We start from the raw sequence: 72,089 nt of genomic DNA, 5'->3' as shown, positions 1-72,089 counted from the left end.
GAGGAGGCGCCAGCGGGGGTGGAGCTCGGGCGCGGGAGAAAGGAGGAAGGCGCCGGCGGGGTCGCGGCGCGCGTGAGTGCCGGCGGGGCACCGAGGAGGGCGGCGGCGACGGGGAGACGAGGCGGCTGAGCGGGAACGGCGGCGGCGGCGGGGTCGGGCGCGGGCGGCGTTGGAGGAGCGGGGCGCGGGCGGAGGAGTCGGGCTCATGGGGCCCGACTCGGGCCAGGCGGGCCGCGGTCGGCGGCAGGCGCGCCTGCCATGTGGCGGCGTCGGATTGGCGCGGGCGCGGCGGCGGGCGTGTCCGGTGGAGGCGGAGGGCGATTTTGCTAGGGTTTCATCCGGGATTTTGGACGGGGAGGGTGTTTATATAGGCATAGGGAGCTAGGAGACTCCAAATGGAGTGCGGTTTTCGCCCACACGATCGTGATCGAACGACCGAGAGCATGGAAGTGACTTAGGTGGGTTATAGGACTGTTTGGAGGGGGGTTTTGCTGCAACACACAAAATGACTTTTCGGTTACCCGGTTAACCGTTGGAACAGCATCAGGTAGCAATGTTCAGAGCAAGAAAAACACATGCTACAGGAACTTAACATAGCAAAACAAGGCATGGCATGAACCTACTAAATGCATAACGAAAGTCCCTTACTGACCATGAGCCAAAAAGGACCAGTATATATGATGGCACCCATGTAAACATAGCAAGTTTCGTTAATAGGTTTCAGACATAGCAGAAAACAGAGCATGGCATTAACAGCATTATGAAGGCATCTTGGTGAGCTTGATTCACTCATCGAAAAGCAATGCGTGACAAAACAAGCATACGTACAGCGAGATGGCATGTTTATGAAGCTAGCCATGGCAAGAGAAAGTTCATAACATGTAGGGATCAACTACAACAACCTTGGCAAAATTGAATATCATGTTAACATTCTGCCAGAAATATTTTATAGCAAAATTAGAGCAAGATTAAGACATGCTAGGTCACTCCATAATTGCAAACAGGGGCATGGATGGATAGAGCACAACTATATCTACAAAACATCCTTACTGACCACACTCAAAATAAGCATGGATCTCACTGTAGCCACATGGATACATGGCAACAAAATAACAGTAGTAACACACGGTGAAAATCCAAAATCCTAAGTCCCTGAAAACAGAAACATCACGAAGACTAGTTTGCATGCTTGTGCTAGTCACCACATAGATCACAAAAATACATGGCATACACTCCTGTAAAGATGGCATGGCATAGATCAAAATACGTGTACAGCTCATGCCCATAAGATGCACACATCAATTGCAACAAAAATAACAACTCACCAAGTTCTGATAGGTAACAGCAGTAAACATCATAAAGCACTCTTGCACCAAAGATTTGGGCATCAACATGGACTCAAACGAGCATGGCACAATGGAACACAATGAAGAGCATCTCGAGACGAACAATTCGATATATTACACGAACAAAACGGATCTATGGTCACGGAGTTATGATGCAATGAACAGAGCCACATATTGCAAATATTACGGGACTTGGAGAAAATCGGAGGGAGGGAAAAAGGTCAACCTCCTCCAGATCGGATCTGGCGCGGGCCCAGGCGGGCCTGCTGCTCGCCGGGGAAGGAGGGGAAGAGGGTGGCCGGCCGGAGTTGCGGGGACGGGCGAGGCCGGCGGACGTCGGGGTCGGGGAGGAGGAGCACGGGGGAGGCCGGCGACCGGAGCATCGGGCGCGGGGGCGCGGTCGTCGGTGGAGGCCGGAGCGGCGGGTGGCGGCGGACGGCGGCCTCAGGCGGCGCCGGCGACGAGGCGGCGATGGCGGCGGAGGGCGGCGACGCGGGGCGCGGGCGGGGTCCCGCGCGGGGCGGCGTCGGCGATCTGGGCCGGGAGGGCCTCCCGCTGGCCCTGCGGGCTTCGGCGGTGGGGCGGCGAAGTGGGCGCGGGGCTGCCACGTGGCATGCCCCGGTTGGCTGCGGGCGGCGGCACGTTTCGTCTGGCGTCGGGCGGACGTGTCCGGCGGTGCGAGGGAAGGGGAGACTAGGGTTTGGACCCGTAATTTCGGAGGGGGGAGGTGTTTATATAGGCATAGGGAGCTAGGAGAGTCCAAATGAGGCACGGTTTTCGCCGACACGATCGTGATCGAATGACCGAGAGCATGGAAGTGACTTAGGTGGGTTATTGGGCTGTTAGGAGGGGGTTTTTTCTGCAACACACAAAAGGCCATTGTGGTTACCCGGTTAACCGTTGGAGCATCAAACGGCCTCCAAATGGAACGAAACTTGACAGGTGGTCTACCGGTGGTGTACCAAGGCCACTTGGCAAACCTCGGTCCATTTCGAGAACGTTTAACACCCGCTCACGAAAACAAAACAAAAGGGGTGCGCCGGTGCATGTGGGAGTGTCGGATTGCAAAACGGACAACGGGGAAAATGCTCGGATGAAGGAGACGAACACGTATGCAAATGAGATGCACATGATGACATGATATGAGATGCATGACATGAACAAAATGCAAAACGAAAGACAAAACCCAACCATGGAGGGAATATCATAACACATAGTCGAAAATGGCAAGAGTTGGAGTTGCAATTATGGAAAGTTACATCCGGGGTGTTAGATGTGCGTAGTCCCCAGGATATGATTTATTACTTCTCTGAAAAATATTTCTCTACTCATAGGAAACAAGCTGCTTTACAAGAAATATTTAACTTTGTTCAAACTAAAGAAGAGAGACTCCCACAAGCTTGGGCGAGGCTTTGCCAATTACTTAATGCTTTGCTTGATCATCCACTTAAGAAAAATGAAATACTTGATATCATCTATAATGGACTAACCGATGCTTCTAGGGATTTCCTAGATAGTTGTGCTGGTTGTCTTTTCAGGGAGCAAACTGTTGGGCAAGCTGAAGAATTATTGAATAACATATTGAAAAATTATGATGATTGGACTGTTCCTGAACCACTGCCTAAACCCACTCCAAAGAAGAGGGGTATATTATATCTCAGTCCTGAAGATGTGCAAGAGGCAAAGAAATCTATGAAGGAAAAAGGTAAAGCTGAGGATGTCAAATCATGCATAAAAGAATTCAGAGAAGATTCAAATAATATTCATACATAAGCTGATCATAAATCCACAATTCATCGGATCTTGGAAAACACACCACAAAAAAGTATTACATCGAATAGATCTCACGCTTCATCGGAAGGGCAATAGAGTTGATGTAGAAGCCCTCCGTGATCGAATCCCCCTCCTGCAGGGTGCCGGAAAAGGTCCCCAGATGCAATCTCACGGGTACAGAAGGTTGCCGTGGTGGAAAAGTGTTTTCGTGGATGCCTCTGTTGGTTTGGGGATATTTGGGAATATATAGGTGAAAGAATTAGGTCAGGATGTGCACGGGGGGCCCACAAGGGTGGGGGCGCGCCCTCCGTCCTTGTGGCCACCTCGTGGCTTGATACGTCTCCAACGTACATACTTTCCCTAACGTTGTTCCTCTTGTTTTCGACTCTAATTTGCATGATTTGAATGAAACTAACCCCAGACTGACGCTGCTTTCAGCAGAACTACCATGGTGTTGTTTTCGTGCAGAAATAAAAGTTCTCGGAATGGAACGAAACTTTGCGAGGAATTTTTATACAATAAACAAGAATTTATGGGGCCAAGACCCACCAAAGGGGGCACCTGGGTGGGCACAACCCACCAGGGAGCGCCCCCCTCCTGGCGCGCCCAGGTGGGTTGTCCGCACCTGGTGGCCCCACAGACCCTGAAACCGATGCTATAAAATCCTATTTTCCAGAAAAAAATTAGGGTGAATGAATTATCGCGATCCATGGGACGGAGCCGTCATCACCTCCTATTCTTCATCGGGAGGCCAGATCTGGAGTCCGTTTGGGGCTCCGGAAAGGGGGATCTTTGATCTTCGTTATCACGAACCCTTCTCCATCACCAATTCCATGATGCTCCCCACCGGGAGTGAGTAATTCCTTCGTAGGCTCACCGGTCGAGTTGGATGAGATTCATCATGTAATCGAGTTAGTTTTGTTAGGGCTTGATCCCTAGTATCCATTATGTTCTAAGATTGATGTTGCTATGACTTTGCCATGCTTAATGCTTGTCACTTTGCGACCGTGTGCCATGAACTCAGATCTGAACCGTTTATGTTATCACCATTATATCCATGTTCTAGATCCGATCTTGCAAGTTCTAGTCACCTACAACGTTTTATGATCCGGCAACCCCGGAGTGATAATAAACGGGACCACTCCCGGTGATGATAGTAGCTTGAGGAGTTCATGTATTCATCTTGTGATAATGCTTTGTTTCGGTTCTCTATTAAAAGGAGGCCTTAATATCCCTTAGTATCCAATAGGACCCCGCTAATACGGGAGGGTAGGACAAAAGATGTCATGCAAGTTCTTTCCATAAGCACGTATGACTATTTACGAAATACATGCCTACATTATATTGATGAACTGGAGCTAGTGCCCTATCTCCCTAGGTTATAACTGTCTCATGATGAATATCATCCCGATCCAATGCCTACGAATTTATACCATATTGTTCTTGCTAAGTTACTACTGTTATCATCACTGTTACACTTGCGACAAAATTATTGCTATCACTGTTACCATTACTGTTACTGCTGCAACTATAATCAAAACTATCATACTACTTTGCTACTGATCACTTTGCTGCAGATAATTAATCTCCAAGTGTGGTTGAATTGACAACTCGGCTGCTAATACTTTCAAATATTCTTTGGCTCCCCTTGTGTTGAATCTATAAATTTGGGTTGAATACTCTACCCTCGAAAACTGTTGCGATCCCCTAAACTTGTGGGTTATCAAGACCTTTTTCTGGCGCCGTTGCCGGGGAGCATAGCTATATTTGTTGAGTGACTTGAGATTATTATGAATTTATCACTATGAAGAATCTGAAGGATGCTAAGACTAAGATATTTCCCTCAAAGACGAGGGGACGTAAGGAACTGCCATCCAGTTCTACTTTAGATTCACCTTCTGTTATAAGTAAACTTGCAACACCGCCACATGCTATCAATTCTAATATGTCGCAAGTTATTGATGATGCTACTTCTACTCTGAATGATGCTTTGATGATGCTAGTACCTTGCTTGATAATGATGATGTGCCACTTGGTGAATTTCTTGATGAACAAATTGCTAGAGTAATACAACATGATGTTGTTGAATCTGATATGAGCTTGAAACTGAAACACCTGCTAGAACTTGCCTTCCTAGATATGAATTGCCTAAGGTACCGAAAGGTTATGTTATGACTGAGGAGACAACTAGAGATATTCTTGATTGTAGGGATAGAGATGATCTAGAGAAATTATTATGCAAGTATAAAGAAAAATCTCTGAATGCTAGAATGAAATATGATCCTAAGTTTGCTACTTCACCTATCTTTATTGCTGATAAGGATTATGAATTCTCTGTCGACCCAGAGTTAATCACTTTGGTTGAATCTGATCCTTTCCATGGTTATGACACTGAAACTGTTGTGGCACATCTTACTAAGTTGAATGACATAGCCACCCTTTTTACTCATGATGAGAAAACTTGCTATTACTCTATTCTCAAATTATTTCCGTTCTCATTAAAGGGTGATGCTAAAGCTTGGTACAAAACTCTTGCTCCTGGTTGTGTGCGTAGTCCCCAGGATATGATTTATTACTTCTCTGAAAAATATTTCCCTGCTCATAAGAAACAAGCTGCTTTACAGGAAATATTTAACTTTGTTCAAACTAAAGAAGAGAGACTCCCACAAGCTTGGGCGAGGCTTTGCCAATTACTTAATGCTTTGCCTGATCATCCACTTAAGAAAAATGAAATACTTGATATCATCTATAATGGACTAACCGATGCTTCTAGGGATTTCCAAGATAGTTGTGCTGGTTGTCTTTTCAGTCAGCGAACCTTTGGGCAAGCTGAAGAATTATTGAATAACATATTGAAAAATTATGATGACTGGACTGTTCCTGAACCACCGCCTAAACCCACTCCAAAGAAGAGGGGTATATTATATCTCAGTCCTGAAGATATGCAAGAGCCAAAGAAATCTATGAAGGAAAAAGGTAAAGCTAAGGATTTCAAATCATGCATAAAAGAATTCAGAGAAGCATAACACTAACACCGGCTCCAAGATCACATAAAGCAGTTTTAACATAGTTTTTTTTAATGGAGCATGGTATAGTTGGTACTCCTGGATCTCCTAGTTCCTTTGGTATTCCATCCTTAAAAGTATAATTAGCAAGCATGGTGGAAATTTCAGATTCCGGTATCTTTCTTTTATTTGTAACAATATCTTTCATATACTTAGCATAAGGATTCATTTTAAGCATATCAGTCAAACGCATGCGCAAAAAGATAGGTCTAATCATTTCAGCAAAGTGCTCAAAATCCTCATCATCCTTTTTCTTGGATGGTTTGGGAGGAAAAGGCATGGGTTTCTGAACCCATGGTTCTCTTTCTTTACCGTGCTTCCTAGCAACTAAGTCTCTCTTATCATAACGTTGATTCTTTGATTGTGGGTTATCAAGATGAACAACAGGTTCAATCTCTACATCATTTTCATTGCTAGGTTGAGCATCAACACGAACATCATCATTAACATTATCACTAGGTTCATGTTCATCACCAGATTGTGTTTCAGCATCAGAAATAGAAATATCATTGGGATTCTAAGGTGTGTCAACAACAGGTTCACTAGAAGCATGCAAAGTCCTATCATTTTTCTTTTTCTTCCTCCTAGAAGGACTAGGTGCATCTACATTAGTTCTCTGAGAATCTTGCTCAATTCTCTTAGGGTGGCCCTCAGGATACAAAGGTTCCTGAGTCATTTTACCCCCTCTAGTCATAAGTCTAACAACATTATCTTTTTTCTTATTATTTAATTCATTGAGCAAATCATTCTGAGCTTTAAGCACTTGTTCTACTTGAGTGGTAACTATAGAGGCTTGTTTACTAATAAGTTTGAGTTCACCTTTAACTCTGAACATATAATCACTCAAGTGTTCAATCATATAAGCACTATGTTTCAATTGTCTAGCAACATAAGTATTGAAGTTTTCTTGTTTAACAATAAAATTATCAAACTCATGTAAGCATTGGCTAGCAGACTTATAACGAGGAATATCGCCTTCATGAAATCTATAGAGAGAATTTACCTTTACTACCTGTGCCGGGTTATCAAGACCATGTATTTCTTCAACAGGCGGCAAATTAAGACCATGTATTTCTTCAATAGGTGGTAAATTCGTAACATCTTCAGCTTTAATACCCTTTTCTTTCATGGATTTCTTTGCCTCTTGCATATCTTCAGGACTGAGAAATAGAATACCCCTTTTCTTCGGAGTTGTCTTAGGAGATGGTTCAGGAAGTGTCCAATTATTTTCGTTAGTCAGCATATTATTCAATAGCAATTCAGCTTGATCAACTCTTCTTTCTCTGAAAATACAACCAGCAGAACTGTCCAGGTGGTCTCTGGAAGCATCGGTTAGTCCATTATAAAAGATATAAAGTATTTCATTTTTCTTGAGAGGACGATCAGGCAAAGCATTAAGTAATTGGAGAAGCCTCCCCAAGCTTGTGGGAGACTCTCTTCTTCAATTTTCACATAATTATATATTTCCCTTAAGGCAGCTTGTTTCTTATGAGCGGGGAAATATTTAGCAGAGAAGTAAGAAATCATATCCTGGGGACTACGCACACAACCAGGATCAAGAGAATTAAACCATGTCTTAGCATCACCCTTTAATGAGAACGGATATAATTGAAGGATATAGTAGTAGCGAGTTTTCTCATCATTAGTGAATCGGGTGGCTATATCATTTAATTTAGTAAGATGTGCCACAACAGTTAAAGATTCATAGCCATAAAAAGGATCAGATTCAACCAAAGTAATTATCTCAGGATCAACAGAGAAATCATAATCCTTATCAGTAACATAGATAGGTGAAGTAGCAAAAGCAGGGTCATATTTCATTCTAGCATTCAAAGATTTTTCTTTCAGCTTAGCTAATAATTTCTTAAGATCATTCCTATCATTGCAAGCAAGAAAGTCTTTAGCAGTTTCTTCATCCATAACATAACCCTCAGGCACAACAGGCAATTCATATCTAGGGGGAGAATCTTCGTCATCACTTTCATCAATATTATCAGTTTCAATAATTTCGTTCTCTCTAGCCCTCGCAAGTTGTTCATCAAGAAATTTACCTAGTGGCACAGTACTATCAAGCATAGAAGTAGTTTCATCATCAGTATCATGCATACCAGAAGTGGCATCATTAATAACATGCGACATATCAGAATTAATAGCAGAAGCAAGTTTAGGTGTCGCAAGCTTACTCAAAATAGAAGGTGAGTCAAGTGCAGAGCTAGATGGCAGTTCCTTACCTCCCCTCGTAGTTGAGGGATAAATTTTGGCTTTCTCGTCTTTCAAGTTCCTCATATTGACCAGCAGATACAAATTCCAAGTGACTCAAAGAATAGAGTTATGCTCCCCGGCAACGGCGCCAGAAAATAGTCTTGATAACCCACAAGTATAGGGGATCGCAACAGTTTTCGAGGGTAGAGTATTCAACCCAAATTTATTGATTCGACACAAGGGGAGCCAAAGAATTTTCTCAAGTATTAGCAGTTGAGTTGTCAATTCAACCACACCTGGATAACTTAATATCTGCAACAAAGTATTTAGTAGCAAAGTAGTATGGAAGTAATGGTAACAGTGGCAAAAGTAACAGTGGCTGTTTTGTAGTAGTTGTAACAGTGGCAACGGAAAAGTAACTAAGCGAAGATCAATATGTGAAAAGCTCGTAGGCATCGGATCGGTGATGGATAATTATGTCGGATGCGATTATTCAAGTAACAGTTATAACATAGGGTGACACAGAACTAGCTCCAATTCATCAATGTAATGTAGGCATGTATTCCGAATATAGTCATACGTGCTTATGGAAAAGAACTTGCATGACATCTTTCGTCCTACCCTCCCGTGGCAGCAGGGTCCTATTGGAAACTATGGGATATTAAGGCCTCCTTTTAATAGAGTACCTGACCAAAGCATTAAGACATAGTGAATACATGAACTCCTCAAACTACGGTCATCACCGAGAGTGGTCCCGATTATTGTCAATTCGGGGTTGCCGGATCATAACACATAGTAGGCGACTATTGACTTGCAAGACAGGATCAAGAACTCACATATATTCATGAAAACATAATAAGTTCAGATCTGAAACCATAGCACTCGGGCCCTAGTGACAAGCATTAAGCATAGCAAAGTCATAGCAACATCAATCTAAGAACATAGTGGATACTAGGGATCAAACCCCAACAAAAATAACTCGATTACGTGATAAATCTCATCCAACCCATCACCGTCCAGCAAGCCTTCGATGGAATTACTCACGCACGGCGGTGAGCATCATGAAATTGGTGATGGAGGAAGGTTGATGATGACGACAGCCACGGATTCCCCTCTCCGGAGCCCCGTACGGCCTCCAGATCAGCCCTCCCGAGAGAGTTTAGGGCTTGGCGGCGACTCCGTATCATAAAACGCGATGAATCCTTCTCTCTGATTTTTTTTCTCCCCGAACGTGAATATATAGAGGTGGAGTTGAGGTCGGTGGAGCACCAGGGGGCCCACGAGGCAGGGGGCACGCCCAAAGGGGCAGGCGCGCCCCCACCCTCGTGGACAGGGTGTGGGCCCCCTGGTCTTGATTCTTTCGCCGGTATTTTTTATAAATTCCAAACATATTCTCGGTGAAGTTTCAGGTCATTCCGAGAACTTTTATTTCTGCACAAAAATAACAGCATGGCAATTCTGCTGAAACCAGCGTCAGTCCGGGTTAGTTCCATTCAAATCATGCAAGTTAGAGTCCAAAACAAGGGCAACAGTGTTTGGAAAAGTAGATACGATGGAGACATATCAACTCCCCCAAGCTTAAACCTTTGCTTGTCCTCAAGCAATTCAGTTGACAAACTAAAAGTGATAAACAAAAACTTTTACAAACTCTGTTTGCTCTTGTTGTTGTAAATATGTAAAGCCAGCCTTCAAGTTTTCGGCAAAGATTATGAACTAACCATATTCACAATAACACTTAGGTCTCATGTTTACTCATATCAATGGCATAATCAACAAGCGAGCAATAATAATAAAACTCGGATGACAACACTTTCTCAAAACAATCATAATATGATATAACAAAATGGTATCTTGCTAGCCCTTTCTGAGACCGCAAAACATAAATGCAGAGCACCTCTGAAGATCAAGGACTGACTAAACATTGTAATTCATGGTAAAAGAGATCCAGTCATACTCAATATAAATTAATAGTAATGGATGCAAATGACAGCGGTGCTCTCCAACTGGTGCTTTTTAATAAGAGGATGATGACTCGGCATAAAAGTTAATAGATAGGCCCTTTGCAGAGGGGAGCAGGGATTTGTAGAGGTGCCAGAGCTCGATTTTTGAAATAGAGATAAATAATATTTTGAGTGGCATACTATCATTGTCAACATAACAACCGAGAGATCTCAATATCTTCCATGCTACACACATTATAGGCGGTTCCCAAACAGAATGGTAAATTTTATACTCCCCCTCCACCAACAAACATCAATCCATGGCTTGTCCGAAAGAACGGGTGCCTCCAACTAACAACAGTCCTGGGGGAGTTTTGTTTGCAATTATTTTGATTTGGTTTGAGCATGGGACTGGGCATCCCGGTGACCAGCCATTTTCTCGTGAGTGAGGAGCGGAGTCCACTCCTCTTGAGAATAACCCACCTAGCATGGAAGATACAGATAGCCCTAGTTGATACATGAGCTATTCGAGCATGCAAAACAGAACTTCATTTGAAGGTTTAGAGTTTGGCACATACAAATTTACTTGGAACGGCCAGTAGATACCGCATATAGGAAGGTATGGTGGACTCATATGGAATAACTTTTTGTGGTTTATGGAAGTGGATGCACAAGCAGTATTCCCGCTTAGTACGATTGAAGGCTAGAAAGAGACTGGGAAGCGACCAACTAGAGAGCGACAACAGTCATGAACATGCATTAAAATTAATAAACATTGAGTGCAAGCATGAGTAGGATATAATCCACCATGAACATAAATATCGTGGAGGCTATGTTGATTTTGTTTCAACTACATGTGTGAACATGTGCCAAGTCAAGCCACTTGAATCATTCAAAGGAGGATACCACCCTATCATACCACATCACAACCATTTTAATAGCATGTTGGCACGCAAGGTAAACCATTATAGACTCCTAGCGAATTAAGCATGGCATGAGCAACTATAATCTCTAATTGTCATTGCAAACATGTTTCATTCATAATAGGCTGAATCAGGAACGATGAACTAATCATATTTACAAAAACAAGAGAGGTCGAGTTCATACCAGCTCCTCTCATCTCAATCAGTCCATCATATATCGTCATTATTGCCTTTCACTTGCACGACCAAATGGTGTGGATAACGATAATAGTGCACGTGCATCGGACTAAGCTGGAATCTGCAAGCACTTAATTCAAGGGACAAGACAAGGTAATATGGGCTCTTGGTTAATTGAACAATAATGCATATAAGAGCCACTTCAACATTTTCATTATGGTCTTCTCCTCTCGACCCCCAAAGAAAAGAAATAAAACTATTTACACGGGAAAGCTCCCAACAAGCAAAAGAAGAATGAGAAATGTAACATCCCAAATTTTCAATTTGGAATGTTATACATAGATCATCATTGCATATCATGTTTTATTGCATTTTGACAAATCCTCGATAAAACCTAAGCAACTCAAGGACCCTCGGAGAGAGTTGGGGATTTTCTCGTATTTTTTTATATTTGATTTTTATCAAATAATAAGACGAGGATTTTGGTTTTAATTATTTTTCTCTCCGGAAAAATATTTCATTTTAAATAAACGAGAGGAGAAAATATGACTTCTCCAAAACAATTTAAATACTGGAGGAAAAATGTTAAAATCATTATTTGGCATTTATTTGGATTTTACTTGCAATTTTTATTGCATTAAAAATATTGCATGTTTTCAAAATATTTATTTTGATTCAAAATAAATGTTCACCCTATTCTAGATTTTCTAACTAGACGGGGAAAATTTATTTCATATTTTTCTGATTTTTATTTATTTTTCTACATATTATTTTCCGCGGAACTTATTTAAAAAAAAAAAGCCCGCGCGCCGACTGGGCCAAAGGCCCAGCCGACGGCCCGCCTCGCGCCTCTCCTCTTCCCGCACGACGTCGCCGTCGCCGTGTCCATGGCGGACACGGGAAGCTCCGCCGGTCGGCTTGCCCCCTCCCCCAAGCCGCCGGACCCCCCTCCTTATATACCCCCCTCTCTTTCTCTCACCACCACCGCCGCCGGAGCCCTCACCGCCAAGCCCCGCCGCCGCCCGCATCTCACCGCCGCTGCCGCGGGAGTCGCGCCCGCCTCCGCCCGTTCGTCGCCGGAGCCGCCGCCCTAGCGCCCCCCCGACCCCCGAGCCCCGCGCCCGAGCCCGGAGCCCCGCCCGAGCCCCTCGCCGGAGCCCCGACGAGGTACTGCCGCTGCCCCGTTTCGTCGTTGCCGGTTTTCATTTTAAAAAAAAACCCTTCGTTTAAGAAAAACCCTAGATCGGTTTTTTTCGGTTTTATTATTTTGCGAGCGTTTACCGAACCGTTCGTTTTAACGAACACGTTCGTCGGTTTTTCTCTGTGAACAAACGTGCGTCCTTTAACCGTTCGTCCATTTTTCTATTTGTCGGATTTTTCTGCGATTATCTCAGATTCGATTTCTGATCGAATCTTCGTTTCTATTTAACTTCTCGCTCGTTTATCGGAATCAGGCGATTCAAGCGCCTAGAGTTTCGTCTCAAAATTCTCTTTCCATTTAATCTACTCAAACAAGTTTTTGCTACAGTAAAATTTGACCTAGATCCAGTTTAGCAAACGAAGTTTCTTTCTTTCGCCATTTGACTTTCGTTGCTTCTTTCGAGTTGATTCTTTTTGCAAACCGGAGTTCTTAAGTTGAACTTTCTGGTTGGATCTTTCATTCGAGTTTTACCTGTGCATTAGATGAGTACTGATTGTATGCTTGTTTTTTTGCGATAGAGTACTCGGAGTGTGCCGCTTGTTACTTCGAATCGCTAGGATTTGCGGATCATCAGCAACGCAAGTAACACTTTGATCATACCTTCCCTACCCAGTTTTTATTGCATTAGATCTATTCCTCAAACATTGCATGATTAGGATCTGATAAATTGTGGGTATTGGGAAGTAGTTGAGGTAGTACCTATTACCTGTTTTATTATCAAACCCTTGGGAGTTACTTCTACGTTGCTTTTATTATCGCCATGCTATGCTCATAGACGTGGATTGGGTTTGAGTGATATTCATGACAGATGTGAGATGTTATTAATGGTTCAACTTAAGGTGGCAACTAAAACTCACATCTGGGTGGATTGAGGCACCTGGAGAACCCAGTGTTGTCTGATTTTATAAGGTCCGCCACCCAGGCCCAAAGGGATCATGAGATTATTCATGCTAGAAACTTCCGTGTGCAGCCACAAGCTATTATGGGCTCTAGCATAGTTGAGTAGGTTATAGGATCTCTTGAAGAGGTGGGCTAGCAGATGTAGGGGAAAGTAGGTGTACCGGTCCATCCAGACTAAAGCGTGATTGTTTCTGAAAGACTGTGTCTCGGTCATCCGTTTCTCAAACATCATGCAGTGCGAGAATCAAGCGGAGGCGATCGAGTCTTGTGGGGAAAAGTGCGCAAACCTCTGCAGAGTGTACAAACTAATCATGGTTAGCCGTGTCCCCGGTTATGGACAACTTGAGTATCTAGTACTTGGATTATCATTTGAATCTCATCACCGTGATACTTATAATTAATTTTGTTGGGTTAATGATGACACTTAATTGGGATTGAGTTGGAGGTACCTTCTCAATGTTTCAACCACCATGATAGTTAAATAAAATTTATTCCTTTGAAGTAGGATAAAATTGGCTTTTCGCAAAACTGTAACCATAGAGCTTTCCACCAGCCATATATGCATGTAGAATAGCATTATTATTGTTCATTATTCTCTATGTGTTACTTTGCCAGCATATTCTATGTGCTGACCCGTTTTCGGGCTGCAACGTTTCATGTTGCAGACTTCTCAGACGAAGAGTAAGGTGCCTTAGGTCGTGGTCTTATACTCAGTGATGCCGCTGGAGTTGATGGACTCACTTATCTTCCAAGTCTTCCGCTGTTATCGTTATTAGATGGCCTTAAGCCATGTTTATCATACTTATTCTCTTCGGAGATATTCGATGTAATAAGTGTGTGATTGCTACTCTGTTATAAATCCTCTAGTTGTACTGTGCGTGTCAGCATTACTGATCCAGGGATGACACTGGTGCACAGCAGCACAGACCATTTGAGGTCTGGTCGCTACAAAGTTGGTATCAGAGCACACGCTGACTGTAGGACACGACCACTAAGCTTAAGCCCTAGAAAGCTTCTCTCTTCTCATTTCTGACCCCTCTCCACTTTCTACTCTTTAGGAAATGGCGAATGCAAGGAGCAAGTTCATGCAACCAGATGAAGACACGCCGTTTGGTCGACATTTGAAGGAAGTCACCAAGTACTTGAACATAGGAATACCAAGCATCACCGGAACCTACAACGCCACATTACCTGAAGCGGGGAGCTGGAAGATTCAAGTTATCATTCCAGGAAGGATGTTTAGTGCCATGAGATTGGTTTTCGAAGCACCAACTTGGAGTTTAGGGAAGAGCATGGCCGCACACATCGCCATGGGACGCATTGGAGAAGTCTATCACCAGGAACTTAAGGATGCAATTTACCAAATTTGTGGACGTCGAGACGTGCAATGGGAGATGATCAAGACCAAGAAGGATGGATCAATTGCAGCTTTCATCCAGGAGCAGAACCAACATATTCGTCGCCAGGAGAACCAGATGTGCACGGACAAGGAAGAACTGAAGAAGGCATTAACGAAGATCAAGGAACTCCAAGAAGAACTCAAGGCTACACGCAAAGATTACTTGGAGGAAATCAACGCACTAGTAGGGAAGATTGACGACCTGGAGAATAAGATTGGAGCATTCGTGGGAAATCCAGTGCCAAAAGCAGAAGTCGACGAATGCACTTGTCCGGATAACTACATCATCGTCGACGACACCGACTCGGAACCAAGTGAAGACGAATGGATTGATGAAGCTGGAGCAGACATCATGGAGTCTTCAACGGATCAGAATTTTTAGTAGACCACCATATCAGTAGTAGTTTTCCCCCATTTAATAGCATAGTTCAAGCACTTTGTAACGCTAGTTAGATCGATTGTTTTGCCTTGTTTGAATTGATTGAGTGATATTGATTGATTTGTCTCATGAGCATATGGGTAGTGTTTTCTCTCTAGACCTCATTCTATTCTTAATTATCATCTTTTCTAAACCTATTAGATGCCTCCGAGACGCGACACCGGATTTGTTTTCCCGCCAGAGATCACCCAGTTGATTCAGCAACAGAATGCCCTGATGCAAGTGTTAGTGCAGAACCAAGGCAACAACAACAACAACCCACCGCCACCACCACCTGTTGATCACTTAGCCCGTTTCTTAAGGCTAAACCCGCCGGTGTTTTCCAGTAGCACCGAGCCGATTGTAGCAGATGATTGGCTCCGCAAGGTTGGAAGGGAGTTGACCACTGCAGGATGCACAGATGCGGAAAGAGTGCGTTTTGCCGCACATCAGCTCGATGGACCCGCAGCATCATGGTGGGAGAATTATACAGCCACGTACAATATTGACACTGTCACATAGGACCAGTTTCCGTACAGCTCATGTTTCAGCAGGAGCTATGGCTATGAAGAAGCGTGAGTTTCGCAACCTACGCCAAGGAGGACGCACCGTAGGCCAGTATGTGGAGGAATTCAGTAAGCTAGCACGTTATGCACCAGATGACGTTGCTACAGATGCAGCCAAGCAGGAGAAGTTTTTGGAAGGATTGAATGATGAGCTGAGTATGCAGTTGATGGTAGCAACTTTCAACAACTACCAGGAGCTGGTAGATAGAGCTCTCATGATTGAAGGGAAGCAACAGCAGATTGAAAACCGTAAGAGGAAGTATGGACAAGGGAAGTACAATTCTGGAGCCCAGCAGAAGCCCCGTTTTACCCCGAAGCCAGGAGGACAGTTTCAGCATACCCATGGAGGAGGTAGTTCGCACAACCATAATGGCTCCAAGAATGGTAATGGGAATGGAGGAGGAAACGGACAGAACCGCACCAACCCATCTACCCCAACCAAGAGAGATCTAAGTCACATTACTTGTTTCAAGTGCCAGAAGACGGGACATTATGCTACTGAATGTCCCGAAGCCCAAAATGGAAATGGCAATGGAAGCTCTGGGAAGAAGCCGAACCCGTTCAACAAAGGACATGTGAACCACGTGAGCGTGGAGGAGGTTGAAGCTCAGCCTGATGCAGTAATAGGTAAGTTTTTGGTTAAGTCATTTACTGCAACCGTTCTTTTCGATACTGGTGCATCGCATTCATACATATCAAGGGAATTCGTGAACAAGTTTAAGATGTCCACCCAAGTTCTCAAAACCCCTATGTTAGTAACCTCGCCAGGAGCAGAGTATATGGCCACCCAAGGATGTTTTCAGATACCGTTGGCCATTGGTAGGCATGTTTTCCCCTCAGACCTCATTGTTTTGGAATCGCAAGGTTTGGATGTGATTTTGGGAATGGATTGGCTATCGTTGTATGGAGGAAACATCGATTGTGCCAGCAAGACGATTTTGCTTACCACCCCGGAAGGAAAAAGGATCAAGTATGTATCCCGGCATATGCCGAAGAGGACTCAAGTAAATTCCTTATCAGGAGTTGTACAGGAGGAAGTACCAGTGGTGAAAGATTATCCGGATGTATTTCCAGAAGAGTTGCCAGGCATGCCACCAGATAGAGACATTGAGTTTTTGATTGAACTTTTGCCAGGCACAGGGCCAATATCTAAGAGACCGTACAGGATGCCCGCAAAGGATTTGGAGGAAATTAAGAAGCAGATCAAGGAGTTACTGGATAAAGGCTATATTCGCCCAAGTTCGTCACCTTGGGGATCCCCATTACTTCTAGTGGAGAAGAAAGATGGAACGCTGAGGATGGTTGTTGATTACCGAGGATTGAATGAAGTGACCATCAAAAACAAGTACCCACTGCCGATGATCAATGATTTGTTTGACCGCTTGCAAGGAGCTAAAGTATTTTCCAAGATCGATCTACGATCAGGATACCATCAGTTAAAGATTCGAGAACAGGATATACCCAAGACGGCATTTACCACCAGATATGGATTGTATGAGTATACCGTTATGTCATTTCGTCTGACTAACGCACCTGCCTATTTCATGAACCTGATGAACAAAGTGTTTATGGAGTTTTTCGATAAGTTCGTCATGGTGTTCATTGATGATATTTTAATCTTTTCCAAGGATGAAGAAGAGCATGAGGAGCATTTACGATTGGTACTTGAGAAGCTCAGAGAACACCAGTTATATGCCAAGTTCAGCAAATGTGAGTTTTGGCTGAAGGAAGTTGGATTCCTTGGACATGTTATTTCTGGAGAAGGAATAGCAGTAGACCCTGCCAAGGTTGACACAGTGACAAGTTGGGAATCACCCACGACAGTTGGAGAAATCCGGAGTTTTCTTGGACTTGCAGGATACTACCGGAGATTTATTGAGAATTTCTCGAAGATTGCTAAGCCCATGACTGAGCTATTGAAGAAGGACACCAAATTCAATTGGACTGAGGAATGTGAAGCTAGTTTCCAAGAGTTGAAGAAACGATTGGTTACATCACCAGTATTGATTCTGCCCGATCAACGCAAGGAGTATGAAGTTTATTGCGACGCTTCTCGTCGAGGACTTGGAGCAGTGCTTATGCAGGAAGGAAGAGTTGTGTCGTATGCTTCACGACAACTTAAACCCCATGAGAAGAATTATGCTACGCAAGATTTGGAGTTAGCAGCCGTGGTGCATGCATTGAAGACATGGAGACATTTTCTCATCAGAAACCATTGTGAGGTGTACACGGATCACAAGAGTTTGAAGTATATTTTCACGCAGAAGGAGTTAAATCTCAGACAGAGAAGATGGTTGGAGCTCATTAAAGATTATGATATGAGATTGCATTATCACCCAGGAAAGGCTAACGTAGTAGAAGACGCGTTGAGCCGCAAGAGTCATGTCAACACCCTCATGACAGGAGAGTTACCTCAGGAGTTAGCCGAAGACCTTCGCGAGCTATGTTTGGATATAGTCCCTAGAGGCTATTTAGCGACATTGGAGATTCAGTCTACCTTGATGGGAAGGATCAGAGAAGCTCAGAAGACAAACAAGGAGATTGAAGAGATAAAGGAGAAGATGAGCAAAGGAAAAGCCAAGGGATTTCGTGAGGATGAGCACGATACCTTATGGTTCGAGGACCGTGTATATGTGCCAAATGATCCGGAGATCAGGAAGTTGATTTTGCAAGAAGCCCATGATTCGCCGTACTCGATTCACCCAGGGAATACCAAGATGTATTTGGATTTGAAGAATACTTTCTGGTGGACCGGAATGAAGAAGGATATTGCGGAGTATGTAGCAGTTTGTGATGTATGTCAGAGAGTGAAGGCAGAGCATCAGAAGCCAGCAGGATTACTACAGCCATTGCCGATACCCGAATGGAAGTGGGATAAAATAGGCATGGATTTTATCACAGGATTACCCAGGACTCGTTCAGGCTATGACTCGATATGGGTTGTAGTCGACCGTTTGACGAAAGTGGCTCATTTCATTCCAGTGAAGACCACTTACACCAGTGCTAAGTTGGCAAAGATATACATGACCAGGATCGTATGTTTGCATGGAGTTCCGAGGACCATTGTATCAGACAGAGGAACCCAATTTACCTCAAAGTTTTGGAAGCAGTTACATGAAACATTAGGAACCAGGCTGGAATTAGTACAGCATTTCACCCACAGACAAATGGACAGACCGAGAGAGTCAACCAGATTTTGGAGGACATGTTGAGAGCATGTGCACTAGATTATGGATCTAGTTGGGACGACAATTTGCCATATGCGGAGTTTTCATATAACAACAGTTATCAAACCAGTTTGAAGATGGCCCCTTTCGAAGCTTTGTACAGAAGGAGGTGTAGAACACCGTTGTTATGGGACGAAGTTGGAGACCGTCAGTTGTTTGGACCAGATTTGATTAAGGAGTCTGAACAGAAAGTGAGGTTGATTCGCGATAGGCTCAAGGTAGCCCAGTCCAGGCAGAAGAGTTATGCTGATTCTAAACGAAAGGAGACAGTTCACGAAGTCGGAGACCGAGTGTATCTTCGAGTATCACCACTTCGAGGAGTGAAGCGCTTTGGAGTTAAGGGAAAGTTAGCGCCCCGTTTTATCGGACCATACAGAGTGTTGGAACGTATGGGAGAGGTTGCTTACAAGCTGGAATTGCCCGAAGGATTGTCTCGAGTACATGATGTATTTCACGTTTCGCAGTTGAAGAAGTGCCACGCAGAGATGGCTGAGATACCACTAAGAGACACTGTGCCACTGGAATCGATTCAGCTGGAAAGTGATTTGACCTATGAGGAGAAACCAGTTAAGATTCTCGAGTATGCCAGCCGAGTTACCCGCAGCAAGGTTATCAAGTTTTGCAAAGTTTAGTGGAGCCACCACACTGAAGATGAAGCCACCTGGGAGCGAGAGGAAGATCTACGGAAAGACCACTCCCACCTGTTTTCTAGCCAACCCGAATCTCGAGGGCGAGATTCATCTTAAGGGGGGTAGGTTTGTAACATCCCAAATTTTCAATTTGGAATGTTATACATAGATCATCATTGCATATCATGTTTTATTGCATTTTGACAAATCCTCGATAAATCCTAAGCAACTCAAGGACCCTCGGAGAGAGTTGGGGATTTTCTCGTATTTTTTTTATATTTGATTTTTATCAAATAATAAGACGAGGATTTTGGTTCTAATTATTTTTCTCTCCGGAAAAATATTTCATTTTAAATAAACGAGAGGAGAAAATACGAATTCTCCAAAACAATTGAAATACTGGAGGAAAAATGTTAAAATCATTATTTGGCATTTATTTGGATTTTATTTGCAATTTTTATTGCATTAAAAATATTGCATGTTTTCAAAATATTTATTTTGATTTAAAATAAATGTTCACCCTATTCTAGATTTTCTAACTAGACGGGGAAAATTTATTTCATATTTTTCCGATTTTTATTTATTTTTCTACGTATTATTTTCCGCGGAACTTATTTAAAAAAAAAAGCCCGCGCGCCGACTGGGCCAAAGGCCCAGCCGACGGCCCGCCTCGCGCCTCTCCTCTTCCCGCACGACGCCGCCGTCGCCGTGTCCATGGCGGACACGGGAAGCTCCGCCGCTCGGCTTGCCCCCTCCCCCAAGCCGCCGGACCCCCCCTCCTTATATACCCCCCTCTCTTTCTCTCACCACCACCGCCGCCGGAGCCCTCACCGCCGAGCCCCGCCGCCGCTCGCATCTCACCGCCGCCGCCGCCGGAGTCGCGCCCGCCGCCGCCCGTTCGTCGCCGGAGCCGCCGCCCCTCGCGCCCCCCCGACCCCCGAGCCCCGCGCCCGAGCCCGGAGCCCCACCCGAGCCCCTCGCGGAGCCCCGACGAGGTACTGCCGCTGCCCCGTTTCGTCGTTGCCGGTTTTCGTTTAAAAAAACCCTTCATTTAAAAAAAACCCTAGATCGGTTTTTTTCGGTTTTATTATTTTGCGAGCGTTTACCGAACCGTTCGTTTTAACGAACGCGTTCGTCGGTTTTTCTCTGTGAACGAAAGTCCGTCCTTTAACCGTTCGTCCGTTTTTCTTTTTGTCGGATTTTTCTGCGATTATCTCAGATTCGATTTCTGATCGAATCTTCGTTTCTGTTTAACTTCTCCCTCGTTTATCGGAATCAGGCGATTCAAGCGCCTAGAGTTTCGCCTCGAAATTCTCTTTCCGTTTAATCTACTCAAACAAGTTTTTGCTACAGTAAAATTTGACCTAGATCCAGTTTAGCAAACGAAGTTTCTTTCTTTCGCCGTTTGACTTTCGTTGCTTCTTTCGAGTTGATTCTTTTTGCAAACCGGAGTTCTTAAGTTGAACTTTCTGGTTGGATATTTCATTCGAGTTTTACCTGTGCATTAGATGAGTACTGATTGTATGCTTGTTTGTTTGCGATAGAGTACCCGGAGTGTGCCGCTTGTTACTTCGAATCGCTAGGTTTTGCGGATCATCAGCAAGGCAAGTAACACTTTGATCATACCTTCCCTACCCAGTTTTTATTGCATTAGATCTATTCCTCAAACATTGTATGATTAGGATCTGATAAATTGTGGGTATTGGGAAGTAGTTGAGGTAGTAGCTATTACCTGTTTTATTATCAAACCCTTGGGAGTTACTTCTCGTTGCTTTTATTATCGCCATGCTATGCTCGTAGACGTGGATTGGGTTTGAGTGATATTCATGACAGATGTGAGATGTTATTAATGGTTCAACTTAACGTGGCAACTAAAATTCACATCTGGGTGGATTGAGGCACCTGGAGAACCTAGTGTTGTCTGATTTTATAAGGTCCGCCACCCAGGCCCAAAGGGATCATGAGATTATTCATGCTAGAAACTTCCGTGTGCAGCCACAAGCTATTATGGGCTCTAGCATAGTTGAGTAGGTTACAGGATCTCTTGAAGAGGTGGGCTAGCAGATGTAGGGGAAAGTAGGTGTACCGGTCCATCCAGAGTAAAGAGTGATTGTTTCTGAAAGACTGTGTCTCGGACATCCGTTTCTGAAACATCATGCAATGCGAGAATCAAGCGGAGGCGATCGAGTCTTGTGGGGAAAAGTGCGCAAACCTCTGCAGAGTGTACAAACTAATCATGGTTAGCCGTGTCCCCGGTTATGGACAACTTGAGTATCTAGTACTTGGATTATCATTTGAATCTCATCACCGTGATACTTATAATTAATTTTGTTGGGTTAATGATGACACTTAATTGGGATTGAGTTGGAGGTACCTTCTCAATGTTTCAACCACCATGATAGTTAAATAAAATTTATTCCTTTCAAGTAGGATAAAATTGGCTTTTCGCAAAACTGTAACCATAGAGCTTTCCACCAGCCATATATGCATGTAGAATAGCATTATTATTGTTCATTATTCTCTATGTGTTACTTTGCCAGCATATTCTATGTGCTGACCCGTTCTCGGGCTGCAACGTTTCATGTTGCAGACTTTTCAGACGACGAGTAAGGTGCCTTAGGTCGTGGTCTTATACTCAGTGATGCCGCTGGAGTTGATGGACTCACTTATCTTCCAAGTCTTCCGATGTTATCGTTATTAGATGGCCTTAAGCCATGTTTATCATACTTATTCTCTTCGGAGATATTCGATGTAATAAGTGTGTGATTGCTACTCTGTTATAAATCCTCCATTTGTACTGTGCGTGTCAGCATTACTGATCCAGGGATGACACTGGTGCACAGCAGCACAGACCATTTGAGGTCTGGTCGCTACAAGAAATCTTTTTGGTTTTTCTTTTAATTATTACTACTACAAGCATGAAAAGTAAACTAGCTAAAAGCTACAACTAAATATTTTTTGGTTTTTCTTAAGGTTATTCAAGCACACAAGAAGAAAGCAGGAAAAAGAAAATAAACTAGCATGGATAGTACAATGAAAAAGTATGAGCACCGACAACTAGAATGAGTGTGTGAACATGAATGTAATGTCGGTGAGAAATATGTACTCCCCAAAGCTTAGGATTTTGGCCTAAGTTGGTCTATGCCCATGGATTAAAATTGTAGCTGGGGTCGTACTGAGATGCAACAGCTATTCCCTCGTGAGCTGCAGGTTGGAGGTGAGCTGCCTCCGTCCTCCTCTCGTACTTGGTCGCCTCCTACCTGGTTATAATATATCTCCTTTTGCCCTGAAAGTCAAAGAAATCAGGAGCAAGGAGAGCAACATGGACAGTGCGACGTCTGTCAAAGATTAATCGGTACTTGAGGAACTGTTCATTCCTCTCAACAAACTGATGGCGAACCATAGCATTATAATCTAAATAAGCAGGATGCAATTCCATATCATTTTCATGTATGGGTATCTCGAGATAATTAGCCACACGGGTTGCATAAATTCCACCAAACAAATCTCCACTAATACTGTTATTATGCAACCTACATGCAACAATGGCCCCCAAGTTATATTGTCTATCTCCTAACACAGCACTCTTGAGAACACTAAGATCTGAAAACACACATGTGGCATGCCTCATCCTTACCATTTATGCATCTACCTATAGAGAGAGCAAAATAATGTATAGCAGGAAAATGAATGCTCCCTATGGTGGCTTGTGTTATTTCTCTAGATTCCCCCACAGTGATACTAGCAAGAAAATCTTTAAACTTAGATTTGCGAGGTTCACTGGCACTACCCCATTGAGGGAGCTTACAAGCAGTATTAAAATATTCTAAGTCCATGGTATAAGATTTATTATAGAGATCAAATAAGACTGTCAGAATTGCGTGATGATGTAAATTTAAATCTTCTCACAAAGGAATCAGTAAGGTGGTAGTATTGAGGGCACTTATCTAACATGAAGCCCTCGAGTTCAGCATTACACACATACGCGTCAAATTCATCCTTAATTCCTTCTTGGACCATGAAATTTTCCGACGGCCATTCACAAGGCCGCACTTGAGCGTCTCTTGGTGGTTCATGGTCCGGCTCACGTATTGCGGGCCTGGGTCCTTGCTTCCTTGAAGAACCACCTTGGTACATTTTCCTAAACATATTTCTTCCTCTGAAAAATTTCTGAAATATTTAGTAACTCAAAATAAAAGTGAACCAAACTCAGCAGGATTGATAGCAACTACTCCCACAAGTGCCTAGATGCTATATCATGCATTAGAACTACTTGGGACCATATAAATTTGACATGCAATCTCAAGAACAGGGTCACCAAAGCATCAAAAATTTGCAATGAATAAAGCACCAGAACAAAAACTAATTGGATCATTGGAGGAGTCACATACCAAAGAACAATCCCCCAAAGCAGTTTTGTGAGTGGAGCTTTGAGCAAGGAGATCGAAAATGGCAGCAACATGAGCGAGAACTCGTGCTTGAGCTGGTTGGTGATTTTTTGGGGAGGAAGAAGGAGTGTGTGGGTGCTGGAATAAGTGGAGGGGGGCCACCAGGGGCCCATAAGGCAGGGGGGCGCCCAGGGGGTGGACGCGCCCTGGACCCCCGTGGCCAGGTGCTGGCTCCCCCTAATGTGTTCTTAGTGCCAGATATTCTCAAATATTCTAGAAAAAATCATATTTCAATTTCAGGGCATTTGGAGAACATTTATTTTTGGGGTATTTTTTATTGCACGGATAATTCAGAAAACAGACAGAAAATATTATTTTTACTTTATTTAATCTAAATAACAGAAAGTAAAAAGAGGATAGAGAGAGTTGTGCTTTCTAACTTCATCCATCTCATGCTCATCAAAAGGACCACTAACAAGGTTGATCAAGTCTTGTTAACAAACTCATTCTGAATCGCATGAAACCGGAGAATTTTCGAATAGCACTAGGTTACCTCAACGGGGATATGCACATCCCCAACAATAAGAATATCATATTTCTTTTTGACAGTAGGAAGAGGAAATTCAAAACCTCCAATAATAATAGATGGAATTTTTCCAATAGAATTGATACTGTGGACTTGAGGTTGTTTCCTCGGAAAGTGTACCATAAGCTCATTACCATTAACATGAAAAGTGACATTGCCTTTGTTGCAATCAATAACTGCCCCTGCAGTATTCAAGAAAGGTCTACCAAGGATAATCAACATACTATCATCCTCGGGAATATCAAGAATAACAAAGTCCGTCAAAAGTAACGGTTGCACCTACAACAGGCACGTCCTCACAAATACCGACCAGTATAGCAGTTGATTTATCGGCCATTTGCAAAGATATTTCAGTAGGTGTCAACTTATTCAAATCAAGTCTACGATATAAAGAGAGAGGCATAAAACTAACACTGGCTCCAAGTTCACATAAAGCAGTTTTAACATAGTTTCTTTTAATGGAGCATGGTATAGTTGGTACTCCTGGATCTCCTAGTTCCTTTGGTATTCCACCCTTAAAAGTATAATTAGCAAGCATGGTGGAAATTTCAGATTCCGGTATCTTTCTTTTATTTGTAACAATATCTTTCATATACTTAGCATAAGGATTCATTTTAAGCATATCAGTCAAACGCATGCGCAAAAAGATAGGTCTAATCATTTCAGCAAAGTGCTCAAAATCCTGATCATCCTTTTTCTTGGATGGTTTGGGAGGAAAAGGCATGGGTTTCTGAACCCATGGTTCTCTTTCTTTACCGTGCTTCCTAGCAACAAAGTCTCTCTTATCATAACGTTGATTCTTTGATTGTGGGTTATCAAGATGAACAACAGGTTCAATCTCTACATCATTGTCATTGCTAGGTTGAGCATCAACATGAACATCATCATTAACATTATCACTAGGTTCATGTTCATCACCAGATTGTGTTTCAGCATCAGAAATAGAAATATCATTGGGATTCTCAGGTGTGTCAACAACAGGTTCACTAGAAGCATGCAAAGTCCTATCATTTTTCTTTTTCTTCCTCCTAGAAAGACTAGGTGCATCTACATTAGTTCTCTGTGAATCTTGCTCAATTCTCTTAGGGTGGCCCTCTTATACAAAGGTTCCTGAGTCATTTTACCCCCTCTAGTCATAACTCTAACAGCATTATCCTTTTTCTTATTATTCAATTCATTGAGCAAATCATTCTGAGCTTTAAGCACTTGCTCTACTTGAATGGTAACCATAGAGGCATGTTTACTAATAAGTTTGAGTTCACCTTTAACTATGGACATATAATCACTCAAGTGTTCAATCATATAAGCATTACGTTTCAATTGTCTAGCAACATAAGTATTGAAGTTTTCTTGTTTAACAATAAAATTATCAAACTCATCTAAGCATTGGCTAGCAGACTTATAACGAGGAATATCACCTTCATCAAAACTATAGAGAGAATTTACCTTTACTACCTGTGTCGGATTATCAAGACCATGTGTTTCTTCAACAGGCGGCAAATTAAGACCATGTATTTCTTCAATAGGTGGTAAATTCATAACACCTTCAGCTTTAATACCCTATTCTTTCATAGATTTCTTTGCCTCTTGCATATCTTCAGGACTGAGAAATACAATACCCCTTTTCTTCGGAGTTGGCTTAGGAGTTGGTTCAGGAAGTGTCCAATTATTTTCATTAGTCAGCATATTATTCAATAGCAATTCAGCTTGATCAACTATTCTTTCCCTTAAAACACACCAGTACAACTGTCCAGGTGGTCTCTGGAAGCATCGGTTAGTCCATTATAAAAGATATCAAGTATTTCATTTTTCTTGAGAGGATGATCACGCAAAGCATTAAGTAATTGGAGAAGCCTCCCCCAAGCTTGTGGGAGACTCTCTTCTTCAATTTGCACAAAATTATATATTTCCCTTATGGCAGCTTGTTTCTCATGAGCGGGGAAATATTTAGCAGAGAAGTAATAAATCATATCCTGGGACTACGCACACAACATTAGTGAATAAGGTGGCTACAACATTTAATTTCGTAAGATGTGCCACAACAGTTTCAGATTCATAGCCATAAAAAGGATCAGATTCAACCAAAGTAATTATCTCAGGATCAACAGAGAATCATAATCCTTATCAGTAACACAGATAGGTGAAGTAGCAAAAGCAGGGTCATACTTCATTCTAGCATTCAAAGATTTTTCATTCATCTTAGCTAATAATTTCTTAAGATCATTCCTATCGTTGCAAGCAAGAAAGTCTTTAGCAGTTTCTTCATCCATAACATAACCCTCTGGCACAACAGGCAATTCATATCTAGCGGGAGAATCTTCATCATCAATATTATCAGTTTCAATAATTTCATTCTCTCTAGCCCTAGCAAGTTGTTCATCAAGAAATTCACCTAGTGGCACAGTAGTATCAAGCATAGAAGTAGTTTCATCATAAGTATCATGCATAGCAGAAGTAGCATCATCAATAACATGCGACATATTAGAATTAATAGCAGAAGCAGGTTTAGGTGTCGCAAGCTACTCAAAACAGAATGTGAATCAACTGGAGAACTAGATGGCAGTTCCTTACCTCCCCTCGTAGTTGAGGGATAAATTTTGGTTTTTTCGTCTTTCAAGTTGCTCATAGTGACCAGCAGATATAAATCCCAAGTGACTCAAAGAATAGAGCTATGCTCCCCGGCAACGGTGCCAGAAAATAGTCTTGATAACCCACTAGTATAGGGGATCGCAACAGTTTTCGAGGGTAGAGTATTCAACCCAAATTTATTGATTCGACACAAGGGGAGCCAAAGAATATTCTCAAGTATTAGCAGTTGAGTTGTCAATTCAACCACACCTAGATAACTTAATATCTGCAGCAAAGTATTTAGTAGCAAAGTAGTATGGAAGTAACGGTAACGGTGGCAAAAGTAACAGTAGCTGTTTTGTAGTAATTGTAACAGTGGCAACGGAAAAGTAACTAAGCGAAGATCAATATGTGAAAAGCTCGTAGGCATTGGATCGGTGATGGATAATTATGTCGGATGCGATTATTCATGCAACAGTTATAACATAGGGTGACACAGAACTAGCTCCAATTCATCAATGTAATGTAGGCATGTATTCCAAATATAGTCATACGTGCTTATGGAAAAGAACTTGCCTGACATCTTTTGTCCTACCCTCCCGTGGCAGCGGGGTCCTATTGGAAACTAAGGGATATTAAGGCCTCGTTTTAATAGAGTACCGGACAAAAGCATTAACACATAGTGAATACATGAACTCCTCAAACTACGGTCATCACCGGGATTGGTCCCGATTATTGTCACTTCGGGATTGCTGGATCATAACACATAGTAGGCAACTATTGACTTCCAAGATAGGATCAAGAACTCACATATATTCATGAAAACATAATGTAACACCCCGAGAATCATGCTACAGTAACCCTCTGTGATTAAGCTAATCATGTTGCTAAACAGGGCTTGATCACATTTGGAACACCTTTCTTTTCAAACTCCTAATTCAAACTTCAATTTAATTTAAAGTGGAAAATAAAAGTTTTCAAAAATTTAAACAAAAATGTTCGGGCCATGCCAGAAATTGCACTGATAATTATGGTGGAGAAAACACATATTTATATAATACCTAAATACTTTTAAATGAAATAAAACAGAAAAGAAAATAAACAAATAAAAAGAGAACAGAAAACAGAACAGACAAAGAAAAAGAAAAAAAGGAGAAGGCCCTCCCCCTCCCACTAGACCCCTGGCCAACTGGGCCGACCCCCGGCCCAGCCCACCACTCCCCCTCGCCCCCTCCCCTGTTCCCCCGACCGGGGTCGGAACAGGGGCCGTCCCCGCCGCACCACCTCGCCGGCGAAGGGGAGGATAAGGGCGCCAGCTCCCCGCCGCCGCCTCGGGCCTCTCTCCCACTCACCCCGCTCACCTCTTGGCCCCCGCGCCTCCCTCTTCCCCCCCCCCAAGATCCGCGCCGCTCTCTTCTTCCCCACGCCCGACGCGCTCGCCGCCGTTCTCCGTCGTTCACGCGGCCACCGAGCCCCGTTCTCCTCCCCGACGTGTCCCCGAGCTCCGCCGCGTCGAGCCCGTCCTCCCCGACCACCTGCTCGAGCAGGGACCCCCTACTTCTCCCCCCAACGCCGTCGCCTTCTTCCTCGGGTCGCCGCCGCCTTCTTCGACTCCGGCGACTGCTGCTGCTACTAAGCCACCCACGGGCCTTTCTTGCGCCGCGCGGTGAGCTCCTCTACCTCCTACCCCTCTCCATTAGCTAGCTAGCGTGCCGTAGCCACCGCGCCGCGTTAGGCCGCACCCTCCGTCGCCTAGCACGTCGCCGGCGTCGTTCCGGTGACCGTTTGGTCTTTAGCTAGCGCCCATCTTGCTCGCACGTGCACGTAGGCCTCGCCCCGCCCTTTGGATTGCCCGATCTCGCGCCGAACCATCGTTGCCGTTGCTCGCCCGAAGCACCTCGCCGCCGGCGAGCTCGAAGCCCTCGCCCCCGTTCCAGCCCCTCCGGCCACCACCGTTGGACGCGCGGCGCCGAGCCGCGTCGAACGCGCCCAGCCACGACCCCGCAGACCCCCTGTGCGTGAAACCCACGCCCCTCCTGAGCCGCGCCACCGCGTGTGGCTCGCCGGAGTCGCTCTGGCGCCGGCCGCCGACGTGGCTGGCCTGGGCCCCCCCCCAGTGCCACTGCCAGTGGGCCCGTGGGCCCCGTTGACTGGGTCAACCCAGTCAACGTGCTGACTGGGGGCAGGCCCAGCCACTGACATGCGGGCCCCGCCGCATAAATAAAAAAAGAGAAATGGAAAATGTTTTATAAATAAAAATAATTAATTAATCTAATCTCTCACTGACAGGTGGGCCCAGTAGTTAATTAACTAAAAATTAATTAGTTTAATCTTCTGTTAACCCACTGTCTATGACAGGTGGCTCCCCCGTGTCAGTTTGACCAGTCAACCCGGACTGTTGACCGCTGACGTCGCTCATACGTCATGCTGACGTCATATCCCTTTTTCTGTTAATTATATAATTCCAGAAATTCAAATAAAATTTGAAAATTCATATCTTTTAAACCGTAACTCGGATGAAAATGTTTTCTATATGAAAGTTGCTCAGAACGACGAGACGAATCCGAATACGCAGTCCGTTCGTCCACGACACCTCCCTAACCTATCGAACTCGCAACTTTCCCCCTCTGGTCCGTCTGTCCGAAAACGCGAAACATCGGGAATACCTCCCGGATGTTCCCCCCCTTCACCGGTACCACCTACTGTCGCGTTAGGACACACCTCGCACTCTTCATTGTCATGTCACGCATCGTCATGCTTATGATTGCATTCTATTTACTGTTTCTTCCCCCCTCTTCTCTCCGGTAGACTACGAGACCGACCCTGCTGCTGCCCCGTTCGACTACGGAGTTGACGACCCCTCCTACTTGCCAGAGCAACCAGGCAAGCCCCCCCCCCCTTGATCACCAGATATCGCCTATTCTTCTCTATACTGCTTGCATTAGAGTAGTGTAGCATGTTACTGCTTTTCGATATCCTATCCTGATGCATAGCCTATCCTTGCTACTACTGTTGATACCTTTACCTGCAATCCTACATGCTTAGTATAGGATGCTAGATTTACTTCAGTGGCCCTACATTCTTGTCCGTCTGCTGTGCTATACTATCGGGCCGTGATCACCTGGGCGGTGATCACGGGTATATACTTATATACTACATACATGACACATGTGATGACTAAAGTCGGGTCGGCTCGTAGGAGTACCCGCAAGTGGATCTTTGTGGCGGAGCGACAGGGCAGGTTGAGACCGCCTAGGTGAGAGGTGGGCCTGGCCCTGGTCGGCGTTCGCGGATACTTAACACGCTTAACGAGATCTTGGTATTTGATCTGAGTCTGGCCATTTGGTCTATACGCACTAACCATCTACGCGGGAGTAGTTATGGGTATCCCGGCGTCGTGGTATCAGCCGAAGCCTTCTTGACGTCAGCGACTGAGTGGCGCGCGCCGGATTGGACTGGAACGCCACTAGGCTAGGTCTGCTTCCGGCCGCGTACGCAACATGCAGGTGTGCATAGGGCGATGGGCCCAGACCCCTGCGCGCATAGGGTTAGACCGGCGTGCTGACCGCTCTGTTGTGCTTAGGTGGGGCTGCGACGCGTTGATCTTACGAGGCCGGGCATGACCCAGGAAAGTGTGTCCGGCCAAATGGGATCGAGCGTGTTGGGTTATGTGGTGCACCCCTGCAGGGAAGTTTATCTATTCGAATAGCCGTGTCCCTCGGTAAAAGGACGACCCGGAGTTGTACCTTGACCTTATGACAACTAGAACTGGATACTGAATAAAATACACCCCTTCCAAGTGCCAGATACAACCCGGTGATCGCTCTCTAACAGGGCGACGAGGAGGGGATCGCCGGGTAGGATTATGCTATGCGATGCTACTTGGAGGAATTCAATCTACTCTCTTCTACATGCTGCAAGATGGAGATGGCCAGAAGCGTAGTCTTCGACAGGACTAGCTATCCCCCTTTTATTCTGGCATTCTGCAGTTCAGTCCACTGATATGCCCTTTACACATATACCCATGCATATGTAGTTTAGCTCCTTGCTTGCGAGTACTTTGGATGAGAACTCACGGTTGCTTCTCTCCCTCTTTCCCCCCTTTTCTTTCTATCTGGTTGTCGCAACCAGATGCTGGAGTCCAAGAGCCAGACGCCACCGTCGACGACGACACCTGCGACACTGGAGGTGCCTACTACTACGTGCAGGCCGCTGACGACGACCAGGAGTAGTTAGGAGGATCCCAGGAAGGAGGCCTGCGCCTCGTTCGATCTGTATCCCAGTTGTGCTTGCCTTCTTAAGGCAAACTTGTTTAACTTATGTCTGTACTCAGATATTGTTGCTTCCGCTGACTCGTCTGTGATCGAGCACTTGTATTCGAGCCCTCGAGGCCCCTGGCTTGTATTATGATGCTTGTATGACTTATTTATGTTGTAGAGTTGTGTTGTGATATCTACCCGTGAGTCCCTAACCTTGATCGTACACATTTGCGTGCATGATTAGTGTAAGGTCAAATCGGGGGCGTCACAAGTTGGTATCAGAGCCGACTGCCTGTAGGAATCCCCCTTTCCACACTCCTTGGCCGAAGTCGAGTCTAGACATTACAAAGCTTTTACTAACATGGCTGTGTGTCTTACGGGCCCACGTCGCCATTGGGTGGTACTAGGATCTTTTACTCCTCGACCTTTACTCTGGGACTCTGAACTCTCTTCTACTCGGGTTAAACGAATTTACTAACTCTAACACTAGGATCCCGTGACCGCATTCACCCCAAAGTTGGATAAGCCATAGTTGTTTCTTAGAATAGTATTTTGAACAATTCACACACTGTCATTTGACTCCTTTGAACCGTCTTTGCTTTCAGATGGAACCCACGAGGCAGGTCGTGCGCCACACGACGGCCATTGGTGCCTCGGGATCACCTGCTGTGCTAGCTGAGATGATGACCTATCTGGTTTATCGCTGGCACCCTGAGTACACCGTCTACGAGTACCAGGACTTTAACCAGGAGCAGTACCGTGCCATCGTCCACCTCTACTCTCGGGAGTATGACTCCACTACTGTGCTGCACACCGCACATGGAGTTGGTGTGACCATCGATATGGCTGTCCACGATGCTGCCTATGCTGCTCTGACACGTCTTCGTGGAGAGTATCGGGAGTTGGACACCTCCCCTTTCAGGCACATTGCTATGCATCTGATGTTGGTGCGGAGGGATACTATACTGCTGCCTACTCCACTGTCACCCGAGAACCCTTCTACCATCAGCACCTTGTTCTGCATGCTGATGGGCTGGATCGAGCTAACCGAGCTCTTCGCCACGAGATGTACACCACCCGTCAGCACCTTTACCGTGCTCTGACGCTGCTGCACCCCTTTGTCCGATCTGGACAGGTACGCATACTGCGATCTACCCAGCCAGGACTGTGATGCCCCACAGTGTCGGTTGGCCAGAGGTGGGAGGCTACTCTCCCGCACTTGGCCCTCTTCTGCCACCTGAGTGTCGGGTTCTACACCTGAGTATCCGCGGCCCCCAGTCTGCTGACGTCGAGGGCTATCCATTGCCTCACTACCAGCTGTCGGGCTACGATTACCTCCACAGTACCTCTTGGGACTGATGTAGGCTTGCTTGTAGTGTTAGATGCATTCGCCGCGAGCCTGTGTGCCGCCTATGATGTTTTAGTCTATGTACTGAACTCTATGCATGACCGCTTTTGTAAGTTATGCCGACTACTATGTAGTAGCTATCGTGCTCCTTTCGTTATGCATGTTTCATCATGAATGATTCTTGTCTTTGCAAATAATTCTCAATGCTGAACTACCCCTGTTATATATTAGCAGGATGGTTAGACCAGGTGGTCGTGGTCGTGGTGGCGATGCCCCACCACCACCTGAGTACATGGCTGGTATGATCCAACAGTTTGAACTGAACCACCAATTCATGGAAAATATGATGGCTCAGTTTCCTCGCCCCAATATGAACCAGCAGCAAGCCCAAGTGACTCTTCAAGATTTCATACGCCTCAACCCAACCATCTACCGCAGCTCAACTCAGCCTCTGGATGCTGATGACTGGCTCCGTGACATCACCTATGAGATGGAGTCTGCTGATGTAGCCCCTGCCAGCTATGTCACTTTTGCTTCCTTCTTCTTGAAGGGACCCGCAGCTCAATGGTGGGACAGCCACAGGCGTACTCTGCCAGCTGGAACAATCATCACATTGCCAGACTTCCAAGCTGCTTTCCGTGCCCGCTTCATTCCTCAAGGAGTCATGGACCGGAAGAAGCGTGAGTTCCGCAACCTCAGCCAAGGCAACAAAACTGTCGAAGCTTATCAGCGGGAGTTTCTGGACTTGTCCCGCTATGCTGAAGAAGACATTGCAACTGATGCACGCAGACAGGAGAAGTTCCGTGATGGCCTTCAAGCTGACATCAAGCTCGCACTTCTAGTGCATGACTTTGCTGATTTCGCCACCTTGGTGAACAAGGCCATCAATGTCGAAACTGGTCTGCAGGAATACCAAAGCTCTCACAGACGCAACCGTGACACGGGCTCATCTTCCGGCTCGCCCGCACAGAAGCGTAAGATATGGATCCCGAACAGCATGTACCGACCAAATGCATCTGCCCCAAGGCAGACCTATGCTGCACCTCGTCTGCCTCCACCACCATCTAGGCAGTCAAGACTTCCAGCTCCACCATCCCAAGCTCCTGTTCCCACTCCGAATAATGGCTTGTGCTTCAGGTGTGGTCAACCAGGACACCGTGCTAGAGAATGCAACCAGAACCAGAATCAACTGGCCCTTCCAGCAACTGGCCGTGGTAACAATCAGCCCCGCAACAACAATGCTAAGCCTTATGGTCGTGCTCATGCCAACCACGTTGATCTCAACGAAGCTCAAGACCAGCCTGCTACTGTGATGGGTACACTCCTCGTAAATTCAGTACCAGCATCAGTTTTATTTGATACAGGTGCATCGCATTCATTCATGTCAGAAGATTTTGCATACAAGCACGACGTTAAATGTGAGGAGATGAACACTTCGGTACTGGTCAAAACCCCCGTGGGACAGTGTCAAACCTCCTTGGTTGGCATTGATGTCCCCGTGGAAATCGAAGGGCTGGAATTCTATGCCTCTCCCATTATCCTGAAGTCGTCTAACATCGACCTCATTTTGGGTATGGATTGGTTGAAAGCGCATACTGCTTCTATAGTTTGCGCCACTAAAACTGTCCACCTGCTACACCCTTCAGACGAAATAGTTGCTTACCAAGCTAATCTAGTGCAAAATGCCGAGGCAAGGCTCTATGCATTGAATGCATTGAATGCTGCACCACTCGAGGGCATTGAAAACATTCCCGTCGTGCGTGAATTCCTCGACGTCTTCCCTGAAGAACTTCCAGGGATTCCCCCTGCTAGAGCTGTCGAATTCATCATCGACTTGAAACCAGGCACCACTCCTATAGCCAAGCGACCCTACAAAATGCCGCCGCATGAACTCCTTTAGCTTAAGGAGGAAATCGACAAATCTCTTCGCAAAGGATTCATTCGCCCGAGTTGCTCTCCTTGGGGAGCACCTTCTCTCTTTGTCAAGAAGAAGGATGGGACAAACCGGTTAGTTCAAGACTACCGTCCTATAAACCAAGCTACCATTCAGAATAAATACCCTCTTCCTCGGATCAATGATCTGTATGATCAACTGGCGGGTTCGTCAGTGTTCTCTAAGCTCGACTTGAGGTTGGGCTACCACCAGATCCGTGTTCGCGAAGAGGATATCCCAAAGACCGCCTTCGTGACTCGCTATGGTTCATACGAGTACACCGTCATGTCTTTCGGTTTAACCAATGCTCCAGCCACCTTCTCTCGTCTGATGAACTATATATTCATGGATTACCTCGACAAGTTCGTCGTGGTTTATCTGGATGATATCCTGGTATTTTCCAAGAACGAAGAAGAACATGCTGAACATCTTCGACTTGTGCTGGAAAAGCTACGAGAGCATCAACTATATGCCAAGTTCTCTAAATGTGAATTCTGGCTACCCGAAGTAACCTATCTCGGGCATGTCATCTCTAAGGATGGTATTGCCGTCAACCCTGAACGAGTTCAGGCTATTCTTGATTGGACTCCTCCCAAGAACGTTAAGCAAGTCAGAAGTTTTCTCGGTCTCGCCAGCTATTGCCGTCGATTTGTCGAGAACTTCTCTAAGATCGCCAGGCCTCTGACTAACCTGTTTCATAAGGGCGTCAAGTTCCAATGGACAGACAAATGTCAGGAAAGTTTCCAGGCACTCAAAGACAAGTTGACTTCTGCCCCAGTTCTAGCTCCACCTGATACTAAGAAGGACTTCGTCATTTACTGCGACGCTTCCCGTCAAGGATTAGGCTGTGTCCTAATGCAAGACCACAAAGTGATTGCTTATGCCTCTCGGCAATTGCGCCCTCACGAAGAGAACTACCCAGTTCACGACCTCGAACTTGCTGCTGTCATTCATGCGCTGAAGCAGTGGCGACATTACCTTCTCGGTAATCGTTGCGAGATCTTCACCGACCACCAAAGTCTGAAGTATCTGTTTACTCAGCCAGATCTGAACCTCCGTCAGCAGAGATGGATGGAGCTTGTTGCAGACTTCGACTTGGGTATTTCCTATACGCCAGGCAAGGCTAATGTAATGGCTGATGCCTTGAGCCGCAAGTCTTACTGCAACCACCTCCAGGTTCATAAAGTTCAGCCCTCACTTGTTGAAGAATTTAGGAAGCTGAACCTCCATATTGTTCCTCCGGGTGCACTCACTCCCCCTCCTAAGGAGTTTGGCAAGGTGAACCTCCACGTTGTTACCCAGGGTTCCCTCAATACCCTAGTTGCTAAACCAGATCTCGTGGATAGCATCAAAAGGCTACAGGGGTATGACTCTGAAGCCCACAAGATTAAGCGCTACCTCGCAGAAGGAAAGCCCTCATTCTTCACCATTGCTGAAGATGGCACCCTATACTTCAAGGGCCGCCTAGTGGTGCCATGTGCAGAGAAAAACCTGGATATGACATAGGAAGTTATGAAAGAAGCTCATGATACGCCTCTATGTATCCATCCTGGTAGTACAAAGATGTACCAAGACATCCGTCAGAGATTCTAGTGGTCTAATATGAAGCAAGCCATTGCTCGTTATGTTGCTGAGTGTGACGTTTGCCGTTGTATCAAAGCAGAACATCAAAGGCCTGCTGGAACTCTGCAACCTATCTCTATTCCTGAATGGAAATGGGACCATGTTGAGATGGACTTCGTCACTGGATTTCCCAAGTCACAGAAAGGTAATGATGCTATTCTTGTCGTCATTGACCGGCTTTCCAAAGTTGCACATTTTCTGGCAGTCAAAGAAACGATCACTGCTAGTCAACTGGCAACGCTCTATATGTCCAGGATTGTTTCACTCCACGGTATCCCATTGGTTATCAGCTCAGACCGTGGCAGCTTATTCACTTCACGATTCTGGGCAAGTTTCCAAGAAGCTATGGGAACTCATCTGTCATTCAGTACTGCGTTTCATCCTCAATCGCAAGGACAAGTTGAACGCGTCAACCAAGTTCTCGAAGACATGCTTCGAGCTTGCGTTATTTCCTTCGGCAAGAAATGGGAGGAATCTCTCCCGTATGCTGAGTTCTCTTATAATAATAGCTATCAAGCTAGTCTGAAGATGGCCCCCTTCGAAGTGTTATATGGACGAAAGTGTCGAACCCCTCTGAACTGGTCAGAAACTGGGGAACGTCCACTCTTCGGACCGGATATTATCCAAGATGCCGAAGAACAGGTCCGCATTATTCGTGAGAACCTCAAGGCTGCTCAGTCACGTCAGAAGAGTCAGTATGACCGTCATCATAAAGACATGGTCTATCAACCTGGCGAAAAGGCTTATCTTCGAGTCACACCTATGAAGGGTGCTCACCGCTTCGGGATCAAGGGCAAACTAGCTCCTCGCTATATTGGCCCATTCACTATTCTCGAAAGGCGTGGAAAAGTGGCATACCAACTGGAGCTACCGCCGAACCTTTCTCAGGTTCACGATGTGTTCCATGTGTCACAGCTCCGCCGTTGCTTCAAGGATCCAATCCGAGCTGTGGATCATGAAGTGCTCGAATTGCAGCAAGACCTCTCCTATAAGGAGCATCCGGTCCGCATTCTCGACCAAGCTGAACGCCGCACGCGTCAGAAGGCGATCAAGTTTCTCAAAGTCCAGTGGTTGCACCATTCTGAAGATGAGGCCACTTGGGAACGAGAGGATCGTCTGCGCGAAGAATACCCCGCACTATTTCCTTCTACCTCCTAAATCTCGGGACGAGATTTCTTGTAGTGGAGGTGATTTGTAACACCCCGAGAATCATGCTACAGTAACCCTCTGTGATTAAGCTAATCATGTTGCTAAACAGGGCTTGATCACATTTGGAACACCTTTCTTTTCAAACTCTTAATTCAAACTTGAATTTAATTTAAAGTGGAAAATAAAAGTTTTCAAAAATTTAAACAAAAATGTTCGGGCCATGCCAGAAATTGCACTGATAATTATGGTGGAGAAAACACATATTTATATAATACCTAAATACTTTTAAATGAAGTAAAACAGAAAAGAAAATAAACAAAAAAAAGAAAACAGAAAACAGAACAGACAAAGAAAAAGAAAAAAAGGAGAAGGCCCAACCCTTCCCACTGGACCCCTGGCCAACTGGGCCAACCCCCGGCCCAGCCCACCACTCCCCCTCGCCCCCTCCCCTGTTCCCCCGACCGGGATCGGAACAGGGGCCGTCCCCGCCACACCACCTCGCCGGCGACGGGGAGGATAAGGGCGCCAGCTCCCCCCCCCCCACGCCGCCTCGGGCCTCTCTCCCACTCACCCCGCTCACCTCTCCGCCCCCGCGCCTCCCTCTCCCCCCCCCCAGATCCGCGCCGCTCTCTTCTTCCCCACGCCCGACGCGCTCGCCGCCGTTCTCCGTCGTTCACGCGGCCACCGAGCCCCGTTCTCCTCCCCGACGTGTCCCCGAGCTCCGCCGCGTCGAGCCCGTCCTCCCCGACCACCTGCTCGAGCCGGGACCCCCTACATCGCCCCCCAACACCGTCGCCTTCTTCCTCGGGTCGCCGCCGTCTTCTTCGACTCCGGCGACTGCTGCTGCTACTAAGCCACCCACGGGCCTTTCTTGCGCCGCGCGGTGAGCTCCTCTACCTCCTCCCCCTCTCCATTAGCTAGCTAGCATGCCGTAGCCACCGCGCCGCGTTAGGCCGCACCCTCCGCCGCCTAGCACGTCACCGGCGTCGTTCCGGTGACCGTTTGGTCTTTAGCTAGCGCCCATCTTGCTCGCGCGTGCACGTAGGCCTCGCCCCGCCCTCTGGATTGCCCGATCTCGCGCCGAACCATCGTTGCCGTTGCTCGCCCGAAGCACCTCGCCGCCGGCGAGCTCGAAGCCCTCGCCCCCGTCCGTTCCAGCCCCTCCGGCCACCACCGTTGGACGCGTGGCGCCGAGCCGCGTCGAACGCGCCCAGCCACGACCCCGCAGACCCCCTGTGCGTGAAACCCGTGCCCCTCCCGAGCCGCGCCGCCGCGTGTGGCTCACGGGAGTCGCTCCGGCGCCGGCCGCCGACGTGGCAGGCCTGCCCCCCCCCCCCCCCAGTGCCACTGCCAGTGGGCCCGTGGGCCCCGTTGACTGGGTCAACCCAGTCAACGTGCTGACTGGGGGCAGGCCCAGCCACTGACATGCGGGCCCCGCCGCATAAATAAAAAAAAAGAGAAAAGGAAAATGTTTTATAAATAAAAATAATTAATTAATCTAATCTCTCACTGACAGGTGGGCCCAGTAGTTAATTAACTAAAAATTAATTAGTTTAATCTTCTGTTAACCCACTGTCTATGACAGGTGGGTCCCCCGTGTCAGTTTGACCAGTCAACCCGGACTGTTGACCGCTGACGTCGCTCATACGTCATGCTGACGTCATATCCCTTTTTCTGTTAATTATATAATTCCAGAAATTCAAATAAACTTTGAAAATTCATATCTTTTAAACCGTAACTCGGATGAAAATGTTTTCTATATGAAAGTTGCTCAGAACGACGAGACGAATCCGAATACGCAGTCCGTTCGTCCACCACACCTCCCTAACCTATCAAACTCGCAACTTTCCCCCTCCGGTCCGTCTGTCCAAAAACGCGAAACATCGGGAATACCTCCCGGATGTTCCCCCCTTCACCGGTACCACCTACTATCGCATTAGGACACACCTCGCACTGTTCATTGTCATGTCACGCATCGTCATGCTTATGATTGCATTGTATTTACTGTTTCTTCCCCCCTCTTCTCTCCGGTAGACTACGAGACCGACCCTGCTGCTGCCCCGTTCGACTACGGAGTTGACGACCCCTCCTACTTGCCAGAGCAACCAGGCAAGCCCCCCCCCCCCTTGATCACCAGATATCGCCTATTCTTCTCTATACTGCTTGCATTAGAGTAGTGTAGCATGTTACTGCTTTTCGATATCCTATCCTGATGCATAGCCTATCCTTGCTACTACTGTTGATACCTTTACCTGCAATCCTGCATGCTTAGTATAGGATGCAAGATTTCCATCAGTGGCCCTACATTCTTGTCCGTCTGCTGTGCTATACTATCGGGCCGTGATCACCTGGGCGGTGATCACGGGTATATACTTATATACTACATACATGACACATGTGATGACTAAAGTCGGGTCGGCTCGTAGGAGTACCCGCAAGTGGATCTTTGTGGCGGAGCGACAGGGCAGGTTGAGACCGCCTAGGTGAGAGGTGGGCCTGGCCCTGGTCGGCGTTCGCGGATACTTAACACGCTTAACGAGATCTTGGTATTTGATCTGAGTCTGGCCATTTGGTCTATACGCACTAACCATCTACGCGGGAGTAGTTATGGGTATCCCGACGTCGTGGTATCAGCCGAAGCCTTCTTGACGTCAGCGACTGAGTGGCGCGCGCCGGATTGGACTGGAACGCCACTAGGCTAGGTCTGCTTCCGGCCGCGTACGCAACATGCAGGTGTGCATAGGGCGATGGTCCCAGACACCTGCGCGCATAGGGTTAGACCGGCGTGCTGACCGCTCTGTTGTGCTTAGGTGGGGCTGCGACGCGTTGATCTTATGAGGCCGGGCATGACCCAGGAAAGTGTGTCCGGCCAAATGGGATCGAGCGTGTTGGGTTATGTGGTGCACCCCTGCAGGGAAGTTTATCTATTCGAATAGTTGTGTCCCTCGGTAAAAGGACGACCCGGAGTTGTACCTTGACCTTATGACAACTAGAACTGGATACTGAATAAAATACACCCCTTCCAAGTGCCAGATACAACCCGGTGATCGCTCTCTAACAGGGCGACGAGGAGGGGATCGCCGGGTAGGATTATGCTATGCGATGCTACTTGGAGGAATTCAATCTACTCTCTTCTACATGCTGCAAGATGGAGATGGCCAGAAGCGTAGTCTTCGACAGGACTAGCTATCCCCCTTTTATTCTGGCATTCTGCAGTTCAGTCCACTGATATGCCCTTTACACATATACCCATGCATATGTAGTATAGCTCCTTGCTTGCGAGTACTTTGGATGAGTACTCATGGTTGCTTCTCTCCCTCTTTCCCCCCTTTTCTTTCTATCTGGTTGTCGCAACCAGATGCTGGAGTCCAGGAGCCAGACGCCACCGTCGACGACGACACCTGCGACACTGGAGGTGCCTACTACTACGTGCAGGCCGCTGACGACGACCAGGAGTAGTTAGGAGGATCCCAGGCAGGAGGCCTGCGCCTCGTTCGATCTGTATCCCAGTTGTGCTTGCCTTCTTAAGGCAAACTTGTTTAACTTATGTCTGTACTCAGATATTGTTGCTTCCGCTGACTCGTCTGTGATCGAGCACTTGTATTCGAGCCCTCGAGGCCCCTGGCTTGTATTATGATGCTTGTATGACTTATTTATGTTGTAGAGTTGTGTTGTGATATCTACCCGTGAGTCCCTGACCTTGATCGTACACATTTGCGTGCATGATTAGTGTACGGTCAAATTGGGGGCGTCACACATAATAGGTTCAGATCTGAAATCAAGGCACTCGGGCCCTAATGACAAGCATTAAGCATAGCAAAGTCATAGCAACATCAATCTGAGAACATAGTGGATACTAGGGATCAAACCCTAACAAAACTAACTCGGTTACATGATAAATCTCATCCAACCCATCACCGTCCAGCAAGGCTACGATGGAATTACTCACGCAGGGCGGTGAGCATCATGAAATTGGTGATCGAGGAAGGTTGATGATGACGACAGCGATGGATTCCCCTCTCCAAGCCCCGAACGGACTCCAGATCAGCCCTCCCGAGAGAGTTTAGGGCTTGGCGGCGGCTCCGTATCGTCAAACGCAATGAATCCTTCTCTCTGATTTTTTCTCCCCGAACGTGAATATATAGAGTTGGAGTTGAGGTCGGTGGAGCACCAAGGGGCCCATGAGGTAGGGGTGGCACGCCCCCACCCTCGTGGATAGGGTGTGGGCCCCCTGGTCTTGATTCTTTCGCCAGTATTTTTTATAAATTCCAAAAATATTCTCCGTGAAGTTTCAGGTCATTCCGAGAACTTTTATTTTTGCACAAAAATAACACCATGGCAATTCTGCTGAAAGTAGCGTCAGTCCAGGTTAGTTCCATTCAAATCATGCAAGTTAGAGTCCAAAACAAGGGCAAAAGTGCTTGGAAAAGTAGATACGATGGAGACGTATCACATACCTATCGGTATTTGTGAGGATGTGCCCGTTGTTGTTGCTAATGTTACTATTTTGACTGACTTCGTTATACTTGAGATGCCCGAGGACGACAATATGTTGATTATACTTAGTAGACCCTTCTTGAATACTACAGGGGCGGTTATAGATTGCAATAAAAGCAAGGTCACTTTTCATATTAATGGTAATGAGCATACGGTGCACTTTCCGAAGAAACAATTCCAAGTGAATGGTATTAATGTTACTGAAAAATCTCCGACAATCAATATTGGAAGTTTAGAAATACCTCTACCTACTGTTAAAAAGAAATATGAAATGCTTATTGTTGGGGACATTCATATCCCCGTTGAGGTAACTTAGTGAATTTACGAAAGTTCTTCGGTTTCATGCTAATCGAAAGTGGTTGTTAATAAGACCTGATCAACCTTATTAATGAATCTTTTTTAGCAGTATGAACTTGATGAATTTAGTAAGCACTAGCTTATGTCCCTACTTTTTTCTGTTTTTATTAGTTAAATAAAATAAAATGGCATGTTTTGTCTGTTTTCTGAATTTCCCATGCAATAAAAAAATGACCCAAAAATAGAAGTTCTCAGAATGCTCTGAAAATTTAATACGATTTTTTCTGAATATTTAAGAATTTCTGGTGCAAATAATATCAGAGGGAGGTGCACCAGGTGGGCACAACCCACCTGGGCGCGCCAGGACCCCTAGGCGCGCCCTGGTGGGTTGTGGTCCCCACGTGGGCCCCCTCACTTATCTCTTCACAGCACATCATCACTGACCTCCAGAAAGTATCTCCATTGCTCTCTCTCCCATGTTCTTGCTCTCAAACCCGCGGATTTCGATCTCTTTGCTCGAAGCTCCATTTTCGAAACTGTTTAGGGGGATTGTTGCTTGGTATGTGACTCCACCATTTGTCCAATTAGTTTTTCTTTTAGTGGTTTATATTTTGAATAATTAGCTACTCTTGGTGCTGCTGTAGATGAGCTTGCATGTTGAATTCTTAGAGCTCTAAGTAGTTTGTATGCTTGCTATGGCCTCTATGTATCCCTATGAGTAGTTGCTACCAATTTTGTGAAGTTTTGTTGAGAAAAATTTGTGGACTAAAAATTTCAGATTTTTTTAGTAGGAAAAAGATGAACATCTTTAGGAAGTTTGCTTCCAAGAAGAACTCCAAAGGTGTTATTGGGGAGTCATCTGATAGTGATCTCCATCCTCGGAGATTGGCGGAGGTGCGGCCGTGCGAATGGCCGCACACCCATATCATGGAAGAGGCTGGAATCCTTCAGGAGTTCACACAATATGCTGCTAATGCCGGCCTCACCGACTTCATTGCAGATGAGTGTGAACAGCATCAAATCCTCACAAACATCTTTGTTCAAAGTTTTACTTTCCTTTCTAGGAATAATCCTCCTGAAGTGCGGTTAGATTTATATGCTGAAAACCATTACATACCACTTACTGAATTTTGTAACATATGCATGATCCCTTCTAACGGGAGTTCGGCTGAGCCTAGGCTAGCAGAGTTTGAGGCCTTTTATCGCACCTTGACAGTGGGAGATGAGAGAGGGGTGTCAGCTATCACCGCCGCTGGCTTGCATTTTCCTGCTATTCATTACTTTGCTCTTTTCATCGCAAAATGCTTGCTTGCGAGAGAGAAGGTGGGTGCACTCAGTTCACCAGACCTTGCTGTTTTACATCGTGCACTAGAGGGCGACAACACTTATAGCTTGGGAGCTATTGTGGCTCGTCGCCTCCACATTAATAAGTCCAAGGGTAAAATACATGGTGGGATTTATGCTACTCGTTTGGCAGCTCACTTTAGTGTTGAGATACGCCCTCATGACTACCCCCTGACCAAGGTTTACCTAGACCACACGGCCATGGATCACCACCATTTCATTGATAACAATTCTCCTGGCATTCCTATTCCTTATAACCTGGTTTTTAGCGTTGAAACTCATGATATTTTTCCATTGCCTGCTCCTGCTTTGTTTGATTCTGTTGCCAGGGGCGGATATAGGATTATGCCCGCGGACATCATCGCCTACCGGAACGCTCAGGCTGCTGCAGAGGCAAAGGAGGAGCCTCAGTAGTGGGATGAGTGGATGTCCGCTCCTCAGTACCCCAACTACTATCCAGGCTACTGATTGATTACCAAGCTAGGCCAAAAGCCTAAGCTTGGGGGAGTACGTGTTTCTCACCGACATTACATTCATGATCACTTATTCCATTAGTCGGTGTTCACACTTTTTCATTGTACCATCCATGTTAAATTTATTTTCTTGCTTCTTCTTGTGTGTTTGAAAAACTTTGGAAAAACCAAAAAAATTTAGTTGTAGTAGTTTACTTTCTTTGCATGCTTAGTAGTAGCACTAAAAAGAAAACCCAAAAAGATTTCCTTGTTCTTCTTTTTCTTGTTGGGAGCTTTCCCGTGTAAATAGTTTTTCTCATTTTTGTTTTCCCTTTTATTTGCCTGCTCCGGAAAACCAAAAACTCCAAAAATATTTCAGTGTGTTTCTCTGAATTTCTTTTCTTTTTATTTTGAGTCTTTCCGAGGAGAAGACTACGATGAAAATGTTGAGTGGCTCTCATATGAATAAATGTTAATCTACTAAAGAGCCCATTTTACCTTGTCTTCTCCTGTAGAATAAAATGTTTTGAAGATTCTAGCTTAGTCCACAGCACTCTAGCACTATTATTATTTTCATATCCTTCGGTCATGCAAGTGAAAAGGCAATAATGCCGATATTCGATGAACTGGCCGTGGCAGAGAGAAACGGGTATGAACTCGACTTGTTCTGTTTCTGTAAATATGTTTAACCTAGTATCCTTGATTTAGCCCATTATGATTAAACATGTTTGCAATGACAATTAGAGATTATAGTTTCTCATGCCATGCATAAGTAGCTAGGAGTGGATAATGATTTATCTTGGATGTCAACATTGTGTTAAAATGATTGTGATGTAGTATGATGATATGGTATCCTCCTCTGGATGTTCGAGTAGCTTGACTTGGCACATGTTCATGCATGTAGTTGAATCAAAACCAACATAGCCTCCATGATATTTATGTTCATGGTGTTCATATCCTACTCATGCTAGTGTCCAATGTTACTTATGCATAATGCATGTTCATGACCGTTGTTGCTCTCTAGCTGGCCGCTTCTCAATCTATTTGCTAGCCTTCGCATGTACTAAGTGGGAATTCTGCTTGTACATCAAAAACCTTGAACCCAAAGTTATTCCAGATGAGTCCACCATACCTACCTATATGCGGCATTACCCTGCCGTCCTAAGTAAATTTGCATGTGCCACCTCTAAAAACTTCAAATAAATATCCTTTTTGTGTGGCTGGATCGTTCATCGAACAACAGGAGGTGGTCGGTATCTTCCATGCTAAGCGGGTTATTCTCAGGTCGAGTGTTTATTCACTCGCCATCGCACGAGAAAAGGGCAGTAATAGGGATGCCCAGTCCCAAACTGCAAATAGAAAAGCTTACAAATAATCTAACAAAACTCCCAATGGTGTCAAAACCTTTACTTTTGTCGCTTGGGAACCGCCACTAGCGTGCTTAGCATGGAAGATGTTGATAACTGATGGCCGTGAAGTAAATGAGAAGGGTGCATGTCTCAAAATATCATTTACCTCTGCTTTAAAAACTTGAGCTCTGGCACCTCTGCAAATCACTGCTTCCCTCTGCGAAGGGACTATCTATTTACTTTTATGTTGTGTCATCACCTTCTAAAATAAGCGCCAGAACCTGAGAGCACAGCTGTCATGACTTATGCATTGTGTGTAGCTAGCATTGTGTGCATCATGACTGGATCTTTTCTACCATGAATTACAATGTTTAGTCGCTGCTCGAACTTTAGAGGTGCTCCGCATTTATGTTTTGCGGTCTCAGAAAGGGCTAGCGAGATACCACTATTGTCATATTATATCATGGTTGTCTTGATAACGTGTTGCCGTTTGAGATATCTTATTATTGCTCACTAGCTGATTATGTCATTGATATGAGTTAATATAATATTTAAGAGTTATTGTCGGCATGGTTAGTTATAATGTTGGCTGAAAACCTGGGTGTACGTTGTTTAAGCTTATTGATGCAAACAAGAGCAAAAGAGTTCGTAAAAGTTTTTCTTTTTCACTTTCAGTTTATCAACTGAATTTCTTGAGGACAAGCAAATAAGCTTGGGGGAGTTGATACGTCTCCAACATATATACTTTTCGTAATGCATTTCCTCTTGTTATGGACTCTAATTTGCATGATTTGAATGAAACTAACCCCGGACTGACGTTGTTTTCAGCAGAACTACCATGGTGTTGTTTTTGTGAAGAAATAAAAGTTCTTGGAATGGAACAAAACTTTGCGAGGAACTTTTATACAATAAACAAGAATTTCTGGAGCCAAGACCCACCAGAGGGGGGCACCTGGGTGGGCACAATCCACCAGGACGTGCCCCCCTCCTGACGCGCCTAGGTGGGTTGTCCCCACCTGGTGGCCTCACAGACCCTTAAACCGACGCTATAAAATCATATTTTTCCATAAAAAATTCAAGGAGAAAGAATTATCGCGATCCACGAGATGGAGCCGCCGTCACCTCATGTTCTTCATCGGGAGGCCAGATCTGAAGTCCGTTTGGGGCTCTAGAGAGGGGGATCTTCGTTCTTCGTTATCACCAACCCTTCTCCATCGCCAATTACATGACGCTCCCCACCGGGAGTGAGTAATTCCTTTGTAGGCTCGCTGGTCGATGAGGAGTTGGATGAGATTCATCATGTAATCGAGTTAGTTTTGTTAGGGCTTGATCCCTAGTATCCACTATGTTCTAAGATTGATGTTGCTATGACTTTGCCATGCTTAATGCTTGTCACTTTGGGCCTGGGTGCCATGAACTCATATCTGAACTGTTTATGTTATCACCATTATATCCATGTTCTAGATCTGATCTTGCAAGTTATAGTAACCTACTACGTGTTATGATCCAGCAATACCGGACTGACAATAATCGGGACCACTCCCGGTGATGACCGTAGTTTGAGGAGTTCATGTATTCACCGTGTGTTAATGCTTTGTTCCAGTTTTCTATTAAAAGGAGGCCTTAATATCCCTTAGTTTCCAATAGGACCCCGCTGCCACGGGAGGGTAGGACAAAAGATGTCATGCAAGTTCTTTCCATAAGCACGTATGACTATTTGTGGAATACATGCCTACATTATATTGATGAACTGGAGCTAGTGTCCTATCACCCTAGGTTATAATTGTCTCATGATGAATATCATCCAACAAGTCACCGATCCAATGCCAAGGAATTTATCCCATATTGTTCTTGCTAAGTTACTACTGTTATCATCACTGTTAGACTTGCTACAAAATTATTGCTATCACTGTTACCGTTACTGTTACTATTGCCACTATTATCAAAACTATCATGCTACTTTGCTACTGATCACTTTGCTGCAGATAATTAATCTCCAGGTGTGGTTGAATTGACAACTCAGCTACTAATACCTTCAAATATTCTTTGGCTCCCCTTGTGTCGAATCTATAAAATTGGGTTGAATACTCTACCCTCGAAAACTATTGTGATCCCCTATACTTGTGGGTTATCATGGCTCCTTTGACTTCATCTCCAAGTCTCCTGGTTGTCTTCTGGTCCAAGAAAAATCATAGCGAAGGTTTTATTCCATTTGATATTCCTTTTCTGCAAAACTCAAAAACAGGGGAAAACAGGAACTGGCACTAGGCTCTAGGTTAATAGGTTAGTCACAGAAATAATATAAAATAGCATATTAATGCATATAAAGCATCCAAAACAGATAATATAATAGCATGGAACAATCAAAAATTATAGATACCTTGGAGACGTATCACGGCGCGGCAGCGGCTATGCTCGGGTGGGCTCTTGAGCGAGAGGGGAGGAGTGAGGAGCTAGGGTTCACAAGGCTGGTCGGGGGATCTCGTAGGTCGCTGAGGATGCGGTGGATGGCTGCCCCGTGGTCGATCCAAGCCGTGGACGTCGCACGGGCGTTCACCGCGCTCTAATGAACAGAGGTAGGAGAAGTAGGGGTTTGTTGGGCAGGCCTGTAAACTGTGCACTTGCGGCCCAGTCCAACAGGTATGTTTACCTTTTTTCTTTTGTTTTTATTTTTAGTCTCTGTTTGCATTTTAGGTTTGTACCAAATAAATTTTGATAAATGTGAAAGTTGACACAAAAATACAGGTCAATATTCTAGGTTTGCACAAAAAGTTTCAGACCATTTGGAATTGTTGCAATATTTTTATAAATTGAAAAGGTCAATTAATTTGCTACTAGTCCACTCTAAATATTGTTAGGGGCATTTTAATAATTCCATATGGGTTGGTTTTCTGCTTGACAATTACCTAGTGATTATTCGCAAAATTATTAACACTTTTATTCTAATGTCTGAAGAAATAATTTCCGCACTCCTATTCTGAATTTGAATTTGAGTTGAATTAAATATTTAATTGCACTTTAATTTTGGAAAAATGTGATAACATGGCACATCAGGGAAGTTCATTGTAGCTTTATTAATGGGGTGTTACACATGCCCCTAGGAAGATAGATTGCTAGGAAAAGACCATCGCTTGTCCTCGACTGCCACTCATAAGGAAGACAGTCGATAATAAATCATGCTCCAACTTCTTAGCATAACGGGAGACTATACGTGTATGCTTCGGGAATCACAAACCTTAACACCAATGTTCTTACTAAACCACAATTACTCACTAGAACAACCCACATATTACCACGTTTATATCGCAAAACTATTGCAAGGAATCAAACTTATCATATTCAGTGATCTACATGAAAGTTTTTATTATATCCCTCTTGAATACCTATCATATTAGGAGCAAATTCATAACCCATATTAATTGCCATTACTATCTCAACTCTCAAAAAGTTATAAGTGAAGCATGTGAGTGCAACTATTTCTTTAAAATATAACCGCCGCCGTGCTCTAAAAGATATAAGTGAAGCACTAGAGCAACTGCCTAGCTCAAAAGATATAAGTGAAGCACATAGATGAAGGAAATATGCCCTAGAGGCAATAATAAAGTTGTTATTTATATTTCCTTGTATCATGATAAATTTTTATTATTCATGCTAGAATTGTATTAACCGGAATACTAGTATGCCTCTACTAGACTAGCTCGTTGAATCAAAGATGGTTAAGTTTCCTAGCCATAGACATGAGCTATCATTTGATTAACGGGATCACATCATTAGAGAATGATGTGATTTACTTGACCCATTCCGTTAGCTTAGCACTTAATCGTTTAGTATGTTGCTACTGCTTTCTTCATGACTTATGCATGTTCCTATGACTATGAGATTATGCAACACCCGAATACCGGAGAAACACGTTGTGTGGTACCAAATGTCACAACGTAACTGGGTGATTATAAAGGTGTTCTACAGGTGTCTCCAATGGTGTTTGTTGAGTTGGCAAAGATCAAGATTAGGATTTGTCACTCCGATTGTCGGAGAGGTATCTCTGGGCAATCTCGGTAATGCACATCACTATAAGCCTTGCAAGCAATGTGACTAATGAGTTAGTTGCAGGATGATGCATTACAGAACGAATAAAGATACTTGCCGGTAACGGGATTGAACTAGGTATTGAGATACCGACGATCGAATCTCGGGCATGTAACATACCGACGACAAAGGGAACAACGTATGTTGTTATGTTGTTTGACCAATAAAGATCTTCATAGAATATGTCGGAACCAATATGAGCATCTAGGTTCCGCTATTGGTTATTGACCGGAGATGAGTCTCAGTCATGTCTACATAGTTCTCGAACCCATAGGTTCCGCATGCTTAACGTTCGGTGACGATCGGTATAATGAGTTTATGTGTTTTGATGTACCTAAGATAGTTCAGACTCCCAGATGTGATCACGGACATGACGAGCAGTCTCGAAATGGTCGAGACATAAAGATTGATATATTGGATGACTATATTTGGACACCGGATGAGTTACGGGGGTCACAGGATAATTATCAGAGTGCCGGAGGGTTATCGGAACCCCTGGGGGAACTAATGGGCCAACATGGGCCTTGTGAGAGAGAGAGAGGAGGGGGCCTTAGGGCTGGCCGCGCGCCCCCCTTGAGGAGTCCGCATTGGACAAGGAGGGGTGCGGCACCCCCTCTTTCCCTCCCTCTCTCCCTCTCCTTCCTTCCCCCTTCCCCCTCCTAGTTGGACTAGGAAAGGGGTAGTCCTACTCCTACTAGGAGGAGGACTCCTCCCCTCCTTGGCGCGCCCTAGGGCCGGCCGGCCTCCCCCTTGGTCCTTCATATACAGGGGCAGGGGGTCACCCATAGAGACATAAGTTGATCATTGATCTCTTAGCCGTGTGCGGTGCCCCCTCCACCATAATCCACCTCGGTTATATCGTTGCAGTGCTTAGGCGAAGCCCTGCACCGGTAGCTTCATCATCACCGTCATCACGCCGTCGTGCCGACCAAACTCTCCCTCGACACTCAGCTGGATCAAGATTTCGTGGGACGTCACTGAGCCGAACGTGTGCAGATCGCGGAGGTGTCGTACTTCCGGTACTAGGATCGGTAGGATCGTGAAGACGTACGACGACTACATCAACCACGTTGTCATAACGCTTCCGCTCTCGGTCTATGAGGGTACGTGGACAACACTATCCCCTCTCGTTGCTATACATCACCATGATAGATCTTGCGTGTGCGTAGGAAATTTTTTGAAATTACTGCGTTCCCCGACAGTGGCATTCGAGCCAGGTCTATGCATAGATGTTATATGCACGAGTAGAACACAAGTGAGTTGTGGGCGATAATAGTCATACTGCTGGTATTGTTGGATGAAGCGGCCCGGACCGACATTACGCGTACGCTTACACGAGACTGGTTCTACCGACGTGCTTCGCACACAGGTGGCTGGCGGGTGTCAGTTTCTCCCACTTTAGTTGAATCGAGTGTGGCTATGCCCGGTCCTTGTTGAAGGTTAAAACAGCACATACTTGACGAAAAATCATTGTGGTTTTGATGCGTAGGTAAGAACGGTTCTTGCTCAGCCCGTAGCAGCCACGTAAAACATGCAACAACAAAGTAGAGAACGTCTAACTTGTTTTTGCAGGGCATGTTGTGATGTGATATGGTCAAGACATGATGCTAAATTGTATTGTATGAGATGATCATGTTTTGTAACAAAGTTATCGGCAACTGGCAGGAGCCATATGGTTGTCGCTTTATTGTATGAAATGCAATCGCCATGTAATTGCTTTACTTTATCACTAAACGGTACCGATAGTCGTAGAAGCAATAGTTGGCGAGACGACAACAATGCTACGATGGAGATCAAGGTGTCGCGCCGGTGACGATGGTGATCATGACGGTGCTTTGGAGATGGAGATCAAAGGCACAAGATGATGATGGCCATATCATATCACTTATATTGATTGCATGTGATGTTTATCCTTTATGCATCTTATTTTGCTTAGTTCGGCGGTAGCATTATAAGATGATCTCTCACTAAATTTCAAGGTACAAATGTTCTCCCTGAGTATGCACCATTGCGAAAGTTCGTCGTGCCGAGACACCACGTGATGATCGGGTGTGATAAGCTCTACGTTCACATACAACGGGTGCAAGCCAGTTTTGCACACGCAGAATACTCGGGTTAAACTTGACGAGCCTAGCATATGCAGATATGGCCTCGGAACACTGAGACCAAAAGGTCGAGCGTGAATCATATAGTAGATATGATCAACATAGTGATGTTCACCATTGCAAACTACTCCATCTCACGTGATGATCGGACATGGTTTAGTTGATTTGGATCACGTGATCACTTAGATGATTAGAGGGATGTCTATCTAAGTGGGAGTTCTTAAGTAATATGATTAATTGAACTTCAATTTATCATGAACTTAATACCTGATAGTATTTTGCATGTCTATGTTGTTGTAGATCAATGGCCCGTGCTACTATTCTGTTGAATTTTAATGCGTTCCTAGAGAAAGCTGAGTTGAAAGATGATGGTAGCAACTACACGGACTGGGTCCGTAACTTGAGGATTATCCTCATTGCTGCACAGAAGAATTACGTCCTGGAAGCACCGCTAGGTGCCAAACCCACCGCAGGAGCAACGCCAAATGTTATGAACGTCTGGCAGAGCAAAGCTGATGACTACTTGATAGTTTAGTGTGCCATGATTTACGGCTTAGAACCAGGACTTCAACGACGTTTTGAACGTCATGGAGCATATGAGATGTTCCAGGATTTGAAGTTGATATTTCAAGCAAATGCCCGGATTGAGAGATATGAAGTCTCCAATAAGTTCTACAGCTGCAAAATGGAGGAGAATAGTTCTGTCAGTGAGCATATACTCAAAATGTCTGGGTATAACAATCACTTGATTCAACTGGGAGTTAATCTTCCTGATGATAGTGTCATTGACAGAATTCTTCAATCACAGCCACCAAGCTACAAGAGCTTCGTGATGAACTATAATATGCAAGGGATGCACAAGACAATTCCCGAGCTATTCGCAATGCTAAAGGATGCAGAGGTAGAAATCAAGAAAGAGCATCAAATGTTGATGGTCAACAAGACCACCAGTTTCAAGAAAAAGGGTAAAGGGAAGAAGGGGGACTTTAAGAAGAACAGCAAGAAAGTTGCTGCTCAAGTGAAGAAGCCCAAGTCTGGACCTAAGCCTGAGACTGCGTGCTTCTACTGCAACTTATTTGTGGCACTGCCGTTTGGGTCATATTGGTGTAAAGCGCATGAAGAAACTCCATTTGGATGGACTTTTGGAATCACTTGATTATGAATCACTTGGTACTTGCGAACCATGCCTCATGGGCAAGATGACTCAAACTCCGTTCTCCGGAACAATGGAGCAAGCAACAGATTTGTTGGAAATCATACGTACTGATGTATGTGGTCCGATGAATATTGAGGCTCGCGGCAGGTATCGTTATTTTCTCACCTTCAGAGATGATTTGAGCAGATATGGGTATATCTACTTGATGAAACATAAGTCTGAAACATTTGAAAAGTTCAAAGAATTTCAGAGTGAAGTGGAAAATCATCGTAACAAGAAAATAAAGTTTCTGTGATCTGATCGTGGAGGAGAATATTTGAGTTACGAGTTTGGTCTTCATTTGAAACAATGCGGAATAGTTTCGCAACTCACCCCACCCGGAACAGCACAACGTAATGGTGTGTCCCAATGTCGTAACCGCACTTTATTAGATATGGTGCGATCTATGATGTCTCTTACTGATTTACCGCTATCGTTTTGGGGTTATGCTTGACGGCTGCATTCATGTTAAATAGGGCACCATCTAAATCCCTTGAGATGACACCTTATGAACTGTGGTTTGGCAAGAAACCCAAGTTGTCGTTTCTTAAAGTTTGGGGCTGCGATGCTTATGTGAAAAAGCTTCAACCTGGTAAGCTCAAACCCAAATCGGAGAAATGTGTCTTCATAGGATACCCAAAGGAGACTGTTGGGTACACCTTCTATCACAGATCCGAAGGCAAGACATTCGTTGCTAAGAATGGATCCTTTCTAGAGAAGGAGTTTCTCTCGAATGAAGTGAGTGGGAGGAAAGTAGAACTTGATGAGGTAACTGTACCTGCTCCCTTATTGGAAAGTAATTCATCACAGAAATCTGTTCCTGCGAATCCTACACCAATTAGTGAGGAATCTAATGATGATGATCATGTAACTTCAGATCAAGTTACTACCGAACCTCGAAGGTCAACCAGAGTAAGATCCGCAGCAGAGTGGTACGGTAATCCTGTTCTAGAGGTCATGTTACTTGACCATGACGAACCTACGAACTATGAGGAAGCGATGATGAGCCCAGATTCCGCGAAATGGCTTGAGGCCATGAAATCTGAGATGGGATCCATGTATGAGAACAAAGTGTGGACTTTGGTTGACTTGCCCGATGATCGGCAAGCCATCAAAAATAAATGGATTTTCAAGAAGAAGACTGACGCTGACGGTAATGTTACTGTCTACAAAGCTCGACTTGTTGCAAAAGGTTTTCGACAAGTTCAAGGAGTTGACTATGATGAGACCTTCTCACCCGTAGCGATGCTTAAGTCCGTCCGAATCATGTTAGAAGTTGCTGCATTTTATGATTATGAAATTTGGCAAATGGATGTAAAGACTGCATTCCTGATTGGATTTCTGGAAGAAGAGTTGTATATGATGCAACCCGAAGGTTTTATCGATCCAATGGATGCTAACAAAGTGTGCAAGCTCCAGCGATCCATTTATGGACTGGTGCAAGCATCTCGGAGTTGGAATAAACATTTTGATAGTGTGATCAAAGCATACGGTTTTATACAGACTTTTGGAGAAGCCTGTATTTACAAGAAAGTGAGTGGGAGCTCTGTAGCATTTCTAATATTATATGTGGATGACATATTGTTGATTGGAAATGATATAGAATTTCTGGATAGCATAAAAGGATACTTGAACAAGAGTTTTTCAATGAAAGACCTCGGTGAAGCTGCTTATATATTGGGCATCAAGATCTATAGAGATAGATCAAGACACTTAATTGGACTTTCACAAAGCACATACCTTGATAAAGTTTTGAAGAAGTTCAAAATGGATCAAGCAAAGAAAGGGTTCTTGCCTGTGTTACAAGGTGTGAAACTGAGTCAGACTCAATGCCCGACCACTGCAGAAGATAGAGAGAAAATGAAAGTTGTTCCCTATGCTTCAGCCATAGGCTCTATCATGTATGCAATGTTATGTACCAGACCTGATGTGTGCCTTGCTATTAGTTTAGCAGGGAGGTACCAAAGTAATCCAGGAGTGGATCACTGGACAGCGGTCAAGAACATCCTGAAATACCTGAAAAGGACTAAGGATATGTTCCTCGTTTACGGAGGTGACAAAGAGCTCGTCGTAAATGGTTATGTCGATGCAAGCTTTGACACTGATCCGGATGACTCTAAGTCACAATTCGGATACGTGTTTATATAGAACGGTGGAGCTGTCAGTTGGTGCATTTCTAAGCAAAGCGTCGTGGCGGGATCTACGTGTGAAGCGGAGTACATAGCTGCTTCGGAAGCAGCAAATGAAGGAGTTTGGATGAAGGAGTTCATATCTGATCTAGGTGTCATACCTAGTGCATCGGGTCCAATGATAATCTTTTGTGACAATACTGGTGCAATTGCCTTGGCAAAGGAATCCAGATTTCACAACATAAGCAAGCACATCAAGAGAAGCTTCAATTCCATCCGCGATCAAGTCAAGGAGGGAGACATAGAGATTTGCAAGATACATACGGATCTGAATGTTGCAGACCCGTTGACTAAGCCTCTCTCACGAGCAAAACATGATTAGCACCAAGACACCATGGGTGTTAGAATCATTGCTGTGTAATCTATATTATTGACTCTAGTGCAAGTGGGAGACTGAAGGAAATATGCCCTAGAGGCAATAATAAAGTTGTTATTTATATTTCCTTATGTCATGATAAATGTTTATTATTCATGCTAGAATCGTATTAATTCGAAACTTAGTACATGTGTGAATACATAGACAAACAGAGTGTCACTAGTATGCCTCTACTTGACTAGCTCGTTGAATCAAAGATGGTTAAGTTTCCTAGCCATAGACATGAGTTTTCATCTGATTAACGGGGTCACATCATTAGAGAATGATGTGATTGACTTGACCCATTCCGTTAGCTTAGCACTTGATCGTTTAGTATGTTGCTATTGCTTTCTTCATGACTTATGCATGTTCCTATGACTATGAGATTATGCAACTCCCGAATACTGGAGGAACACTTTGTGTGCTACCAAACGTCACAACATAACTGGGTGATTATAAAGGTGCTCTACAGGTGTCTCCAATGGTGTTTGTTGAGTTGGCATAGATCGAGATTAGGATTTGTCACTCCGATTGTTGGAGAGGTATCTCTGGGGCCTCTCTATAATGCACATCACAATAAGCCTTGCAAGCAATGTGACTAACGAGTTAGTTGCAGGATGATGCATTACGGAACGAGTAAAGAGACTTGCCGGTAACGAGATTGAACTAGGTATTGAGATACCGACGATCGAATCTCGGGCATGTAACATACCGATGACAAAGGGAACAACGTATGTTATTATGCAGTTTGACCGATAAAGATCTTCTTAGAATATGTAGGAACCAATATGAGCATCCAGGTTCCGCTATTGTTATTGACCAGAGATGAGTCTCGGTCATGTCTACATAGTTCTCGAACCCGTAGGGTCCGCACGCTTAACGTTCGGTGGCGATCAGTATTATGAGTTTTTGTGTTTTGATGTACCAAAGATAGTTCGGAGTCCCGTATGTGATCACCGACATGACGAGGAGTCTCGAAATGGTCGAGACATAAAGATTGATATATTGGATGACTATATTCGGACACCGGATGAGTTTCGGCGGTCACCGGATAATTATCAGAGCGCCGGAGGGTTATCGGAACCCCCGGGGGAACTAATGGGCCAACATGGGCCTTGTGTGAGAGAGAGAGAGGAGGGGGCCTTAGGGCTGGTCGCGCACCCCCCTTGGGGAGTCCGAATTGGACAAGGAGGGGGGGCGGCGCCCCCTCTTTCCCTCCCTCTCTCCCGCTCCTTCCTTCCCCCTTCCCCTCCTAGTTGGACTAGGAAAGGGGGAGTCCTACTCCTACTAGGAGGAGGACTCCTCCCCTCCTTGGCGCGCCCTAGGGCCGGCCGGCCTCCCCCCTTGCTCCTTTATATACGGGGGCTGGGGGCACCCATAGAGACATAAGTTGATCTTGATCTCTTAGCCGTGTGCGGTGCCCCCCTCCACCATAATCCACCTCGGTCATATCGTTGTAGTGCTTAGGCGAAGCCCTGCGCCGGTAGCTTCATCATCACCTTCATCACGCCGTCGTGCTGACGAAGCTCACCCTCGACACTCAGCTGGATCAAGAGTTCGTGGGACATCACCAAGCCGAACGTGTGCAGATCGCGGAGGTGCCGTACTTTCGGTACTAGGATCAGTCGGATCGTGAAGACGTACGACTACATCAACCGCGTTGTCATAACGCTTCCGCTCTCGGTCTATGAGGGTACGTGGACAACACTCTCCCCTCTCGTTGCTATACATCACCATGATAGATCTTGCGTGTGCGTAGGAAATTTTTTGAAATTACTGTGTTCCCCAACAATAGAGTATTCTAACAAATCATGAATAATGTGTGTCCCCCTCAAATAAGTGTGTCTAGCAGAGATGATTGTGGCAAACTAAAAATCAAACAAAGAAAAGACTCATATAATACACTACGCTCCAAGCAAAACTCATATCATGTGATGAATAAAAATATAGCTCCAAATAAAATTACCGACAGTCGTTAGAAGAAAGAGGGGATGCCTTCCGGGGCATCCCTTAGCTTAGATGCTAGGGAGTCCTTGAATTTTACCATGGGGTACCTTGGGTATCCCCAAGCTTACGCTCTTGCCACTCCTTATTTCTTCATCCATCGTGATCTGATGTTTACTACACAACCTTCTTCTTGTAGACGTTGTTGGGCCTCCAAGTGCAGAGGTTTGTAGGACAGTAGCAAATTTCCCTCAAGTGGATGACCTAAGGTTTATCAATCCGTGGGAGGCGTAGGTTGAAGATGGTCTCTCTCAAACAACCCTACAACCAAAAAACAAAGAGTCTCTTGTGTCCCCAACACACCCAATACAAAGGTAAATTGTATAGGTGCACTAGTTCGGCGAAGAGATGGTGATACAAGTGCAATATGGATGGTGATATAGGTTTTTGTAATCTGAAAATATAAAAACAGCAAGGTAACTAATGATAAAAGTGAGCACAAACGGTATTGCAATGCTAGGAACCAAGGCCTAGGGTTCATACTTTCACTAGTGCAAGTTCTCTCAACAATAATAACATAATTAGATCATATAAGAATCCCTCAACATGCAACAAAGAGTCACTCCAAAGTCACTAATAGCTGAGAACAAACAAAGAGATTATGGTAGGGTATGAAACCACCTCAAAGTTCTCCTTTCTGATCGATCTATTCAAGAGTCCGTAGTAAAATAACACGAAGCTATTCTTTCCGTTCGATCTATCATAGAGTTCGTACTAGAATAACACCTTAAGACACAAATCAACCAAAACCCTAATGTCACCTAGATACTCCAATGTCACCTCAAGTATCCGTGGGTATGATTATACGATATGCATCACACAATCTCAGATTCATCTATTCAAACCAACACAAAGAGCTTCAAAGAGTGCCCCAAAGTTTCTACCAGAGAGTCAAGATGAAAACGTGTGCCAACCCCTATGCATAAGTTCACAAGGTCACTGAACCCGCAAGTTGATCACCAAAACATACATCAAGTGGATCACATGATATCCCATTGTCACCACAGATAAGCACATGCAAGACATACATCAAGTGTTCTCAAATCCTTAAAGACTCAATCCGATAAGATAACTTCAAAGGGAAAACTCAATCCATTACAAGAGAGTAGAGGGGGAGAAACATCATAAGATCCAACTATAATAGCAAAGCTTGCGATACATCAAGATCGTACCACCTCAAGAACACGAGAGAGAGAGAGAGAGAGAGAGAGAGATCAAACACATAGCTGCTGGTACATACCCTCAGCCCCGAGGGTGAACTACTCCCTCCTCGTCATGGAGAGCGCCGGGATGATGAAGATGGCCACCGACGAGGGATCCCCCCTCCGGCAGGGTGCCAGAACAGGGTCTCGATTGGTTTTTGGTGGCTACAGAGGCTTGCGGCGGCGGAACTCCCGATCTATTCTGCTCCCGGATGTTTTTAGGGTATATGGATATATATATATAGGCGAAAGAAGTCGGTCAGGGGAGCCACGAGGGGCCCACGAGGGTGGGGGCGCGCCCTGGGGGGCAGGCGCGCCTCCCTGCCTCGTGGCCACCTCGAAGCTTCCTTGACTTCAACTCCAAGTCTCCTGGATCACGTTCGTTCCAAAAATCACGCTCCCGAAGGTTTCATTCCGTTTGGACTCCGTTTGATATTCCTTTTCTGCGAAACACTGAAACAAGGAAAAAACAGAAACTGGCACTGGGCTCTGGGTTAATAGGTTAGTCCCAAAAATAATATAAAAGTGCATAGTAAAGCCCATTAAACATCCAAAACAGATAATATAATAGCATGGAACAATCAAAAATTGTAGATACGTTGGAGACGTATCAGCATCCCCAAGCTTAATTCCTGCTCGTCCTAGAGTAGGTAAATGATAAAAACAGAATTTTTGATGTGGAATGCTACCTAACATACTTATCAATGTAATCTTCTTTATTGTGGCAAGAATAGTCAGATCCATAAGATTCAAGACAAAAGTTTAATATTGACATAAAAATAATAATACTTCAAGCATAGTAACTAAGCAATCATGTCTTCTGAAAATAGCATGGCCAAAGAAAGTTCATCCCTACAAAATCATATAGTTTGGTCATGCTCCATTTTCATCACACAAGAACGCTCTCATCATGCACAACCCCGATGACAAGCCAAGCAATTGTTTCATACTTTAGTAACTCAAACTTTTTCAACCTTCACGCAATACATGAGCGTGAGCCATGGATATAGCACTATGGGTGGAATAGAGTATGATGATGGGGGTTATGTGGAGAAGACAAAAAAGGAGAAAGTCTCACATTGACGCGGCTAATCAACGGGCTAGGGAGATGCCCATCAATTGATGTCAATGCAAGGAGTAGGGATTGCCATGCAACGGATGCACTAGAGCTATAAATGTATGAAAGCTCAACAAAAGAAACTAAGTGGGTGTGCATCCAACATGCTTGCTCACGAAGACCTAGGGCATTTGAGGAAGCCCATTGTTGGAATATACAAGCTAAGTTCTATAATGAAAAATTCCCACTAGTATATGAAAGTGACAAAATAATGACTATCTATCATGAAGATCATGGTGCTACTTTGAAGCACAAGTGTGGAAAAAGGATAGTAGCATTGTCCCTTTTTTTGGGCCTTCCCTTTTTTGGCCTTTCTTTTGGGGGGGGGACAATGCTCTATTAATGATGATCATCACACTTCTATTTATTTACAACTCAATGATTACAACTCGATACTAGAACAAAGTATGACTCTATATGAATGCCTCCGGCGGTGTACCGGGATAGGCAATGAATCAAGAGTGACATGTATGAAAAATTATGAACACTGGCTTTGCCACAAATACGATGTCAACTACATGATCATGCAAGGCAATATGACAATGATGAAACGTGTCATAATAAACGGAACGGTGGAAAGTTGCATGTCAATATATCTTGGAATGGCTATGGAAATGCCATAATAGGTAGGTATGGTGGCTGTTTTGAGGAAGATATAAGGAGATTTATGTGTGATAGAGCGTATCGTATCATGGGGTTTGGATGCACCGGTGAAGTTTGCACCAACTCTCAAGGTGAGAAAGGGCAATGCATGGTACCGAAGAGGCTAGCAATGATGGAAGGGTGAGAGTGCGTATAATCCATGGACTCAACATTAGTCATAAAGAACTCACATACTTATCGCAAAAATCTACAAGTCATCAAAACCAAGCACTACGCGCATGCTCCTAGGGGGATAGATTGTTAGGAAAAGACCATCGCTCATCCCCGACCGCCACTCATAAGGAAGACAATTAAAGAACACCTCATGTTTCAAATTTGTCACATAACGGTTACCATACGTGCATGCTACGGGACTTGCAAACCTCAACAGAAGTATTTCTCAAATTCACAACTACTCAACTAGCACAACTTTAATATCACTATCTCCATATCTCAAAACAATCATCAAGTGTCAAACTTCTCTTAGTATTCAATGCACTTTATATGAAAGTTTTTATTATATCCCTCTTGGATGCCCATCAAATTAGGACTAGTTTCATAACCAAAGCAAATTACCATGCTGTTCTAAACACTCTCAAAATAATATAAGTGAAGCATGAGAGTTCATCTATTTCTTCAAAATAAAACCACCGCCGTGCTCTAAAAGGATATAAGTGAAGCACTAGAGCAAATGACAAACTACTCCGAAAGATATAAGTGAAGATCAATGAGTAGTTGAATAATTATGCAACTATGTGAAGACTCTCTAACATTTAAGAATTTCAGATCATGGTATTTTATTCAAACAGCAAGCAAAACAAAAGAAAATAAAATGACGCTCCAAGCAAAACACATATCATGTGGTGAATAAAAATATAGCTCCAAGTAAAGTTACCGATGAACGAAGACAAAAGAGGGGATGCCATCCGGGGCATCCCCAATCTTAGGCTCTTGTTTATCCTTTAATATTTCCTTGGGGTGCCTTGGGCATCCCCAAGATTAGGCTCTTGCCACTCCTTATTCCATAGTCCATCGAACCTTTACCCAAAACTTGAAAACTTCACAACACAAAACTCAACAGAAAACTCATAAGCTCCGTTAGTATAAGAAAATAAATCACCACTTTTGGTACTGTTGTGAACTCATTCTAAATAATATTGGTGTAATATCTACTGTATTCCAACTTCCCTATGTTTCATACCCTCCGATACTACTCATAGATTCATCAAAATAAGCAAACAACACATAGAAAACAGAATCTGTCAAAAACAGAACAGTCTGTAGTAATCTGTATCAAACGTATACTTCTGGAACTCCAAAAATTCTGAAATAACTTGGTGGACCTGAGGAATTTTCCTATTAATCATCTGCAAAAAGAATCAACTAAATATCACTCTCCAGTAAAACGTTGTAGCTAATCTCGTGAGGGCTAAAGTTTCTGTTTTTTACAGCAAGATCAAAAAGACTTCACCCAAGTCTTCCCAAAGGTTATACTTGGCACAAACACTAATTAAAACATAAAAATACATCTAACCAGAGTCTAGATAGATTATTTATTGCTAAACAAGAGCAAAAATCAAGGAACAAAAATAAAACTGGGTTGCCTCCCAACAAGCGCTAATGTTTAAAGCCCCTAGCTAGGCATGATGATTTCAATGATGCTCACATAAAAGATAAGAATTGAAACATAAAGAGAGCATCATGAAGAATATGACTAGCACATTTAAGTCTAACCCACTTCCTATGCATAGGTATTTTGTTAGCAAACAACTTATGGGAACAATAATCAACTAGCATAGGAAGGCAAAGCAAGCATAACTTCAAGATTTTCAACACATACAGAGGAATCTTGATATTATTGCAACTCCTACAAGCATATATTCCTCCCTCATAATAATTTTCAGTAGTATAATGAATGGATTCAACAATATAACCTGCACATAAAGCATTCTTTTCATGATGTACTTGCATAGAAATTTTCCTACTCTCCACGTAAGCAAATTTATTCTCATCAATAGTGTGGGAGCAAACTCAACAAAATAACTATCATGTGATTGAAAATTAAGATCAAGATGACAAGTTTCATGGTTATCATTATTCTTTATAGCATATGTGTCATCAAAATAATCATCATAGATAGGAGGCATGCTTTCATCATAATAAATTTGCTCATCAAAACTTGGGGGACTAAACATATCATCTTCATCAAACATAGCATCCCCAAGCTTGTGGCTTTGCATATCATTAGCATCATGGATATTCAAAGAATTTGTACTCACAACATTGCAATCATGCTCATCATTCAAATATTTAGTGCCAAACATTCTAATGCATTCTTCTTCTAGCACTTGAGCACAATTATCGGAATCCTTATTTTCACGAAAGACATTAAAAAGATGAAGCATATGAGGCAACCTTAATTCCATTTTTTAGTTTTCTTTTATAGACTAAACTAGTGATAAAACAAGAAACAAAAAGATTCGATTGCAAGATCTAAAGATACCTTCAAGCACTCACCTCCTCGGCAACGGCGCCAGAAAAGAGCTTGATGTCTACTACACAACCTTCTTCTTGTAGACGTTGTTGGGCCTCCAAGTGCAGAGGTTTGTAGGATAGTAGCAAATTTCCCTCAAGTGGATGACCTAAGGTTTATCAATCCATGGGAGGCGTAGGTTGAAGATGGTATCTCTCAAACAACCCTGCAACCAAATAACAAAGAGTCCCTTGTGTCCCCAACAAACCCAATACAATGGTAAATTGTATAGGTGCACTAGTTCGGCGAAGAGATGGTCATACAAGTGCAATATGGATGGTAGATATAGGTTTTTGTAATCTGAAAATATAAAAACAGCAAGGTAACTAATGATAAAAGTGAGCACAAATGGTATTGCAATCCTAGGAAACAAGGCCTAGGGTTCATACTTTCACTAGTGCAAGTTCTCTCAACAATAATAACGTAATTACATCATTTAACAATCCCTCAACATGCAACAAAGAGTCACTCCAAAGTCACTAATAGCGGAGAACAAACGAAGAGAGTATGGTAGGGTACGAAACCACCTCAAAGTTATCCTTTCTGATCGATCTATTCAAGAGTCCGTAGTAAAATAACACAAAGCTGTTCTTTCCATTCGATCTATCATAGAGTTTGTACTAGAATAACACCTTAAGACACAAATCAACTAAAACCCTAATGTCACCTAGATACTCCAATGTCACCTCAAGTATCCGTGGGTATGATTATACGATATGCATCACACAATCTCAGATTCATCTATTCAAACCAACACAAAGAACTTCAAAGAGTGCCCCAAATTTTCTACCGGAGAGTCAAGATGAAAACGTGTGCCAACCCCTATGCATAAGTTCACAAGGTCACTGAACCCGCAAGTTGATCACCAAAACATACATCAAGTGGATCACGTCATATCCCATTGTCACCACAGATAAGCACATGCAAGACATACATCAAGTGTTCTCAAATCCTTAAAGACTCAATCCGATAAGATAACTTCAAAGGGAAAACTCAATCCATTACAAGAGAGTAGAGGGGGAGAAACATCATAAGATCCAACTATAATAGCAAAGCTCGTGATACATCAAGATCGTACCACCTCAAGAACACGAGAGAGAGAGAGAGAGAGAGAGAGAGAGAGAGAGAGATCAAACACATAGCTGCTGGTACATACCCTCAGCCCCGAGGGTGAACTACTCCCTCCTCGTCATCAAGAGCGCCGGGGTGATGAAGATGGCCACCGGTGAGGGATCCCCCCTCCGGCAGGGTGCTGGAACAGGGTCCCGATTGGTTTTTGGTGGCTACAGAGGCTTGCAGCGGTGGAACTCCCGATCTATTCTGCTCCCAGATGTTTTTAGGGTATATGGATATATATAGGCGAAAGAAGTCGGTCAGGGGAGCCACGAGGGGCCCACGGCGGTGGGGGCGCGCCCAGGGGGCAGACGCGCCTCCCTGCCTTGTGGCCACCTCGAAGCTTCCTTGACTTCAACTCCAAGTCTCCTGGATCACGTTCGTTCCAAAAATCACGCTCCCGAAGGTTTCATTCCGTTTGGACTCCGTTTGATATTACTTTTCTGCGAAACACTGAAACAAGGAAAAAACAGAAACTGGCACTGGGCTCTGGGTTAATAGGTTAGTCCCAAAAATAATATAAAAGTGCATAGTAAAGCCCATTAAACATCCAAAACAGATAATATAATAGCATGGAACAATCAAAAATTATAGATACGTTGGAGACGTATCATGATCTCACCCAAAACTTTAAAAACTTCAGCACACAAAACTCACCAAAAACCTTCGTGAGACCCATTAGTATAACAAAGCAAATCACTACTTTAAGTACTGTTGCAAACCCATTCATATTTTATTATTGCATTATACTTACTGTATTCTAAATTCACCATGGTTTATACCCCCCCGGCCCGGATACAATCCATAGATTCATCAAAACAAGCAAACAATGCAACAAAAACAGAATCTGTCAAAAATAGAGCAGTCGGTAATAATTCGAACAATCGCCATACTTATGTAACTCTAACAATTCTAAAAAATTAGGAAAACATCAGAAATTTGTATATCAATCATGTCCAACAAATTCAGTGCAAAATCACATTTCTGTGAATTTACAAAATTCTAGAACTGGCCACAAAGTTTCTATTTTTTCACAGAATCACGCCAACTATCATCCAAATCATCCTGAAGGCTCTACTTGGCACAGACACTAACTTAAATCAAAAAAACACAACCATAACAGTAGCATAATTGTGTGCACACAAAAAACCAGAAAAAGAAACAAGAAAATTAAAATAACTATTGGGTTGCCTCCCAACTAGCGCTATCGGTTTACGCCCCTAACTAGGCGTAATGCATAGTTTCAAGTGTTGTCATCTTTGGTTTTTGCAATATTAAGGGGGACTTTCTCAAATCCCGGAGGATCCTTACACTTCCCATCATTCTCAGAAAATGAAGCAATTTGTATATCTAAAGCATCTAGATGCTTATTGCAAAGAGTAATCAACATATTTGTGTTGAGATTCCCGCTAATATTCTTGAGAGGTTCACTAGATTTTTGCAACTAACCAAATTTTTATGCATGTCTCCTAATTTTTACAAGATTTGAATTCCCTCTTGAGTGTAATTAAACCCTTTTTGTGGGGGAGGAGTCCCCACTATTCCTTCCACAATTTCATAAGCGGTGATGGAATTACACTCAATAAAATTTTCCATTGTAGCAAAATCCAGAAGTTGTCTATTAGGCATGGTAAGCCCTACATAAAAATTTCAAAGCAAAATTTTCATATCTCCTTTTATAGTGCAAACACGATAAGATTCCATACCAAGCATCTTTCAAATTTTCTCCTTGTTTTTGTTTGAAGTAAAGAACTTCAATGTCCGGCGACAAAGGAGGGATAGCTAAGCTAGTCATATTAGCAGGGCAAGCAAACACGAAAAAGGCAAACGGAAAATATTTTTGTATTTCTGTGAAAATGTTTTAGAAGTGGGGGAGATGAAAACGAGAAGAAAATGGCAAATAGTGTAAATGCAAGGAGATGAAAGTTTATGTGTAGGTACTTGATAGATGTTGGTGATGTCTCCCCGGCAACGACGCCAAACATTCTTCCTACTACTTGTGAGCTGCGTTAGGATTTCCTCGAAGAGGAGAGGATGATGTAGTACAATAGAGATAAGTATTTCCCCCAGTTAAGAACCAAGGTTATCAATCCAGTAGGAGAACCACACAACACCTTGTTAGCAGTACCTGCACACAAAATAACAAATACTTCCACCCAACATGAAAAGGGGTTGTCAATCCCTCGGCGGTTATTTGCAAGATCAAATTTTGTAGTGGTAGATAGATAGATAAAAAAACAAAATAAATGAATGCAAATAAAATTGCAGCAAGGTATTTTTAGGAGTTTAATATATGATAAAAATTAGACTCGGGGCCATCGTTTTCACTAGAGGCTTCTATCTTAAAAATAGTATACAGTGGGTATACAAATTATTGTTGGGAAATTAATAGAAAATAAAATAATCATGAAGATATCCAAGGAAATGATCATGTATATAGGCATCACGTCTGAGACAAGTAGACCGACTCCTGCCTGCATCTACTACTATTACTCCACACATCGACCGCTATCCAGCATGCATCTAGAGTATTAAGTTCATAAAGAAACGGAGTAACGCCTTAAGCAAGATATCATGATGTAGACAAACAATACTCACGCATGACTAAACCCCATCGTTTTACCCTTAATGGAAACGATACAAATACATGTCATGTCCCCTTCTGTCACTGGGATTGAGCATGGCAAGATCAAACCCATCACAAAGCACCTCTCCCATTGCAAGAAACATCAATCTAGTTGGCCAAACCAAATCAATACATCGGAGAGAAACAAAAAGCTATAACAATCATGCATAAAAGAGTTCAGAGAAGACTCAAATCATATTCATGGATAATCTAATTAAAAACTCACAATTCATCGGATCCTGACAAACACACCGCAAAAAGCCATTACATCGAATAGATCTCCAAGAACATCAAGGAGAACATTGTATTGAAGATCAAAGAGAGAGAAGAAGCCATCTAGCTACTAGCTATGGACCCGTAGGTCTGTGGCAAACTACTCACACATCATCGGAAGGGCAGCAAGGTTGATGTAGAACCCCTCCGTGGTCGATTCCCCCTCCGGTAGAGTGCCGGAAGAGGCCTCCAGATGGGATCTCATGAGACAAGAAGCTTGCGGCGGCGGAAAAAGTATTTTGGGTGGCTCTCTGATATTAGGGAAAAATTTGAGAATTTATAGAGGTGGAATTAGGTTAAGAGGTGACACGTGGGGCTCACAAGCTTGGGGGGCCCCGCCCCTGGCGCATGCCTCCCGAGCTTGTCGCTCCCTCGTGACTCTTCAGGTCTTCTCCTGAACCTTCTAGGGTCTCTTCTAGTCCAGAAAAAAATTAATCCAAAGTTTTTTCTCCCTTTGGACTCTGTTTGATATTGATTTCCTAAAAAGCCAAAAACAAGCAAAAAAGCAGCAACTGGCACTGGGCACTAGGTTAATAGGTTAGTCCCAAAAATGATATATAACTGCATATAAATGCATATAAAAACATCCAAGATTGATACTATAATAGCATGGAACAATCAAAAATTATAGATACGTTGGAGACACGTATCAGTCTCCATGACGAGGAGGGAGTAGTTCACCCTCAGGGCTGAGGGTATGTACCAGTAGCTATGTGTTTGATCTCTCTCTCTCTCGTGTTCTTGATTTGGCACAATTTTGATGTACCGCGAGCTTTGTTAATATTGTTTGATCATATCGTGTTTCGTCCCTCTCTATATTTTTGTGATGAATTATGTCTTGCTCTTTGAGGTTTCATTATGTTGGATTGAATATTCCGGATTTGAGAACACTTGATGTATGTCTTGCATGTGGATACCCGTGGTGACAATGGGGTAATCTATTGAGTCACGTGATGTATGTTTTGGTATTCAACTTGCGGATTCCCGTGGTGACATTGGGGTAATCTAGGCTCATAGGTTGATACACGTTTTCTCCCTATGTTCTCTGATAGAAACTTTGGATTGATTCTTTGTTGCACGTTGAGGGATTTTTATATGATTAAATTATGTTAGCAGTATTGAGAGATTACACTAGTGAAACTATGAACCCTAGGCCTTGTTTGTAAGAATTGCAATACCGTTTATGCTCAGTTTTATCACTTGCTACCTTACTATTTTTTATTTTCAGATTACAAAAACCTATATCTACTATCCATATTACACTTGTATCACCATCTCTTCGCCGAACTAGTGCACCTATACAATTTACCATTGTATTTGGTGTGTTGGGGACACAAGAGATTTCTTGTGTTTGATTGCAGGGTTGTTTGAGAGAGACCATCTTCATCCTACGCCTCCCACGGGTTGATAAACCTTAGCTCATCCACTTGAGGGAAGTTTGTTAATGTCCTACAAAACTCTGTGCTTGGAGGCCCAACACGAGTCTACAAGAATAAGTTGCTTAGTAGACATAAAAAACATTCAATTTTTATTGTGTCACCTTCAACCTCTTTGTATTTTTGTATATAAGATAGCTCAACAAAATTATTCAAGTGTGCATTAGCATCCTCATTTTATCAACCATAAAATTATTCTTTCATAACCAAAGTCAATAAAGCAGGCCTAATTTCACAAGATTCGGCACTAGTGGTGGGTGAAGCGATAGCAGTACTAATGAAATCATTGAATCATTGTTAGTATTACTTGTTAAGTCGGAAAGTTTGGTATTTCAGCTAAAGTAGACATGATAACGAGCTAAAACAAAAGGTGTATAGGTTTTATTTTAATCATTTTGTAGTTCTTGAATTTTTTAACAAGAAAATAAGCGAACTAACGAAAAATATAAAGTAAATAGGCAAGATAGATAACAATAAGGCAAAGTGGTAATCTGTAGGATCTATAGTTATTGAAAGAAACACCCCGGCAATGGTGCCAGAAATCTTGCTTGCTCTCTCTTAAGAGTGGTTAGGTAATCCCCAAGTATAAGGGTGATGTAACCTAGCAATAAGTATTTCCCTCGATTGAAAACCAAGGTTTATTGAACCAGTAGGAATTTATTCTGTAAGAATTATTCCTCAGTACCTACACACCAAACACAAAGCAGACATGAGGATGTCAAGCTTCTTGTCCCGCTAGTCACAAGGATAAATTCTATACTATGGAAGAAATTGATAAATAGATAAAATGATACAACAAAGAAGGTAAATAAGAATGTTAATTAAAGTAATGAGAAACGGACCTGGGGCCATAGCATCACTAGAGGCATCTCTCCAAGCAAGATAAATGTGTTATGGTGAACAAGTTACAGCTAGACAGTAATTAAATTGCAATAGTTATATTTATGACTACGATAATTCATGGCATATTCTTGTTTAAGGATTACGTCCATGATATGGATCGTTATCTAACCGGATCTACAACTAATACTCCACCCAAATATTGCTATCCAACATGCATCTCGAGGTATTAAGTTTATAATAAACAGAGCATTACAATAAGCGAGATGACATAATGTAGATAGTAAGACTATCATCCAAGTGTGATAAAGAAACCATCGTTTTATCCTTAGTACCAACAATAAAATACGTGCTCATTCCCTTTCTATCACTAGGATGGATCACCTCAAGATTGAATCCACTACCATACACAACTCCCCCTGAAGAACTATCCATCAAACTTGGCCAAAGAGGACAAATAGATCGAGGAGCATATATGACTACCTAATTACGTAGTAAAGAAACCATAAGAGATTCAATATAATTTAATGAAAAATATTATCCTAAAGTGACAATTCATCATATCCCAACAAACACAACACCGATTACATCATATGGATCCCGATCATGTGAGGCAGCTCACAAGAACTTTGTATTGAATCACAAGGGAGCATGGTCATGGTGATAGCAAGGTTGATGAAGATAGCTCCGGTGATGGATTCCCCCTTCGGCAGCATGCCTGAACAGGCCTCCAGATTGGATCTTCCCAGAACAGTAACTTGCAACGGCGAAAAAATCATGAAAAGTGGTACTGAGGGTTTCAAAAAATGTGTGCATTTGTAGCCAAATAAGGTGTAAGGCGGTGCCGAGGGTGGGGCACCAAACGACCCCACCACAAGGCCACCCCCTAGCCCATGTGGCCTGGCCACGTGGGTGTTGTGGGTGGCCCCCATCCTCCTCCGGTGCTTTCTAAAACCTTACCCTTTTATAAAGAATCATCAAAAATCTCTGGGGTTCGGAGGTCCATAGATACCGGTTTTATGTAAAACCAAAAACATGCAGAAAACAAAAAGTGGCTCTAGGCATAGAATTAATAAGTTAGTCCAGAAAAATAATATAAATGATATAAAAATATCTAAAAGTGGTATGATAATAGCATGAAACAGTAAAAAAATTATAGATATGTTTGGGACACATCAGTGCCCAAACTCGGACATGGTTGCTTAAGAACTACAAAATAACTTAGTACATAACTAAAAAAGTCAAAACTTAAAACAAAGATAAAAATCACTTAGATCCTTGGCAACGGCGCCAGAAAAATCTTGAGAGCCTACAAATGCACATAGTTTAGTTGTAGCATTCTAGAAGTAAGAGTACCAATCCCACATGGAGCCCATGAAAGGGTCTTGATTTCTGATTCGTCTCCAATCTATCTACTTTTCCGAACACTTTTTCTCTTGTTTTGGGCCCTAATTTGCATAATTTGAATGAAACTAACCCGGACTAACGCTATTTCAGCTGAATAACTTTGGTGTTATTTTTGTGCAGAAATAAAAAGTTCTCGAAATTGGATGAGACTTTACGAGGATTTTTTTGGAATATATACAAAAATACGGGCACAAAGAACTACCGGAGGGGGACCACCAGGGAGCCACAAGCTTAGGTGGTGTCCCCCGGGGGGCACCTTGTGAGCTTGTGGGCTCCACAAACCTCCGTTTGATCTAAACCCAAGTCCATAAGTACCGTCTTCTCGAGAGAAAAATCAGAGCGAAAGTTTCATCGCGTTTCATGGCACAGAGCTGCCGCCACCTCATGTTCTTCGTCAGGAGGCCTGATCTAGAGTCCATTCAAGGCTCCAGAGAGGGGAACTCGACCCCTCTTCATCAAAAGCCTCATGATGCACAACACCGAGAGTGAGTGCTTTCATTGAGGCATACTCGAGGTAGATGGAGATGGATGTGATTCGTCATGTAATCGAGTCAATTTGTTAGGGCTTGATCCCTAGTATCCACTAAGTTCTAAGATTGATGTTGCTATGACTTTGTTATGGTAAATATTTGTCACTAGGGCCTGAGTGCCATGATTTCTTATTTGAACCATTTATGTTTTCATGAATATAATTAACCGATTCATAGACTCCAAAGTGACAATAATTGGGATACTCTCCGGGGATGACTGTAATTTGAGGAGTTCATATATTCACTGTGATTTAATGCTTTGTTCTGGTTCTTTATTAAAAGTAGCACCGTAATTACCTTAGTTCCCATTAGGACCGCGCTCCCATAGGAGGGTAGGACAAAAGATGTCATGCAAGTTCTTATCGCAAGCATGTATGACTATATATGAAATACCTGCCTACCTATGATTGATGAATTTTAGCTTGTGTGTACCGCTCTAGGTTGTGACTGTTACATAATGGATTTCATCCAAGTATCCATCGCTACTCCATGCCTACGCTTTTACAATATTTTCTTTGCTCAAGTTACTATTACTACTACTGCTGCTACACTTGCTACTAAACTGCTATTGTTACTATTACTATTGCTACTATTGTTTCCACTACTATCATATTATTGTGCTACTAATAAATTGCTGCAAGGACATGACTTCTCAGGTGTTGTTGAACCGACAACTCAACTGCTAAGGCTTATAAATATTTTTTGGCTCCCTTTATGTTGAATCAATAAATTTGGGTGAAATACTGCTATCTAATATTGTTGTGATCTCTTATACTTGTGGGTCATCAATTTCTTGTAAATAATTATTATGATGTGCCTGCAAGTTAAAGGTGGTCTGAAGCAAAATGAAAAAAAATTATTTAGCATATAACCTTAG

Source organism: Aegilops tauschii, chromosome 7, assembly GCF_002575655.3.
Source record: "Aegilops tauschii subsp. strangulata cultivar AL8/78 chromosome 7, Aet v6.0, whole genome shotgun sequence".
Classification (NCBI taxonomy): domain Eukaryota; kingdom Viridiplantae; phylum Streptophyta; class Magnoliopsida; order Poales; family Poaceae; genus Aegilops; species Aegilops tauschii.
This window is presented reverse-complemented; position numbering follows the sequence as displayed.